The 72089-nt window shown below is 35.2% G+C and overlaps 1 protein-coding gene across 1 annotated transcript; it reads right to left on the reverse strand.

Moving 5' to 3' along the window:
- Positions 1–20099: 20099 nt before the first annotated feature.
- Positions 20100–59193, reverse strand: LOC127840003 (aromatic-L-amino-acid decarboxylase-like). The gene is given in 15 exon segments (XM_052368391.1): positions 20100–20456; positions 26211–26446; positions 39436–39634; positions 40148–40249; positions 41064–41162; positions 41976–42013; positions 42016–42065; positions 42669–42736; positions 43894–43988; positions 44472–44538; positions 47662–47805; positions 48657–48791; positions 49441–49560; positions 58346–58459; positions 58993–59193. Coding segments are annotated over 15 exon segments (2025 nt in total).
- Between the last annotated feature and the right edge of the window lie 12896 nt (positions 59194–72089).

Genomic DNA, 72089 nt, shown 5'->3' on the forward strand with positions numbered 1-72089 from the left:
TAGAGCATTAGCCGTTCGTTGTTCAGTTCCGTTGGGCTTAGCATACTTATAAATGGGTGAAATGGACTGGAATTTCTGTTGTTATAACTGTTATCCTTACGGTATTTGAATGCGGTTACACAAACGAAGTACAAAATATTTTATTTATTTAAAAAATGATTTCTGTATTAAATATGGGTTATCAGATGCATCGATTTATTAATTTCTCGATTACCAATAACGGCTGCAAACGTTTCAGGGTTATGCCTTACACAATTGCTGTAATAAAGCGGCTAAAATAAAGTATTAAGCATATCTATAGCTAACGCTCGATTGGTCATTGTCGACTCGAGTACTACTTTAATATACCCCGTGTAGTCTTAAGTATATTTAAATGTACACCGGGTACGGAAAATATATGTACACGTACCCGGCCAATTTATACTGTATCCTAGTTGTATTCCCGCCCTAAACCCGATTCCGCAAAACGCGCTACGAAATATGAAACAAAATTCCCTTTGAACAAAAGCTGCATCAACATGCTTTTTGAGTAGGATGTTCGATAATATATAGGCCATTTTACAGAATAGTGACATAACTACGAACATAATTAATTTGAAAAACAAATAGCCGACAAAGACGAATTTTTGGTTAGAATTCCCGGGTACGTTTCAGTATATATTCCGTACCCGATGTATATTTAAGAATCCTTAAGAGTACCCGGGGTACATTTAAGTAGTACCCGAGTCGACAATAACCATTCGAGCAAAGCTAACACTATAAAACTGAGCGTATTTTTAGAGTTGATCCTCAATGTGATGTTGTGCTCAGACTGTGATATAGGTTCTTAGAATGTGCTCAGACTGTGATATAGGTTCTAAGAATGTGCTCAGACTGTGATATAGGTTCTTAGAATGACTCTTTATTTGGCCTATGTACTTGGTGCATTTTCTCATGTCTGTCATGATTAAAGATTTTGATATAATAGTGTACATTGTATCATTTGACACCATTCAGTGCAAGCTCGTGATAAAATAATTCATCCATAACGATTGAACGCTTAACCAGGTGGCGCAAGTATGGTTTCTTTTTGTGCACGTCGTACGGCAAGCGGTTCGACGCATAATCCCAAGAAACTAGGTTTCTCATGAGAACCTAGGTTCTCAGAATAAGAATCTAGGTTCTCAGAATGAGAACCTAGGTTCTCGCTTGAAGATTGCACATGGCTTCAAGAACCCAATTTTTCAAATGAGAACCTAGGTTTTCATGAGAACCTAGGTTCTCATTTGAAAACCTAGGTTCTCATGAGAACCTAGGTTCTCAGAATGAGAACCTAGGTTCTCATGAAAAACCTAGTTTCTTGGGATTATGCGTCGAACTACTTGCCATATCCGTGGTTTTCATTTGGGTGCCATAGGTTCTCTGAGAACCCCTGTTCTCTGAGAACCTAGGTTTTCAGAGAACCTAGGTTCTCATAAGAACCTAGGTTCTCATTATGAGGTTCTCATGAGAACCTAGGTTCTCTGTGAACCTAGGTTCTCTGAAAACCTATGTTCTCTGAAAACCTAGGTTCTCTGAGAACCTAGGTTCTCATGAGAACCTAGGTTTTCAGAATTACGCGTCGGACGGCGTCAACTTGCTCGTTTGGAATACGGGACACATATTATTCAGGGCGTAGGATCAATGAGATTCACATATGATTACACACGGGCTGGACAGAATGAAAACACGCCGTTAAGAACTTTATTTTTGCAGATATCTCAAGTTATTGAAATATGTTTGCAAAGTCTTTAGTGCATAAGTTTTTCTCTCATAGTTGCCGATATCTTACGATTGAATATTACATTATTACACATTATCAATAGAGATAAAACTTTTATTTATACCATAATGATTGCTTACTATATCACAGACATACTTAAAATAGAAAACTGTACCGTACAGTCGTTTGAGGCCCGAACAAAGGAACTGAATATCTGAAACTCATTTAATGCTGTAACAATGTATTATGTAACGATTGATCTGAATTTGTTTCAATTTTTAGTCTCAAAATAATATTTACAATGTAAGATGTATTTCATAAACAGTTTAATTTTTTATTAACGTGTGCAGACCAATGTCGACCGATTACTTTACTAATTTCATTCCTCGAGAAGTTTCCTACAGGTTCGTTGAATATTACTTAGCATTGTCTGAACATTGTTCAAAAAATGTTCTTGGGGAGTAACATTCACTGTTTCACGTCTATTGCTTATCATTCTACACATACGCCGCCAGCGTGTACCAAGCAATGGGAGACAACTGGAGGTCAATTATGGCATGGACCTATTGTATAGGTCCCTGATTATGGCAAGCGGTTCGACGCATAATCCCAAGAAACTAGGTTTCTCATGAGAACCTAGGTTAATTAAATCCCAAGAAACCAGGTTTCTCATGAGAACCTAGGTTCTCATGAGAACCTAGGTTTTCAAGAGAACCTAGGTTCTCATTTGAAAACCTTAGTTTACGCTTGAGAACCTAGCTTTTCATGAGAAACTAGGTTTTTCATGAGAACATGGGTTCTCAGAGACACATAGAACTTAGGTTCTCACGAGAACCTAGGTTCTCATGAGAACCTAGGTTCTCATTCTGAGAACTTAAGTTCTCGTTTGGTATCCTAGGTTTTCACATGAACCTAGGTTCTCATTTGAAAACCTAGGTCCACATGAGAAACCTAGTTTCTTGGGATTATGCGTCGAACCGCTTGCCTTACACGTCGAACAAATAATTGAGCAATAAACTTTCACAAAAGAACAAACCATTTTAAAATGTTACATCATATGTGATCCTTTTGCATTCTGTTGAGAACAAGGTATACACCACTTTTATGTTATCTGCTTCAGTTTATCAAATGTTATAGTACATAATTCCCAGGTACTAGAAAGTAAAAGAAGTCTTATTATGCACCATAATCGTATTTAGGTAACATTTCCTCATTTGTGTAGGATGAATACATTATTCGCAATGACGATGGCATTTATTGTTTATTGCACGATATATTATTAGTATTATTATTGTTATCATCATTTTTCGTTACAAGTAGATACATTTTGAAACAATCTGTCAAATTATTTTTCTATGTTTAGATGGCGATGTTTCGAATTGTTGCCCTCGGTCTAAAAGGATCGGCGAAATTGTTCAACATATTTCCGTCTTATCTTCAGGAAGATAATAAGACTGTTCCACAGTGTAAATAAAATATCGGTATAGTATACAATGGCAGCAAGAATCGATAGTGGGCGACCCGGAATATACGGAAAAAAAATGTTTAAGCATTATAGAAGTATGTCATAATCCGTGTAACCAAGTGTCAGCAAGTGAAATGAAGTTTCCCTTTAAAAGAATGTTTTATATGCTCACGGCATATTTTACTATCAAGTTTTGCATTCAAGAAATAGTAAATGAAATAAAAGCATTTTTGACCCTTTGCATGCTGGGACATTTGTCGTCTGCTAAAATGTCGTCTGCTGAATTTCTAAAATTAGCATTTTCTTTGATTTTTTTCAAAGAATACTATCAGAGTAGCAAACAGTTTGGATCCTGATGAGACGCCACGTTCTGTGGCGTCTCATCTGGATCCAAACTGTTTGCAAAGGCCTTCAAAATTCGGTTCCAGCACTGAAAGGGTTAAACCCCTTGTATATGGCAGGGCAACAATATCTATAGGGAACCTGTTTGGTAGCAGTGGGCCATATTTGACATGCATGTATATATATATACGAAGTGAATAACACATTCAAGCTTTTAATTAGTTTTCGTCTATATAAAGGAATGAAAAGGATTGTATTTACGAAAGTAAAATTACAAAATTAATTAGAGAAGTATACATCTAACCTGAACAAAACTTTCTGGAAATGTTTGCTGACATCATGTCGACTTCAAGTTTGCTAACCAGACAATATACACCAAGCACATCAGAGTTAAAGCCTTTTTTCATAAAAAAATAGCTAAATAATTTATTTTTCTCTGAATCTTCACCAAACTTTCTAGATTTGTTCGTTCATAGTAAATGGATGCAAAATTCGAAAACGAGTCCAAAAATATGGCATAACATGGTGTCCTTTTTCCCAACGGACGTGTATATCTGTCAATAACTTTGTTATAGTTAGCAATAATAGCGAGGTACAAAAGAACGCCGATTCTAGGAGTTTTTAGCTACAGAGTTACGTTGTTCACTATTACATTGCCGTAAATTCAATTTTATATCATTCTAAAACGTTGGAAATAGAACACGTGAAACTTGCAGCATTTGATTAGGTAATAAAACACTTTTTTGTTAAAAGCGTTTTAGGAGTTTATAATTATAACGTTATTTGAAACAATTTTTGCAAGGATATCTTTACATGGCGTTGAAAACGCATAGGCAATCCAACGCAGTCGTGTGGTGAACTCACCCCTGCATGAGTTTTAGCACACTTTTAGTTGTATATTTATTAAAATCGAACACGCCGTAAAATAAACCGTACCGTGTTTTTGTTTTTGTTTCGGTTCATAACACAATTTCGCATGTATATGGATTACAAATGTGTTAGAAATAGTTTTTTTTTAAATAAAAACCACGAACTGCAGTATAATTATTTTTATAGCGTAACTTTGTTAGACCAGTGCATTTAGGAATACTCTACAAAGCCTTGTTTTATCTTTCGGAAATCTAACTCATGTGGCTAATAATAATATCTCTGTCGCCATCGACATAAATTGCAAAGGTAAACACGGAAATCGAGTTAATGTGGTAAGTTAAATCTCTTGCGTTTCTTTTATTGAATTACCAAAATAATAACAATGATGAATTTCAAATCGACCATTTATTAATTTCTTTATTTCTATCGAATCTCACGAGCAATTTAATTTTACAAAAAATACTTAAGAGAAGTGTATTGGCTGATTTGAAATATCTTGTAGTGAATTCTGGCAATAAGACCTAAAAGCTATTTGATTGATGACGATCATTACTCCAGAAACATATAATGAAGGGAGTGAACCAATTATCCATTCATCTTTTCCCCAATTTATTGACGCAGACCAATACCATCAGACGTTCGAATGACCTGCAAAAAGACAATAACAACACCTTTTTCAAATAAAACGGAATATGTTGCAGTACGAAATACCAAATAAAATTCATACCAAAAATAAATACAATTAATATTTTTCATTTCAATACACATGAATACGGAATGTTTTATAAATATTCGTGATCAGTGAAAGAAGAAGTGGAATCAAAAGTATTTCAAATAGTCAGAACTCTTGCCGTTGATGGACTATACATCACAAGCCTGTCTATCGATTACGTTAATGCGTATGAAGCGATCGACATCTTTGCTAAAAACGGAAATAAACTTTGAACTGACGGGGAAACTGGTTTCTCGGTTAATGATGAGAAAATAGGAAATATTTACCCCACGGCAATATCGCCAGATTGTCAAAAATGTGTAATTTATTGAAATAATACGTTATTCGTGGAGTATCAATAATATTATTGGCGGAGCGTAAATTGATCGAAACGCGGAAAACCAATTTTACAGGTCAAAGAATCATGTTTATGGAGCATATACGGAAGGCAGAATAGTCAGAGATGATCAACATAACGAACTGAAATCTAAAAAGGACATTCAATTGTTTATGTTTCAATGTTTGACAAAAACCTATTGCGATTATGCTCAAATGAAAATATTAAAGTTGCATTTGTCGTTATTTGTCGAAACCAAATGAGCCGAGTTCTGAGAAAACTGGGCATAATGCATGTGCGTAAAGTGTCATCCCAGATTAGCCTGTGCAGTCCGCACAGGCTAATCAGGGACGACACTTTCCGCCTTAACTTGATTTTCGGCAAGGAGGGACTTCCTTGAAACTAAAAATACCATAAAAGCGGAAAGTGTCGTCCCTGATTAGCCTGTGCGGGCTGCACAGGCTAATCCGGGATGACACTTTACGCACATGCATTAAGCCCAGTTTTCTCACAACGCGGCTCAAAGAATTTTTAACAAAATTAAATGACTTCACTTAGCTGCAATCAATAACGTCACTCTGTGGAGTTTCGAGACGTCATTACAGAACCCCAAAAGTGATAATGTTCAACAACAGAGATAGTCACGTGATAGACAAGATGGCAACCTATATGCTGAGGCAGGTATTTTCGGCCGTTTTATATGATATATTACTTTTGTTTAATTTTTTTAATGACGCTCACTTTTCAGCCATATCAGTAAGAAAGTGATAAGAGTTTATTTCGTATTAAAATTCGCTTTATATCTCGTCTTTACTCCCCGCAAATGTTCTTAGTGGGGTTCTAATTTTGTGATCCTGCTAAGAAATTTCGCAGCGGCATTTACAAAATAATACAAGTCGTAAAGGGTATAAAAAGCGAAAAATACAAATCACGACTAGGACGTCGCCATCCTGACTATCGCGTGATTACCCACTCTGAACAAGTGAAGCAAGTATATCTCTGTAGAAAAGGGACATACATTAGGCGAGGGAATTTTTTTCTTGCAATTTAAAGTTAATATACGCGTTTTCATCAAGGTGTTATCGTATATATTTATGCGAATTTAAAGAATTAATTGGCGTGGCAATTTACATCGAATTAGTTATAAATAGACATTAAAACAGACATTAATGGCGTTAACGGCGTTAAAGAATTGTATTTAGTGATAGTTATTTTACATCTATGGGTAAATTTTAACTTTTAATCTTGTTCATAAATCATGCGATCATACGAACATTGTTTTTTTTCAAATCTACTTGGTATTCTACCAGTCTACCAGACGGTAATATACCAGTCGTGATATTTTAATCAATATAAACTAATAATTGAAAAAATACGGTATTTTAGAACTTTTCTTTTTTTCGTCAATCTGGTGGACGGTCCCTTTAAAAAAACAAACAAAATTGTACTGATGTATTGAGGTGTCATTAGTAACATCACAATAAGGGCATCTCGTCGTCTTTACCTTTGCAGACTGGACATTTTCGAGACGTACTTGAAAAAAAGGTATCTGACAATCACATCACCATGTCAATCAGACCTGTCTTATAGACTGACCAAGTGGAGACTGGCACATCCCCCCTCCCCCCGGAAACCCGATATGCTGTGAAAAGTTGGATATGCTTGGAAAAGTTGCCGATAGATTTAGCTGAATTTCGGTAGGGTAAGTAAATCAAGTTCTATAATTGTTTTAAGGCATTTTTGAAATAAAATATATTTTGGTATATGCAAAGGAGGTATTACCATGTATGTTACTAAAATCCTGGTTACTATTATTCAGGATTTGTTTGAATATGGCTTTTAAAGTCGACGATGCAGGAAATTAATCCTATATTTAGCAATTTTTAACAACTTTCTTTAAAGTTATGCCAGTGAAAAAGTTTTTGCACTGACAATTATATCAACCAATGTCACCGAGTAACATATCCGCCAGGCTTTCTTAAAAAAATCGTATTGGTGGACAAATTTGACTTAACATTCTACATGTTGATGTAAACATGATATGACCTGGTGCAGTTCAAAAGATGTCAAGATATGACAGAAGTGCAGTTCGTTTATAAACTTAAAAGTTCACTATTACAGCTGATTTAAGCCCACTCTGATGCATTTTAGATCGATTTTATTGAACTTTTAGGTTTCATAATAATATCCGTTCTGACGCTTAGTTAATTTCCAGCTTATTTGTATCTTTTTTTATTGTTTGAAAATAATTGTAATTGTAAAGCAATTGATTCAAACAGGTAAAAACATACGCAATCTAAACATTTATAATAATATTTTCTGCCTATAGTTCCAATTATGGGTAGACTTTCATAAATCTGAACTAAATTTGGATCTATAATACATGGCTTAAAGTTGACAGATTTGCAAATATCCCCGACAATTCACGTGTGTCAATGGCTGTTTCTTTTCGTTCTTTTTGGTAATGATATATGCAAACTGTAAACTTTTATTTTCAAAACCAAATTAACGCCTCCTTCTTATGTGTATTTGCATAGATAACACGCAGTTCTCATCTGCTGAAGCCCCAAGCCTTGAAGGAATATGTTCAGCCAGATTTCAGCACATTATAACATTTAAAACTAGGACGTACTTTTCATTTGAGCGTAAAACGCATATTTAGAGAAATCGTCAAGATTGCATTTAAATTATATAGCTCTGGTCTTTTATCACTACATTCATTAAATGACGTCATAGCATGTGTTTTACTTTACAAGTCATTTATAGTTTCACGTCATGGATAAAGGGTATTTATCGTATTGAATATTAAGTACGACATACAGTTTGTTTACAAGTCGCGAAACCCACTAAAGGTAGATTATTAACTAATGGCTCTCGCAAACATGTCGTGAATCTCTCTCACTCTGCTTCTCTCCTCTGTGTCTGTCTCTGTAAGTGTCTGTCTGTCTGTCCGTGCATACCAGAGCTAGAGTAGGGGGTTCTTTATGTCCAGTTTTCTGTACACATTGACACAATAAGGTTCATTCCGTAAAAAATCGCTCTTACAAGGTAAAAATATACTTGTGGGTTTCTACGTCAGAGTATCATTTACTCCCCAATTATTTCAAACAATAACCAAATAGTAAGTATGAAAAGTTTCAGTGCAAGGAACAAGCATGCAAAGCGCATTAATCAGCAGTAATAGTGAGCTTTAAAGTTTATAAACGAACTGCACTCCTGTCATATCTTGACATTTTTTAACTGCACCAGGTCATATAATTTTTTCATCAACATGTTGAATGTAAAGTCGAATTTTTCCACCAATACAAATTTTTTTAAGAAACCCTGGCGGATATGTTACTCGGGGACATTGGCTGATATAATTGTCGGTGCAAAAACTTTTTCACTGGCGTACCTTTAAAGAAAGTTTTAAATAAAGTGCTAAATATGGGACAAATCCCTGCATCGTCGACTTTTAATAGCCATATTTCAATAAATCCTGAATAATAGTTACCAGGATTTTAGTAACATATGGTTATACCTCCTTTGCATATACCAAAATATATTTTAATTTAAAAATGCCTTTAAACAGTTATAAAACTGGATTAACTTACCCTACCGAAATTCAGCGAAATCTATCGGCAACTTTTCCAAGCCCATCCAACTTTTCACAGCATATCGGGGGTGCACATGAACATAGATAATCTGTCGTCAATTACAACAATGTGAGCATGTGTGGCGGGAAGTGCTATTTCTATATTTTTATCTTTGCCCGTGAAAGCATTATGTTATAGATTTGCGTTGTCTTTTCTTCGATTTAAGTGAGGTTAATGGCAGCTAAATGCTGCTGAATTCGCTTGAATATGATGTAGATTTGTCAATATCAATGTCGAAATCTCTTTCGCTTACATCACTCACGTCATCTATCACTTGAGCATCGGTTCAGATTTATCAACTGCTCAGTAAAATACCTCTTTTGGTCATATGGTTCAAAAACTGATATCAGATCTCTTTTTGTGCTGTTATGTATCACTTTCGTTTTTCAGAAATGGACGCTAATACTTTCTTTTCAATCTTTTCATTTTTTCCATTAGTTTAAGTTTCATATGTTGTAGTTGCCTTTTTTTCGGTTTCAATTATAAGTCCTTTATGCTTTCGTTCATAATACAAAGGACATACGGCATACATTTACAATTATTTCAATGACGATTCAACCGTAACAATTGCTTTTCATTTCATGCAGTATATGAAACAGTACCTTTATTTCCTCACACTTTCTGTCTTGCATACATGATACCACACTCACAACAACATGATGATGTTACCGTGTGATTATTTTTTCTTAAGCAGCGAAATAAAACCACAGTTTTATATTAATGCTAAATGAAAACTAAGGACAAAACTACAAAACGTGAAGTTCCACATGTATTTATATTGCATGAAATGTTATGCATTCGGATTTTCAACATTATCATCTCAATTAAGATATCAATCGTGAGATATCAATCGTGTAACGCGCTCAGGATATTGCGATAACTCTTCTTGAATCGTGTCTATATCTTTAAAAATACCACACAAAGGTAAGTTACCTTGTCCAAATACAAATGAGCCGCGCTCTGTGAAAAGGGCGTTTAATGTATTTGTGTAAAGTGTTGTCCCAGATTAGCCTGTGCAATCCTTTTACTGAAATTTGATATTTCTGGGAAACTTTATTTTGTTCTCAATAGATAGCGGCGATCATTTGTATTTACGGGTGTTAGGAACGCAATAGTTGAAGGTTAAGCTTGTTCATATTCACAGTTCTCAATTTATAAAACGTTGAACATAAGTTCCCCAATTACTACAGGTATACTATAGACACCATCAAAATTGCTTTATAATCGCTAAAACCGAATATTAAAAAACAACTAAATATAACAAGAAATATTTTAAAAAAAGGTTGTCAGCGTAAATGGTGAAATAAAGTTTGCAATTTACGTTTTCAATAAATAAATTGAAAACAAAAGTTTAACTATTGTGTTTTTTTTTTAATTGTTAGTCGCATATTTACCGCATGAAATGTGTGTTATCATTGTCAAACCACACATAAGTGTAAGTAGATAAAAACTATACTACGGGAGTGCACATCATATATGTCCTCACATGACTTATTATGAGGATATTTCATCACTATCGAAATATATCGTATGTTAATATGTTATTTAAACGCAGTTTTCTTTCGACACATTAAATCACACTTTCATAGCCGCGTCATGCGAAAATGGGTCTTATGCGTTTCGGCTAGCTTATCTTAAACCCAACATGTGCATTTGCTCAGTCTGGTTAGAGGCGATGCTGTTCGCTATAAAATCACTCAATGTGTTATGGTCCCACTATGTATCTCCTGACCAGACTGAGAGATGCGCAGGGTGAGTGGGCTATAAATATGATGGGCGCATATGGAATCAGACCCATTTTCGCATGACGCGGGTCATTAAAAATCTCATTGCGAATTGTAAATGGCACATTTACGCACAATGCTTTTCGATACAAAAATGAATTCAAAATAGCAAACTTGTAAATAAGGGCGGCGTTCAGGAAAGATTTCCAGACGTGCTGACCGAGTACGGCAAACATTGTGGTTAGATAATTGAACGATTTTCCTCTTATCGTTACACTATACTATTTCGGTAAAGTTTGTTTTCTCATCTTGAAAGCAAAAACTGTGTTTTTCGATAGTCAATTATATATTCCCGGACGATTTAGTGAAAGAGTACTTGCCCTGAAATTCGTTGAGATGGATTTTAACGCTTAATTGTAACTGGGCCACAATTTGTGTCGTTTAAACATACAGAGAGAAATCCGGAATTCCTTACACTGAACAGTGCTACATCCTTTGCGCTGAGCACAGACACAGTGATGTTGCCAAAGTTCATATGTTTCAGCCTATGACGTATTCGAAAGTATTCATGCGTGTCTGCGGGCGTTATGTTAAAGTCATTTAAGGTGAAAAGCTGGGTAATACAGCTACGGCGAAAAAGCGCATTAGTGCTTTATACCTATGTTTAGGTCAGAGTTGTTGACACCATGTGAACTGCTAGGGTAACAAGTAATGCATAAACAACAAATTAAGGGTCAACAGGGCTTTCTGTATGACTACCTAATTCTTGAGTAAAAAGTATTAATCGCAGATTTATTTTTTTATTTATTTTCATCAATTATCTTATTGTATATTTTGCATTTGAATATGGTGTAAAAAATCAAAAGTTTTGTTCAGGGTATTTTCATCATGAAATTATATTCTTAGTGAGAAAGGTATTCGATAGTCCAACAATGTTCATTTAATAGGATGGTGATTGCTAATTGTCTTTATATTCCGTTCTCATTACCATTTTCATCCTACTTTTTATGCTTTCATAACGTCCAAAAAGGGCCATATTGTTGTTATTTTGTCTAAGTTATCTCTATGAAATAAATAGGATGATAAAAGATAAAAAGCGCACACAAATTTTGACCCTTGCGTTATGACACACTCCTTATAAATTTGAATGGCGTGTTTTCATTTCAAACTTGCGATTAATTTTGAAAAATGAGTTGCGTCTTAAATTATGCAATAGCGAACAACTTCAGTGCCTTCAGCGCTTTGATTATTTTACTGAATGTAAAGCTTCGCTACAAGAAACAACGTCACGACAATATGTATGATAATTTGTGGAGATACAGCATTCTGGTTCTAGATATAAATAGTGGAAGAAACATTGTTGGGCTAGGGAGAACAGTTAGCGAAAAAGAAACACGGTATAGAACACAACGAGTTTTCCAATAACACCTTATATGTATGGCAAGCGAAATGCACATTAATTCCTTAAACCACGGTTTAACTGTTAATTATATAGTTAAGAGACTGTGAACCCCGGTTCAAAGTGCCGTTTGCACATTAATTCATTAAACCCGGGTTCAAGACTTTGAACCGCGGTTCAAAGTCGCTTAACTATATAGTTAAGAAACGACCAATGAAATCGTGAAATTTGCCTTCTAATTGTGGTTTAAGCTCCGCTGATTGGTTGTCTCTGAATTATGTAGATAAGAGATTTGTATCTATCTTTAGACACACTTTGAACCGCAGTTCAAACTCTTGAACTCGGGTTTAAGGAATACATGTGCAAACGGCACTTTGAACTCGGGTTCAAAGTCTCTTAACCCTATAGTTAACTGTTAAATAATTAATGTGCATTCCGCGCGTCTTAACTCCTGTTTAAGACTTTGAACCGCAGTTTAAGACTTTGAACCGCAGTTTAAAACTTTGATCCGCAGTTCAAAGCCTCTTAACCCTATAGTTAAGAGAGGAATTAATGTGCAAACGGCACACTTTGAACTCGGGTTCAATGTTTCTTAACTATATAATTAACTGTTAAATAATTAATGTGCATACCGCGCCTCTTAACCGCAGTTTAAGACTTTGAACCGCAGTTCAGTCTCTTAACCCTATAGTTAAGAGATGACCAATGAAGTCGCGGCATTTACCTTCTAATTGTGGTTTAAGCTCCGCTGATTGGTTGTCTCAGATAACAGGTTTGTATCTATTTTTAGACACACTTTGAACCGCGGTTCAAAGTCTTGAACCCGAGTTTAAGGAAATAATGTGCAAACGGCACTTTGAACCCGGGTTCAAAGTCTCTTAACTATATAGTTAACTGTTAAACCGTGGTTTATGGAATTATTGTGCATTTCGCTTGTCATTTATATGTTTATAAGAATTAATAGTTGAGATTCAATCCGATTTCTTGTCGAAAGACCTTCTCTGATTCCTGTTTTAACACATCAATATTTTTTAGCTCGATTTTTTTACAGAGTTACCAGAGCTATTCGACTCTATCGTCGGCGTCCATGTAATATGTACTGTTTTGGTTTACGAGCTACATCTCTATTTCACTGTTTCTAATACAGGTATTCAATTGCAACTTCACACGTGTTCGGGTATTACGCGAGGTCACTTACCTATTTCATTATCACTGTCCTGAAATTTAGCAGAAATAGGCTTTAGTACGTAAATTTTGCACATTATGCATGTTAATTGCTAAGTATATCGATTAATTGTGTCATTTGGAAAACTATTAATACCTATATATAAGTCTTCATTATTATAATTATATACTTATATGTACTTTATGCCTGATGTTGTACCAATCATGTTTATTCCGGAATAAATATCAAGCACAATTAGCTTGTATTAGATTTTTCAGGTTTAATCTTGTTCTGTGCAATTTATGTATTTAACATATTTTAGCATATTATACTATAATATATTAATGAGTCTATTAGAATAATGGTGATGATAAGTTAATATATGCCTTAACTAATAATATTTTGTGTAAATAGTAAAACTAAAACATATTTGTAACTCCTTTTCCCCCTTTTTGCAAAATTATGTTACTCATCACCCCTGTCCTTATCAAGAATGCTACACATTTACATAAAACAATGTTCACAGAGTTTGACAGGTTAGTGACACGAGAATGCTAAATCATTTTTCTGATTATCCCAATGCTCACATGTACGTTAGCGAAAGAGAGCTATTAGGTAAGCAAGGGAACGAGTAAGTGTGTTTGGTCAAAAAAATATCAGACTTAAGGAAATTATATATTTACTTCCTGATGCTCAAATTTACATTGTTAAAAAACTGACATGTTGGTGCATTTATATGCTGATTCGGTTTCTTGTGGGATGCTAGTCGGGACTGAATTGTTAAAATTGGTTTTTTTTTATCTTAATCATGTAAAGCTTTACAATAAACAGATAAACAGCTTCCTGTTTTAGTGTCTGTTCAATCAATGCCAAGATGCACAATTTCCTTGTTGTGTTATTATTGAAATGAAAATAACTTCCTAGTATGGTTGTTGAAATTGCTATCAAGTTAGAACATCACATTAACCACTGTGTTAGATACTGAACAGTACAAAGAAGCATTCAGTGTCATCGATATTGTCTTATTTGAATAAACGATAAGCTTGGTCAAGGGCACTCTGTCCTTACCAACAAAGATCTATTTTGGTTGACTTCTGATTTGACATATTACCATTTTGTGTTAAAACTAATCCGCTGATTCTGAATAAACCAAAAATGTCAACGTAAAGATAGCCTTGAATAATACAGATTCAACTTTATCATGAGCGGCCATAGGAAGAATTGAACATATTTTGTCCAACATAGAGATCGTTATAGGGGATCTTTTATCCACGACAGGCCTTTGCCTGCGACAACCCTTTAGTATTTTCGAAATATGTCCGAAATGCAGTACCAACCGTTAATTCTATGATAAAATGGCAACCCCGATATGTATGTAGTTATAGAAGACGGCGAATAATACTTCTCAAAACAATACGTAACAAACATAATAACATGGCTATAGGGAGCTGCCTCCCTGAAGTTATTAAATGAACATATCGTCGTTTTATATGCCAATAGCGTGTTTATAGAAATGCCTGCGAGTGCCAATTCTTATAGCTCTATATTGAACACTTTTCACAGATAAGCCGGCATTTGGTGATGCTGTCGTGTCCGCCAACGGGGCCAGTCTCCGAAAACGCTCTTGCTTAAACCGCGATAATGCATCAGCAACATCGTTTTTGCTACCGGGAATATGGCCCGCTTTTAATACATTGTGAAAAATTCCTTGCATGGTTAGTACTCTCAATAAAGCAAGAACGCGAACTGACTTGGACGACATCGAAATCAAAATGTAAACTACGGTCTAATTGCCACAGTGAAAGCGATTTTTTTGTTAGTCATATGTTCACCGAATACGATTGTGGCCACCACTATAGGAAACAATTCCAGCAATGTTATGTCTTTAGTACGCCCTTTCCGAACCCATTACACATGCCACTTTTATTGGAATCAGTGGCCGTTAAACCAGAAACCTATACCACTCGAACTTGATGTCATCATTTGATAGACAATATCGATCTTGAAAATCGGAAACCCTGCTGGAATGTTCAAAGAAATCAAGCCACATCAGTCATCCTCATGGCATTTGTGATTCTAACGTGATGGTGTGAATGTTGTATATCGCATGTAGCGCAAATCAGGCGTCTGCAAAAGGGTCATCCAATAACAATGGCCCGACACAAAATGTAATGAGCCTGTGAAAGACTACATTACTTTCAACTTAACCTTTTTACTGGTAAGAACAACGTAAATTTTTCCGACAACCTCTTTTATTTTATCTGCGTGGACCCTAACAACCAAATTAACAGTGTCAAGTTCGAGCCCTAAAAATACTAAAACGTGTCACGGCCCCTCCGTCTTCTCGTTAGCTCATAGAACGCCTATTTCTCGCATGGCTTCAGTAAACATTTCAATGTTCCATCGACAACACCGTTCAGATATGTGCCCAAAGAGGAAGTCATCCAAATAATGCAAAAGCTTCCGGTTTGTTAAAAGGGCCTTGATAACATACTCTAGAAATTTCGAAAACGTTTCAAACTATTTACCTGAAATACTTCTACCAAGCCGCACATGTATCGAAGTAGTATTTTTCATTAAAATGAACCCAAGCAATTCAAAGTCACAAGGATGGATTGGCAACAATCTAAATGCACTCTTTATGTCCATTTTAAACAAAAAGCATGTTTTTACCCAGATCCTGAATAATATAAATTGCTTCGTCAAAATTCGAATTATTAACTGAACATTTTTGGGGATCGATATAATCATTAACTGAGTTTCCAGATGGATATTACAAATGATATATTAATCTATACTCGCCCAGTGATTGTTTCGAATATTCCTATTCGAGAAACATATTTTCTGTGTAACTCAATAAATGGACCCGCGACACGATCCGCCTGAATTTCCTTATAAATTTGCGTGTTGTACTACTGACGAATATTGAGCAACAGATTTAAGGTTTTTGGAAAATCTGGCCTTTCGTTCGCCATCATAGATTAGCCTAAAGCAATTTTTGAAACCTGACAGAAGTAGAAGTCAATCAACTGGCCCCGTGTTCACAAAGCAAATTGAAATTGATTTTCAATGTCAAGTGACATTGATTTTCAATTTTTGTCATCGGTTCTCAAACTTGGTGTTCACAAAGAAAATCGATGTCAAATGACATCCAAAATCGATTTTCAAATTGCAATCAATGACACTGAAATTGAAATTGATATTGGGCATTGTCAAATTGAAAATTGATGACAATCACCATGGTAAGAAAACAATATGGCCGACATTGAAAGACGTCTTCGTCGCGCTGGATACATAAATGAATTGTTTCCAATGGATAGGAGAGTTTTCCGTGATCGAACGAACCCCGATGGAAATTCGTGAACGGTACCGGTTTTTCCCGGAAACTATTCTGTTTCTTGTCAACATGCTGAATTTGGAGAGGGCTACTGAACGTTCTTGTCCTCTTCCGCCGCTCATTTCAACTTTAGCGGCATTGCATTTCCTTGCAACTGGCACACACCACATTGTGACGGCAGGGCTGCATGGAATCTCAAGGTCCAGTGTATCTAGAGCGGTCAAGCAATTCACGGACAGCGTGTGTCTACATCTAAATGACTTTGTTTTCTTCCCAAATATCGAAAATGTGCAACGGACGGTGCAAAAACATTTTTACAACATCGCTAGTGCGTATTAGCTCTCAATATAATTTAATCGGACAATTTAATGATTTTTGATTGGTTGTCAAGTAAACAAATAAGGGGAGTTAAATGTTTCTTAGTCGAATCTAGCACAATTCAAAACGTTGTATGAGTACTGTATGCTAGATTTATACGTCTTGAAATAACATACGTGTATATTAAGTATATTACGTGTTTGATAAGTATAATAAACATAACTGTTTATTAATGATTGTTATTTTTGGGAACACATATATTGACATGAAAGACAGAAGATTGAACTTGTAACTTTTGAAAAAAAAATGCGGAAACTTTGTTTGTAGTATACTCAAATTAGTATAAAATTATCTAATACAAATGTCGATTAGGCTAACAATGTTATTGTCTTTAAAGGTTTCCCCCCCAAGTGGTTGGTGTGGTTGATGGGACACATATCCGTATTCAAGCGCCTAGCGCCAACGAAGACGATTATGTGAACAGAAAGGGAATTCACTCCCTTAATGTACAGGTAAAACAATAAGTGAAATAAAGTCCATGAACATTTCCTCAACTTGTATTTTTTTTAGATTATATATGTTTAAAGGTTGTCTGTTCACAGTGAAAATTGCAAAACGAAACTAGTGACAATTGGATGTTCTGTTGTTTACTTTTATTATTGTGATATCAGACAAAATGACATTGTGCAGTGTGAATTTTATTAAGATTTGTGGTTTCTTTTTGCTCTATAGATGATTTGTGATGCCACTTTTCGGTTTGTTGACGTAGTCGCAAAGTGGCCTGGGAGCGTTCACGATTCAAGGATCTTTCGTGAAAGCGCCATACGTCAGCGCTTTGAAAGAGGTATAATGACAATTACACGAAGACTACTCGGTATTATGATTTTATTCATTCATTGCACACATTTATTTAAGCACAGAATTATTACCGGTACATCAAAATTAACAAGCACAATTTTATTTTATTGAAGCGTTTCCATCTTTTCAAGTAGGTTTGATCACCAGCCATATATATAAATTATCTATCTATCTATCTATCCATCCATCCATCCATCCATCCATCCATCCATCCATCCATCCATCCATCCATCCATCCATCCATCCATCCATCCATCCATCCATCCATCCATCCATCCATCCATCCATCCATCCATCTATCTGTCAAGTCTGGTTTTATTTTATATAACAGCTTTTAAAACGATCACATGTATTATTATCACATCACATTTGACAAATGAAAGCAACTTAAAACATCACTTTTTTACGCAATGACACAATTGAATTAGCGTCTCATCAGCCCAATAAATAATTCATACTAACAACAAAAATTGAACTTCATTGAAATCACATCATTCCAAATGATCACAGTAACTAATATCACAATTATTTAAATGTAACATAAACAACAACATATTACATCAATAACGTTATAACTATGTCATAAACTTGCATGCATTAAACAATACACTGCTTGATATCGTTGTTTGACATTACAGTGCTGCAAAATGATCTTTCTTTTTTATTATAACAGGTGAAATCGACGGTCTTCTGCTTGGTGACTCTGGCTATGGATGCAAGAGGTATCTTATGACACCATATCAGAACACCGACAGTCCTTGTAAGGTATAGTTATTAAATGGATCTTTAAAACAATGAAACATATATTCAGAATTAAATTTTGTTAACCTTAGATTAAACAAAACAAGGGCTGTTTGTAAAACATGCATGCCCCCCATATGGGCTGTCCGTTGTAGTGGCAGCCAATGTGTGAATACGTTTTTGTCACTGTGACCTTGACCTTTGACCTAGTGACCTGAAAATCAATAGGGGTCATCTGCGAGTCACGATCAATGTACCTATGAAGTGTCCTGATCCTAGGCAAAAGTGTTCTTGAGTTATCATCCGAATATCATTTTACTATTTCGGGTCACCGTGACCTTGACCTTGTGACCTCAAAATCAATAGGGGTCATCTGCAAGTCATGATCAATCTACCTATGAAGTTTCATGATCCTAGGCAATGTACCTGAGCAGTTATTGTAGCTAAACTAGTCTATCATTGCGGCAGACGTCAACAAAAAACAACTTCCGCTTTACCGCTTACGTCCACAAAAAGTCGAAAAAAATCGATGTCGTTAAAACCGATGTTGAACGACATCAATTTTAAATAACTTCGTGAACTCGAACTTTGTCATCGATGTCACTTGACAACGATTTTCAATGTCATGCAAAATCGATTTTCGATGACAGTAAAAAGTTTTGTGAACACGGGGCCTGGAATTGTAATTTTTTTAGCCTTGACTCTAAAACTTCTACTTTAATTGGCGACGGAGCTGATGAAAAAGCCCGGCTATCAGAGACCAAAGCCGCCCATTCAGTGTCTATGAAACGGCCTTGCCCTTGGGGCACCACGTGGTTAAAAGTGGAAGCGGCTGACCTCTAGTTGACACACACGTGTTCAAATTTACAAGTATAACCAGATCGACATGATTTTTTAGGACGTCCCGGCAAATGAACCGTCCCGTTTGCATTTGTGCGCCACTTGTTTCTCTAAATAACATGCATCTAAGCCACAAATCATGATTGAGCGCCGACCACGAATAAGGCATGAGCGCCTATCTAGACCGAAACTGGTGGTCGTTTTCCTTCAAATAAATTCTCCCATGCCGTGCTGCACACTCTCTTATCGTATAAAAATAGTGCAACATTTCGCGAAGCCTCTGAGGTTGAGGATATAAATGAATGTCCATGCACATTATAAACGCATCTGACCAAAGTTCCATAAAATTAATTACATCTTCGCATTCCTTTGGACGACTTTCTAACGACACATCATTGAAAACGAAAACATAACCCCCGTTTGTGTAATCCGCTAGCTCAACTGCCCCCTTAAGCAATAATGCAAGATTAACATTTTCGCCACAACAAATACGCTGTTTAATTAAGCGACGCAGACACGTGGATTGATACATCCTCAGCAGTTTGTCTAGGCAATATAAAAATGCTTTGAAAGTTATCCATTTGAGACAGACTTGACATAGGTTTACATTGAACGCTAGTGCCTCCTGCTCTGCCACGTTGTGACCATGTGGTAGCCCATCGGCTCTGCGGAAATATCACAGAAATCAATAACCTCACCATTTGCGGCGCTATCGTCTGCGCGTCGACGTTTTGCAGGTAGCGCACTAGCGGTTGCCGATTCTGGTTCTGGCCCAGGAACAGAGGCTGGTGACGGCTCTGGTACCGGCGCCGTTTCCGCCGCAACCCTTATACGCCGTCTAGCCCTTTGTTCATTCGCCGGTGCCGGCTCTACCGCCGCCCGCATCCCCCGTCCCTCTCTCTGTCCCCGTTCCGCTACGGCTTGCCCCGCCGGTCTTCGCAAGCCACGACCGCTACCCGACATTGTTGATTTCTGTTATATGGATGTGTATACACGCGCTTTTTTTTAGCCAAAGATATTTCGCAGAAGCACGAGATACGTGAAACCCGATCTTATATATACCGTATTGGTGACGTAAGACAGTCACTTCTGAACTCGATTTCACGCATGGATTATTGTCGTCTGCTTGTCTCTTATTATCGATACGAGATTTAAACTTGTATCAACCGGTGACATGTATTCGCTACTTCAAATAAAAGAAATAAATTTTTATAGGAATTAATTTTTAATATTGTTTTAATTTGAAGTCCACGAATTAAAATGTCCACCAAATTGCCATGGTTGTGAAAATCACGAAATATTATGTCGACGAATATTAATGATAATGCAGATATATTTCACTTGTTTACTTATAATTGTTAATTTATAGAAATGTTTAGTAGTCATTTTAAGTAAATTTCTATATTGAACTTCCGTCGAGGATCGGGATGATTCGTATATTTTTTTTAACGCAGTCACACTATTTCCTGGTGCCGCCCCGGTTGAAGCCGGTCAACAGCACGGCAGAGTCCCGGTCAACCCGGACTGGCTACGGTTTATCCCGATGAAGCCCCGGCAGAGCCCCGGTTGTCGCTGGTAGTGCCCCGGTGAAAGCCGGCAGCGTCCCGGCATAGCCCCGGTTGTCACCGGTAGTGCCCCAATTGAGCCCCGGTAAAAAGCCGGCAGAGCCCAGGTATACCGTAACACTGCCGGCACTCACCGTGTCTATACCGGCATCAGACCCCGGCAGAGCTACGGCAACGCCCCGGTTTACCCCGGTCGTCGCCGGTAATGCCCCGGCGGAGCCCCGGTGAATGCCGGTGGCGTTCCGGCAGAGCTCCTGTTTTCTTATATACCGTAGCTATACCGGGACTCTATTGACATTCACCGGGGCGTTGCCGTAGCTCTGCCGGGGTCTGTATGGGCCCCGGTGGAGCTACGGTGCCGTCCCGGTTGTTCCCGGTGCCGTCCCGGTTGTTCCCGGTGCCGTCCCGGTTGTTCCCGGTGCCGCGCCGGTCGTTGTGTCGCATGTTCTCGCATGAATATGCAAACAATAATAAAAACTATGTCGTAGCCAATGCTTAACAATTTTGCTTCAATAATATTTTTTACACGTTTTATGACACTGTCATGTTATATAGTGATGTTCTGTATTTACAAGGCGGGTTATTGAGATCTGCGAAGAACTTCTTTGATTGCGCATGAATTACCGCCAAGTGGTTAATGGGAATTCATTCATTCGTGGGTTTTGGCAGCCAGCCAATTCTGACTGTCTCAGAAAATTTTATCATTACTATGGCCTTAGGGCTACGCCCCAGGCAAAAAACCTATCTGATGTATACCAAGTCTGGTGTTATGCTTAGTAATCACAATGGTACATGTTTAATGAAATGTTTTTAAATTAATAGAATATATAGATTTAAACACAGATTTAAGCAACGTGTATCATATTTAAGCATGAAGGCAATACCATTTTTTAAAGCAACACATGAGCAACCAGACACACAAACACACAACAGATAAAATGACGCTAGTAAAGAAAGTTACTTTATTCAAACCAAACATCAATGCATACATAAGTTAATAATTGTACATTATAGTAACATATTAAAACACAGTTTACATGTTGCATTAAGATTACAATAAAAAGTAAGCTTTCAAAATCATCTTTCAATTGGAAGTTGGTATTGTTGCGCAAACATGCGAATTTATTTACAAATCTTTTACCATTTTCAATAATTGAAAATCTTATCAAATAATGAAGCATTGTGTAAATATTCACAACGTGTTTCAGCGCCGTTTAGAACCTGTTTGCGTAGGACAGACAAACATTTTTTTTGATACACTAAACTTTGCCTAATTTAAATCAAAATTAAATGCGTTTTTTTTATGAAAATGTGTTCTAAATGTTGCTGGTTATTAATTGCTTATAAGAATATTACTTATTTAAGTACAGATCTGAACAAACATTACATATATGCATATTATATCATGAGAGACTTGTTTTCTTCACTATCCAGTTATTTCGTTTGTATTATACGTCGTTTTCAACAACAATCCCAGTATTTCCTTACAACAGAGATTGATTGTGCTGAACGACACGACTGGTGTGATGAATAGTACCACTACTTGAGGTACACAGTGTAATATAATATCAGTGTAATATCATATATTTCTGTAATTTATTGTTCTCTCTCCATAGTATCGCTATACCAATTATTGTGTACATATGAAATAATAATGCATGTACCGTAATGTTTATATCATTTAAGCAAAATTATTTTGCTGAAATTTAACTGCCTTTATTAAACTTAAGTGCCATTATTATCACTATGCAAACCAATGACCTCACGATTACCCATAAGTTCGATCATGTATACAGCACACTACATACGTTATCACTGCTTTAATTTAGTTCAAGTGGTGCTTTGTAAATATGAGTACAGCACGCATGTATTATTAATTATCTTTAAGAAGAATTTCTCTGCCACTTCAACACACACACTGGCTTTGCTAAAAGTTTAATAGATTCTAAATGCTAACATATATTTTTGTTTATTTGTTCAATCCATAACATTCTATTTATGCGATATCACATCAATTATCCGTTTACGTCAGTGACGAAATTCAAAATCAATCATATAATTAATTGCATTTCTACAGTAGCGATATAAACAGATGGCGTAAAAACAACTTCTAAAATCAATACATTTTATCACAATATGCTAACTAAAAAAACGAAACAAAACCAATTAAATAAAGCGGAGGAAATAAACAGAACGAAATAAAATGTCCATATGAAAATGCGGATGTATATTTATATACCAATCAATAGCCATCGAGTGCATTTATATATGAAAACATTAATTTTATTTGCTATTGAAATAAATCTGCAATTTGAATATGGATTTTCTCACTTAAGTGTACCTGGTACATGTTTACAACTGTGGACGTGTATTTCGGTGTTTAATTAACTCATTTATGCCCAGTGGACTCTCCCATCCTTCTAAATGGGATCAATTTATTTCCAAAATTAGGGATGTCTAGTATAATTATTTCTATATTTAGAATATTTCTTAAAAGAGGCTATACAACTCAACACAGTATACACATTTACACTAAGTAAAATCCAGCCGACCAGCAAGACAAAAATGACGTTCAACTCTTAAAGGGGCCTTTTCACAGATTTTGGCATTTTTTTAACTTATTCATTAAATGCTTTATATTGATAAATGTAAACATTGGATCGTAAAAGCTCAAGTAAAAAATCAAGAAAAAAAATAAAAAAAGGAAAAGAACATTGCCCGGAGCAGGTTTCGAACCAGTGACCTCTGGAGTCCTGCCAGAGTCCTGAAGTAAAAACGCTCTAGCCTACTGAGCTATTCCGCCGAGTACAAATTCTTGACGTATTTTATACCTTATATAAGCAATCTTCGTAGTTTCACAAAATTTAACGACAAAAACAGAACTCTCCAAATTATTCAATCGTTTCGCGTTGCAACGCTTTATAAATTTTAGGTTTTAAAATCGTCGAAAGATGCATATAATGGCTATAGTAGAGCATGGTTAATGTTCAGTATTACTGTTTCCTCACAAATATCATAACTAAAACGAAAAATTACGAATCTAAAACAACTTTTTTCAATTTTGTCAATTTACCAAAGCGTGAAAATATCCCTTTAAATTAAATGTATATAAGTGTCTTTAGTGCAATCAAGTGTTGATGGAAATAAAAGATGAAAATAAAATATGATATGTTTTATATGTTAATATGATGAAATGTTGTAATACTATAGTATAATATGTGGTCCTTTATTTATGGCAAGAGAGACATTACTAATCAGTTAGACCGATAAGACAATAAGACGTAACTCTACCCCTGACAACCTCTGAAGACTCGACATACGACCATATTTGATAGTGTGTATGGGAAACAGACTTCCGCATTTACACAGATATAATCAAACGGTTGCAGTAAATAAAAATACGCACAGCAAATCTGAATTCGCACCAAATGTTTATAATTATATAATATTCTTGCAGAGAACATATGAGCAGTGCTCTTTGAAAATGGGGTTTAGTGCATGCGTAAAGTGTCGTCCCAGATTAGCCTGCGCAGTCCGCACGGGCTAATCTGGGACGACACTTTCCGCATAAACTGGAGACTTTTTGTAAACGAAAAATACCATTAAAGCGGACAGTGTCGTCCCTGACTAGCCTGTTCGGACTGCGCACATGCATTAAACACCCTTTTCACAGAGCACAGATAATATAAATACCTGTATACCAAACCATATCATCAACATAACCAAGGTGAAGAAGCAATGATTTATAATTAGCATTATGTTAAACTAACGATTCAAATATATTTATACAATTTCAGATAACATTTGTCTAAGCCACCAACAATTGCTAGTTTATCATTGGTGTCGTTGAAGCACAAACCGCGCGGAAAATCAATTTCCTTTAACAAAAGAGATCTTTTATATTTACCCGTTGGACTAATTTGATGTATGTTACCAGATAGGCATGCTACATATACATCACCACTAGGATCCACGGCACATGCCAATGGATTATTGCTCTGATACTCAAACAACGTTTTTCCATGAAAATTGATTGCAGTTATTTTATTTTAAAAAAATTTGTATCTGTAAGTAACAATATGCGAAAATTAACATGCACCACAATATGATGTGATGACGTTATACAATTTTTTATTTCTGGGCTTACATCGAGGGTATGTAACAAACTCCCATCGTTATTAAGAACGTCTATTTGTCCCTCAGTATTTGCCAAACAGATGTACTGGTTTAATGCGGTATCCATAGCGACGTCCTTATATGGGACGTTCGTTGTCATTTGCGCTACCAAGTGTACGTTTCCATGGCGAAGCTGTGCAAATGAAATCTTACGTTGACGTGGGAAAGTTATCACCATGTCGTTTGGACCTGTCTTAGAAACTGACCAAGGCGTTGACTTACAATTGATCATCGATAATACAGTTTTGTGGTCTTCATGGAATACTACTAGAGACGGCGATGTATCCAATGCTACAACAATATGATGGTCTATCCATATGCAAGAATAAGGATAATTATTACTATTAATCAGCTTCATTTCATCGAGACTGATTTCAGACTGAAACTGTAGACTTCGCTCTGCGTATATTGAGGTTTGCTTGATAGCAGAGTCTGAACCTTTCTCGCTTACATCACAAACCATGTCGTCAATTTGCAAAGAATTCCGGATTTCTATTAGTAAAGTATCTAAACACGTATTCGCAGTACATTTAAAGGAAGACCGAGTACGACTTCTGCCAATATCAACGACCGATGCTTGGAGACGAGCTTGTGGTTCTTTTTTAATTTTACGTTGCACTAAAACTGCGTGAACTTCTGTACCAAACTTCTCAACTTGTTCAATGAAAGACGATTGGTGTTCAGTGTCATTTAATGTATGACGTACGCTTTCTCTCTGTACGCTTATTTTTTCGAATATCACTTTCTTTTTATCAGCAATGGACGACAACACCGTTTCCTCAATCTTATTATACGTGTCCTGTAGTTTCTGTTTTACATCTTGAAGTAATAACATTGCTTTACGTTCGCTTTCGGCTATCAGTTCTTCGTGTTTGCGTTAATGTTCCAAAAGACTCTCGCAATTCTGTTGCATTTCACGCAACACAGATTTCAACCCAGAACAATCCATTTTTATATCATGCAGTATGTCAGACAGTTGTTTTACTTCCTCGCACTTTCTGTGGTCGGCCATAGCACACTTGTTACAGCATGTCACATCGTGGTCTTTACACAGGTAGACAACTTCTTCCTTTTCATGATTAGGACAAGCAAGCAAGCTCTTCAGAAGGTCGTTTATTTCCTTGGGAGGTAAATCCGTGAGGTCACACAACTTGTGATGCTTTAAAACTTTTCTCCTTCCATGATCCAGTTTACACTTCTCACATAGTGGTTCCTCACACACTGTACAGTAGGAAACACCATCTGTCTCTATGGTTTCTTGCAGACACGGTCCACATAATTGTTTGCTCACAGACATTTTGAGTAATAGCGACGCAGCATTGAATATGTGTATCGGGTCTAAATCGAAACTAGAGGTTCGTTATAACTGGTTTAAACACGAATTGCTGTGTATTCGTTCTTCCTTAAACATCACGTGAGTTTAATGATAACGCTGTGTCAGCCGTTTATGTAAGCGTCCAATCAAATTTGAGAAAACCAGAATGCCTTAAGCTTTGCGAAGTAAAACGTGCAATCTACATTCAGGTATCACATTTTTTGTTTTGTAAAGTATGCGTATGAAAAGGGATACTACAGTGCGTTTGCAAACTGCGTGTTCAGCTTGAATCAATTTTATCTGGCAGGAAAGGCTTGAGGAAGAGAACAGTTTTTCACTCAACTCTCGACATCAAAACAGTGCGTGTGTGTGCCCCTCTATATTTAGAAAATTGTCAGCGCTACAGCATGTGTACTTAAATGCTATGTTCTTATATTAGTTAGTACTACCATATTGCATTATGTGTACTAGTATACTATGGATCATACAAGTCTTGTCTTTTTCCCTATCCTGATATTACTTTAGACCAAGTCAAAATTGAAAATCGTCCTCAAGAACGTTCAAGTATTGCATTTGATGTTTTGAAACGGTATCTTTTTATGCTTGTGCCATCTCCCTGCTTTGACTTCAAGTCTATAGACAGGTACACTAAAACAAGTTAACGCAATTTTTTTTATACATTTACCATATTAATATGGTTGGAACTTAAAGCGACTGTAAAGGCTGTAACTTCTACCTCTGGTCGTATTTTGCATTTCATTTGACCAGGTTTGCACACACATATACAAACATATCAGATATTCGTTGTTTAGCTATGGATAAAAATATATTAATATCTCATACCCCAAATATACTTCACTTAATCCTAATGTGTCTAATAAATGCTTGATATATTTAACCAGTACCAGTTTTGGGGGTGTATATCATAATCATGTAAGAACATATCATAAACGATTGTTATGTACTTGACATTATCAAATTGTCAGATTTCAAACCAGTACTTTGAAACACACACGAGACGGGTATTTATTAACGGTACACGTCCTAGTTCTCCGTGAACGAAATTAATTTGTGCTTGCAACCTGACACCTAATACTTGTTTAAGGTATCATATATGTAGTATTACAATCTGAACACCATTATTTATCACACATACTTCACATCCATACCTTTGAATAGTTTCAATAAGTTTATTTAAAAGATGGAGTCTATGAATAACGGATATATCTGGGTATTTAACTAAATTTCTCTTCAGCTTGTATATTGCTCTATGAGTCTGCCCTTAGAGAGCGTAATTATGCATGGTGCATCGTTCTTAAATTTCCAAGTCTATACACATAAACAAGCATGTTTCAATTACATTTGTTTTGCGATACTTCCAGTTGCCTCACGAAGTTTTGTCAGCGTCACCAGATGCAAACTAGAGATATGACAGTAAACTGAGCGTTTTGATGTTTGTAATTTATCCATATGCAATTGTTTATACATTTTGATAGTCACGAAAATCAGGTATTTTGATACGCCTTTACAAAAGCAGTTTTGTATGAAAATTCTAATATTTGTATAAGCTCAACGTTCTCAGCAGACATCTGTCAGTACAAGGTTACTTTGTTATTTCGTCACTAGGTGTATTACTATATAACTAATGGTACTTTATGCAGTTTTGCTGACATATGATTCAACAAGATAATAAATTATGCATATCTTGTTATATCATTTTTATGTTATTTGGTTTAAAGGGTATGTTCAAAGCAAAAGCCAAACATTACAAACACGTATGAAAACAACCCATAATTATCATTTTCTGATAACTTTTTTATCAAGTAATAATATTGATTATATCACGATTTATCTCTTAACACAATACCACATCTTCACTAATAGCCTTATTCATGAATATTGAAAATAGCAAAAAAAAAAACATCATTGAATGTGGTTTCGTTCAAAAACTAAGGTAACAAATCTCTTAGTATGATCTTTATAACACACCGGATATGTGTCCTAAATACACACCATTGTTTTTGAAATATTTTATCAGCATAAAGAATATAATCTTCATTAAGTGTGTGGCGATAGAACCTCATATATTTTGTAGAATGCATGTCTTTAAATATAAAAATATAATGTTATTATTGTGGAACATGGGATTTATCTTACAAGGCTAAACACGGCGGCAATGCCGAGTTTTAGGAAAGTATAGTGCCGGGCATGATATACTTCTTTATATACTATTAAACACATTTTAGTAAAATTATCTCATTCTTATAAATCTTGAATACAGTATGACACAAGGCTAAATCTTAGAAAAAACCGTTGAACCACTCTAGTGGTCACATGTATGATTCAATTATAATGCAACTTGGTGAGAATGTTGTACAAAATCTAGGCATATTTAGCATCTGGATCACGGGCCGCCAGTACTTCCTCTTTGAGTTGTTTATACAAGCCAAAGAGTTTCTTTTAATGATATTGCCTTACTTTTCCTTTAGGCTATAATTGCATCATGTTACTTTTGTGTACCCAAAACCTCCCTCCTTGCTGTTGTAATTAACGCAACTCTGTTTCAATCCGGAACAATCATCTTTTATGTCATGCAACATATCCGACAGTACCTTAACTTCATCGCACTGCCTGTGATCAGCCATAGCACACTTAATCCAGCATGTCATGTGATCTCTGCAATACACAATTCCTTCATTTCTTATGTTCTCATCAAAACAAGATCCAAATCACCGTATGCAAAAATGACATTTTGAGAACAATATCACACAGTTATAAATGTGTACTAAACATCTTAATCGAAATTCGGACGTAATTGCCCGACGTGTATATACTTTTTAGTTTTAGTTTTTGCGCTTAAGGTAGCGCACCTCTAATGATTTCCCGCGATTTCTTCGAAGGTTGAAGAGCCTACTATTAGGTGCCGTAGCCTAGTGGTTAAGGCGATAGACTAGAAATCTTTTGGGATATTCCCGCGCAGGTTCGAATCCTGCCGACGACGTATACTTTTTTGCGACGCGTTTTATTTATTTTCTAACGTAATTTGATTTAATATGTCATATAAGCTATATTTATTGTTAAATATGTTGCAATTTTTATGCACATTCTTCAATTATTAAAATTAAAACAACGTTATGGCGAAATTGGGTGATTTACTGTTGAAAATACGAACCATGCATGTTGCATTTTTATTTTTATTTCAAAAAGTAAACGGTAAATCTGTCTATTTCTTGGTATTTTTCCTGTATAATAGTGTTTCTATAAAAACCAAGTTTAAAATATGACTTAAATGATGCTATTTTGAATTTAATGACACTTTGTTTTTAACCGACCCAATTTTTACTTGGCTGAAATCACTTACATTTCATGGCGCTCTTCCATAGATAAAATTTGTAAAAAATAAATGTCTGTAAAAGAATACGTATTTCATCTTGTTTAAGCTTTAAACACCTTTACAGCATCTGTACACACCAACTGCATGCCCATATTTGGAAATTTGAATGAATTATGGAACTTTTATATACCCCAGGGGTGAAAATAAACTGGACAAAAGCCGAGCGTGGGGGTGGTTTTGAAAAAATCGGTATATTTTTTTTTAAAGCATGGAAAGCCTACCTACAAATCTGCATGTAGTTCAGTAAAAAGATGCTGATTAAGAAAATAATTAATTAGATTATATTTGGATATGTGCCCATTAGAGGTGCGCTACCTTAAAACCTTACGTACACAAATGCATGGTTAGAAATTAAAATTATTACACATATGTTATTGTTTTTAATGTTTTGTTGTCAGTGGTGAAGTTTGTGTTCTGGAAAAAATGCATTCCCGATAATCATTATTAATAGCATATGAACGTATTGTTGTCAGCCCTGTTTTGTTGTTTTAATTATGCGTTCTGTTTTGATTTAAGCATTGCTTAAAAGATTCGGTCACGAAACAAGTGTGTCAAAATACCTCACTCTAAAACGCATAATTTAAAATTGATACTTAAAGTAACGAAACAGGCATAACTTTGTTAAAAACATAACGCCTACATGTTCTATGAAAAAGACGTTTACATAGCTGTACCGACTTTACACAGTTATATGATTTTTATATACGTTCTAGTATTTTGAAAATATAATCCATCCACGTCTTATATGTGCACATGTCCCGTGTTTCAAGTACATGTACTCATGTACCTGCCTTAATTTAATCGTGATATACATAATTATTCCCCCATGTGAAAATAAGGCGGCATATTTCAGTGCATTCGTCTGTCGTTTTTTTAATACCAATATTAAAAAGAAGCAGGCTTTAAATTATGACAAACTACAATCACCCATTTGGATTCCATCCGACCCTACACCGTTAAATTCGGTCTCTTGGATGGTTGATATGTGTTTACATAAGTATTATTTAAAAAAATGATTGTAGTATGTATTTTGATTTTGTTTGTATAATCTATATGATCGTCGATTATTTTTTAAATGGCATTTTCTTATCACTAAGAATATAAGAAGAAAGAACAGAAAATCGACATGTATTTTAATTCTTAAACCTTCAACTACTGCAGTTGCGTCTTCGATGAAATTGCTTATAGTACAAAGCAATTATGGGTAGGTGACATAATACCGGAGCTTGTTCTCGATTTATTATTGCTATCGTATCCACTTAGATAACAAACAGTCGACTTTTTGTTACATCATTAATACAAACGGTTCATCTCACAAATCAAGGGCAGTTACTCTCTTTGAGAATATTAGACCCCAGAAAAGAGTAGTCTATTAATCAACTTGATTTAAATGATATCACACATGCATTTTCACCGATTGCTATATTGTAAATTTTGACAATGAATAAAAAGTAAATGTGGATATGCCGAGCCGAATATTGAGCCATTTCTCTGTGAGTAATGTTTTACCTAGATTTTCACAGGTTAATAAATCATCTGTGATATCATTAGTTGCAACGTCTTTAGATGCTATTGAGAACAGTCTGTTCTCCCTTCCTGCACTCCGAATATATCATATGAACCAAAGAGCTGCATCATTTTCTTGATGCACTCTTCCTCTGAAGAAAATCTAGAACGAGTTCCATCTGCTCTCTTCGTCAGCATCATTTTGATTGAGCATTTTCATGGTACTATTGGAAACCTCAGATTTTACTGACCACGTAATACAATATATCTCTTGTCTGTTCCTGTCTTGTTATTCCAATAATACCCCCTGTCGTTTTACATATTCTGCTTATCTAATCAGTAGCTTGGTCGATAGGTACCCCGTTGAATTATTTTTCCTTCAGCCTGACTACAAAGTGACATTCAATAAACTCTTTGAACATTTCAGGTGCTGCATATATTAATGCTTTTATGTCTGCTAGATACACAGGACCTCAACGGGCATAGTTTGTGTGGTCGTCCACCATTAGCCACGGTAGCATCTCGAAAAAGGCTTCAATATGCAACAGTCATTCGCCTATTCTTTGTAATTTAATGAACTTCATAAGGATTTCAACCAAATGTAGGTTGGAATTCCAGATAGAAAAGTTCTTCACTTCACTTTTCTCTTTGTCGAATTTATCTAGTAATTCACTAGAGATTAGATCAGCAGTTTAAGATACATGCAGTTTAAACAGAATGAAGAATGTACACTTTAAAGCAATGTAATAATACACTGAAATACACAAATGAGTTTCAGTCTTTTTTTAACCGTACGTTGTACTTCATTATATATAATGGATCCTTTTAAATTTAATTTTTACTTTACAAATACGTTTATACAGTTAATAAAAAATTAGCAAAACTATTCCATTGTTATAAAAATACTTTTTGAACATAATATTTAATTCTGTTGATTTTCAATGCCAGTTGTCATGTTTATTTTGGCATTAAAGTGCACTAAATGACCTATATAAGTGAACACTAGAATAGATAACATTTTAATTAGATCCAAGAAGGTTTATTTTCAGACAATATTACTACCTTAAACTTTTCAATTTTGGTTATTAATCACAATGAGATGTATTTCATTTCTTAAACAACTGAAAACTGTACCCAATGAACTTTGACCTAATTAAAAGGATGTCAAGCACCTGAGAAGGTGACATCCCCTCTAGATTTTCAGCAAAGGGTATGTAGATAACAAAAAACATCAAAAGAAGCCATGCCTAAAAAATGCCAACCAACTTTTTTTCCAGGCACATTTCTCAGATTTTTAGGTTAACTAGAAATTTCGAAAAAGTTACAAACAATTTAAGTAAAATACTGCAAACAACAGATTGACATTTATCGAAATATTATTTTCCATTAAAAATGAATCCAAGCAATTTAAAGTCACAAGGATGGATCGGCAATAATCTAAATGCACTCTGTATGTCCATTTTAAACAAAAAGCAATTTTTACAGAGATCCTGAATCATATAAATTGCTTCGTCAAAATTCGAAAAATTAATTGAACATTTTTGGGGATCAATATAATTATTAACTGAATTTCAAAATGGATTTGACAAATGATTGACTAATCTATACTCGCCCGGTGATTTGTTTCGGTACTATTTCTATTGGAGGAACAGAGTTTTTAGCGGAAACTCAATAAATGTACCCGCGACACGACCCGCCTGAATTTCGTTATCACTTTTTTGTTGAACTGCTGACGCATATTGAGCAGCAGATTTAAGGTTTTTGAAAAATCTGGCATTTAGTTCGCCTTCATAGCTTAGCCTAAAGCAATATATGAAACCTGACAAAAGTACATCAACTGAATTGTAATTTTTTAGCCATGACTCTAAAACTTCTACTTTAATTGGCGACGGAGCTAATGACAAAGCACGGCTATCAGAGACCATAGCCGCCCCTTCTGGGTCTATGAAACGGCCTTGACATTGGGGCACCACTTGGTTGACCGCGAAAGCGGCTGACCGCTGAATTGAATCTTTGGTTGGCGATACGTATTTGACAGAGCAAAAAGCCTCTTATTTCCCGAAGAACATGACCTGAAGGGGTGGTTAGTACCGCAGTTGACATATACGTTTTCAAATTTACAATTGTGAACAAATCGACATGATTTTTTCTAGGAAGTCCCGACAAATGTACCGTCTCGTTTGCACTTGTTTCTCTCAATGACCAGCATCTAAGCCACACATCATGATTGAGCGCTGACCATGAAGAAGGCATGACAGCCTGTCTAGACCGAAACTGGTGGTCGTATTCCTTCCAAAAATTCCCACATGCCTTGCTGCACACTCTATTATCGTATAATAAACACAGTGCAACATTTCATGAAGCCTCTGAGGATGAGCAGATAAATAAATGTCCATGAAAATCATAAATGCATCTGACCAACGTTCGAAAGAATTAATTACATCTTTGCATATCTTTGGACGACTTTCTAACGACCCATAATTCAAAACGAAAACTGAACCCCCGATTAAGTTATCATCTAGCTCAACTGCCCCCTTAAGCAATTATGCAAGATTAACATATTCGCCACAACAAATACGCTGTTTAAGCGACGCAGGCACGTGAATTGATACATCATCATTAGTTTGTCTAGGCAGTACAGAAATGCTCTGAAAATTGAAATTCATGCGCGACAGACTTGACCTAGGTAAATTATCGTTTGAAATGCACGCTAGTGCATCGTGCTCACCCACGTTGTGACCACGTTGTAGCCCATCGGCTCTGAGGAAAATATCACAAAAATCAACATCATTTAGGTGGCGCTCTAGCGGATACCGCCTCTGGTTCTAGACCAGGAACCGGGGCTGGTGCCGGCCCTGCTACCGGCGCCGTTTCCGCCGCAGCCATTTTACGCCGTCAATACCTTTGTTCATTCGCCGATGCCGTATCTACCGACGCAAGCATCCCCGTCCCTCTCTCTGCCCCTGTTTCGCGACGGCTTGCCTTGTCCGTCTTCGCACGCCACGACCTCTACCCGACATTATAGATTTCTGTTTTATGAATGTGTATACACGCGTTTTTCAGCCAAAGCTTTTTCGCAAAAGGACGAGATACGAGAAACCCGAGCTAATACTAGTAAACCGTATTGGTGATGTAAGAAAGTCACTACTTCAATCGATTTCACGCATGGATTAGTGTCGTCTGCTTTGTGTCGTATCATCGATACGATATTTAAACATTTATCTACCGGAGACACGAATTCTTATCATCTTATCATCATACTTGTATTCTAAAATGTGTCCACTAAAAGTTGAAAATTATTCATAAATACGATAAAATATAATAACTCTCCTAAAATATATTTTATAAAAATACATTAATTTATGTTTCTCAAACATTGGTTTAAAATGAATTTATAAAATGTGTAATTCGGTCAAATAAACACTCAAACAACTCGAAGAACTGTTCATTGAAATGTATTCTGCCATTTAACAAGCCGTTTTCCAAGTCCACAAATATTCTTGTTAGCAAGATACATGTTTAAGTTTGTGTAGCGGATATTGATTGGGCCTTTGTAAGGAAGGTCACCTAACTTTAAAAAACAATAGCAATCTCTCCCGGTGTCTCAATGAAGTCTAATGGCACTCACATGAAAAATAACCTGCTTTATAAAATGAATATGCAAACAGGTTGTCGTATGATTTTGTAACAACAACAAATAGTGTCGCTAGAGACATCAAATTATTAAATGATACCTCGGTGGCTTTAGAATAAAGGCAAATTCTGTTGAACAGAAACTATCCATGAATATACAGAATACATTGCTGGTGCCGAGATGGAGAAAGCTTATCCGGCGAGGCTTAGAAAAAGAAAATAGGGCGATCTTTGGAGCGAGATTCGATTTATCATGCTTCATGCCGTTGACACATTTTACCAAAGACAAATGTTTAATTGACATAACAATATAATTATTCTTGTCGGGCCTACATGTACACAACATTCCTGACGACAGAATAATTACCGATTGTGTCACGTAACAAATAGTTCCACTTTAAACTGATCCTTTTAATACTTTTCTATTGAAAATATGAGAAGAAATAAAAAACGAATCGAGCATGTGATATTTTTCTTGGTATTTTTCACTCTAACAACTGAGATAGCTGAGTCGAGTGCAACAAGCGAATTACCAACTCAGATAGCTTGGTCCCATGATGCAACTGCTCAACAAACTGAGATAGCGATACAAGCGCTCTACCAACTGAAATAGGTGAATCCGGCAATACAAGCGCCCGATCTTTTTTCGATCTCAACTCCATTTCTTCCCGGGCCCGACGTCGGGAAAATTTTAAGTGAGAGTTAAAATTAATCCGGACACCGCCCGATGCTACAAAATGACACGGTGTCCGTGCGATCATCAGCCCGATGTGCGTAAAAAAACGTCGTCCGCTGAGCGGACGGTGATCGGTCTCTTTATGTGACTGAGGTATTACGTGGTATACCACGTGTATACATATTAGCACATTTTCCCCTTACAACAAATTCAAGAAACTTTGGCTGTTACAAAATGGAGATTGAGTAACAAAAGTATTTTTCATTTTTGTTAGAGGCATTTATAACGTAATTAAAAATGCTCGAAAATGGAACCGCCACGAGAGCAGGGGTTTTCTACGTTTCCATTTTAAATTTAAATTGTATTCAAATAATTGAACAATCGGAAGTTGGGTTTTCATGTTGGCTACCTGACACAAAACCTCCATCTTAACATAAACTATTGAGCATGTGCCATTTTTTATCGTTAGTAACAATGGGTGAGACCTTGACCCGACACACTCCAAATACAATACGAGCTCGATTATCAGGCATGTCCGCTGTATACAAAGTTTCCTTTAGATTGGTCGATGCAAACTAAAGTTATTTAGTAAAAACATAAATTGTTTTGACCTCGCATCCACCTACCCGCTCGCCATACGCAAATCGTATTACGAGGATTTTCAACTTCCTTAAAAATGATAATTAAATTCTTCGTAATTGCCTTTATGTAATTTATCTAGATTGCACAGATACGTTATTATTAATAACGCATTTCATAGACAATTACTTGAAATTTATTTATTTAGAATATATAAATTTATCAAAATGAGTCCGGCGATGTATCTCTTATCTTTGATATTTGCCAGCTTGGGTTTAGAACATAAATTACACTTACAGAAGTGAGAACAAAAATATAAGAAATAAACGGTCCAATGATGTTGTTGTACAATACATGTTTATCTTAGAATATGTTTCATTATATCATATAATTGACTTCAAAGTTTAATTATCGGATTAACGGTTACTGTCATTGATATTGACAATTAATTAACAATTGCTGGTTCAACTGTAACAAAGACAAATAATTAGTAAGATAATTTGAACCGAAATAAGACTGTGACGAAATTGCTACTATTTAAAGATGAAATTGTTTATTTTGAATTAAGATCTTGAATGTTCAGATATTTCTGTGTCTCTTTCCGATTTGCATTTGTGTACAACATGTATGCAGCATATTGATTCATTGATGTTGGCATTATATTTGATGATTATAGTTATTTATGTTGTTTGTAATGGGTAATGGTTTATTGGATAAAGAAGGAAAACAAATAAGGTCACTGTTCCGCGAGGTTGGTCATTATTTATTTTAAATAATGAAATATGAAGCAAAATACGTGTTGAACTCATGAAAGAATTGTATGTCGATTGTATGTATTTAAATTTAAGAACCTAGAACTTTTTAAAACGGAATCTAAACAGTTTTAATTTAATGTTGTTACCGAGGTGTTTATTGCACATAAATGTATAAAATATATATAAATTAACAATGATATAAAGGTTTCTTAAATGTATTTTATGAATGAATATAAACAGTTTACAGCTTTAAACATGTTTAAATAATTTAACATTCTTCAGAGAATTACTCGCGTACGAATGAAGGCAGCTGATAGCGCAGCCAATATAGACATCTAGGGAAAACGCAGCTTTTAGCGCAGCCAATTCAGATATAAAAGGAAAACACATTAGGTCACGGTTTCGCGATGGTGGTCATTATTTATTTTAAATAATGAAGTATAAAAGCATTAAACGGTTTGAACTAATTGAAGAATTGTAATGTTGATTGCATTTAGTTTAATTTAGGAACCTAGAATATTTTATAACGGAATATCAAACAATTTGATTTGAATCTTGTTACCGCGGGGGGGGGGGGGAGGGGAGTTATTGCACATAAATGTATAAGATCTATAAATAAACAAGAATATAAAGTGTTGTATTAAAATATATTTTATAAATGAATAAACACATTTAATTGTTTTCAACTTATTTAAATAATTTGAAAATTCTACAACGAATTATGTGCGTACGTATGAAGACAGCTAATAACACAGCCAATATAGACATCTAGGGAAAACGCAGCTTTTAGCGCAGCCAATATAGATACAGAAGGAAAACAAATAAGGTCACGGTTTCGCGATAGTGATCCATATTTGATTTTAAAATGAAATATAAAGCATCATACGTGTTGAACTCATTAAAGAATTGTAATGTTGATTGTGTATATATGAATTTAGGAATTGAGAACATATTAAAACGGAATATAAAACAGTTTTAATTGACTCTTGTTACCGGGTTGTTTATTGCGCATAAATGTATAATATTTATAAATACACAAGAATATTAAGTTTTTTAAATGTATATTTACAGTTTATTGCTTTCAACATATTTAAATACTTTGAAAATTTACTGTGAATTATGTGCTTGCGTTTGGAGCGCAGCCAATATAGACATACATGTATCGAGAAAACGCAGCTTTAAGCGCAGCCAATATATATAAAGAAGGAAAACAAATTAGGTCACGGTTTCGCGATGATGGTCATTATTTGTTTTAAAGAATGAAATATAAAGCATTGTACGTGTTGAACTCATAAAAGAATTGTATGTCGATTATATTTATTTGAATTTAGAAACCTAGAACATTTTAAAACGGAATCTAAAACAGTTTGAGTTGAATCTTGTAACCGGGGTGTTTATTGCGCATACATGTATAAGATATCTATATATAAACAAGACTATAAAGGTTTCTTAAATTTATTTTATGAATGTCTATACACAGTTTACTGCTTTAAACATATTTAAATAATTTAACATTCTACTGAGAATTATGTGCGTACGTATGAAGGCAGCTGATAGCACAGATAGTATAGACATCTCGGGAAAACGCAGCTTTGAGCGCAGCCAATATAGATATAAAAGGAAAACAGATTAGGTCACGGTTTTGCGATGGTGGTCATTATTTTTTTATAATGAAATATAAAAGCATTAATAGTGAAACAAAAAAATATCAATCAACAAAACACTAACAAATATAATCAAAATATAAACAAATCAATTTTATATTAATTTTTGTGTATTTCTATTATTCTATCAGCAACAACAATAATAGTAAAACAACGAAATAGCAATCACCAAAACAATCACAAATATAACCGAAATATAAACAAAACATTTTCTTTGTACTTCCAGTATTCAATATAAAAAAGAATAGTAAAACAGCAAGATAAAAATCACTTAACACAATAGCTACTAACAAATATAATCAAAATATTAACACAGAAATTTTCTATAATTTATTTCAGCCTCGCTCTGTGAAAAGGGGGTTTAATGCAAGTGCGTAAAGTGTTGCCCCAGATGAGCATGTGCAGTCCTGCGTAAAGCTGCGTTTTATATATACCCAATAAGTTTACGATAAAATGTATAATTTCAAATCAATATTATTTATATAGAGTATTTTTGTCGGATTTTATGGTCATAGAACAAATATATTTTCTAAGACCAACCGTGAATTAAAATCGATATTCCACCAAAGCCAACACATTTTTTTTTATTTTATGCATACACATTTTTTGTATTTTTTTTATAAATAATGACCTTGTAACGTCATAAAAACGACGTCATTTCAAAAAAGTAATTGTAAATTATATTGTTTTTCGGAATCCTTGAGTACGCTCTCTGTGAGTTCCCGGATGACGTCCCATGCGAACGTGATGTCACTTTCAGTCGAGCGCGACGAGCAGACGGCAAATCGGAGGAAGTAGACGCCCCGTACCTCGGAAGGCACCATGTGAATGCGCCCGTCCGCGTTGATTGCTTTCAGAAGACGTTCATTAGTTGCGTTGGAAGCATTCTGAAATGAGGATGTTTTAATGAGCCTCGCTCTAGGAAAACGGGGCTTAATGCACGTGTGCAAAGTGTCGCCTCAGATAAGGCTGTGCAGGCCACAAAAGCTAATCAAGAACGACACTTTCCACCTTGACTGTATGTTCGTTTAGAAGAAATATCATTTGAAAGATTGATCCATAAAAGCGGAAAGTGTCGTCCCATGATTAGTCTTTGCGGTTTCACAGGCTAATTTTTGTCGACACTTTAGGCAAATGCATTGAGCCCTCTTTCACAGCAGGGCCTAAATACATATTGGAGCCTAAACTACTCGTCTGCACAACTATCATTTGACAGCGTCTTATCGCGTGACATAACAACAAACCCTTAGAAACTCTGGCTATTACATTAGACAGACATGCAAATCTACTGTACTATGCGTTAAATACGATTTGTCGTTATGGAGCCCCACGATAAACGTGTTTTGTGAGCTCAGCAGACGACAATTCTGCTTTGCGATTCGCAAGAGATGCGCACGCACCTTCAGCCGGAAGCAGACGAGTCCCATGACGACCTTCCCCACGATCTCAAATCGGTCGTCTGCCACCACCATACTCTCGAACTGGTGTGCCAGCGTAACGTCCTGTGAATATAAATCGTTTTAAAAACATAATCTCATTGATCCGAAGTCGGGAAATGAGTTATTGTTTTTCCAACATAACACTATTATCATGGTGTTTTCTACATTTTTGTGAAATACGTGGTCGGAACGAGGAACATGCAAGGCATGTGTGTATTTAACAGTTTTTAGCGCGTGCTCCATTAAATACCCGTATACGCTTTGTAACGTAGCTTGTGCACGTCCACGCAAATATGTTACATAACTAGTAATCATTATAACTGCGATGGATTGTACATATATCAACGATACACTTGGCATCGATGCAACACAGAAATTAGCCGCACGTTTATACGTTCACACGTGCATTTGTTCTCCCGTCAGCCTGTACATTTTCTATAGATGCATTTAAAAAACATTTGTTAACTTAGTAAAACTTCACCATTATCATTATCACGAGGAATAATTTTCTATCCCTGACTCGATTCTGTCTGTAGAAATAAAAACTATTTATTTTTAGTTCCCTATAGGATTAAAAGGGAGAAAGTTCTGTCGCATAAACGGAAAGAAATTACTTCTGTATACCTTAAAAGTCGCCGCACAGTGTCAAATACGTTTAGGCGTTGAATAGACACGCATTTTGGTCCCTTATACATTCAGCAAATGCATACTAGTTTTTGATGTTACAACGTTTACTAGCAGAGTCCGAACATCGTATTAGTACACTGATTTTACAACACATTTCAAATATAGCAAAGTAATCCTCAATAAAAATAAAAATAAATTGAAATAATAGTTGATAAAATAATAGACACAAATCATAACTACAAAACTCTACCTTTCGGATGTAGTTTTGGAGTTCTTTCCGGCCGTATGTGCGCAATACAAACCACAGCTTCAAGGACCTAAATCTTCGACTCAAAGGTATTTGCCAGTGCTGAAAACGAACAATATACAGTGCAAATAAGAAAATCAGCCGCACTCTGCGAAAACGGAGCTTAATGCATTTGCGTTATGTATCGGCCCAGATTAGCGTGTGCAATCCGCAAAGGCTAATCTGGGACGACACTTTCCGCCTAAACTGCATTTTCGCTTAGTAGAGACTGTCTTTGAACGAAAAATAAAATAGCATGAAGTACATGCAAATCTGGGATAACATCGTACGCATTTGCATTATGCCAGGTTAAAACAATTCACAAATGCTAGGCATATTATGTACGCACATGTATATACACGAAATATTGTATAGCTACGTGAACGTTAAGAATGCCTAGTGGTTGTTTAACTTCATTTAGACAAGATTTTGAACTAATTAATTGAGCTCGATTGTGATCGATTATCGATAAATACCCAGGTACATTTTCAGATATGGCATTATCTTAGTACAGAGCAAACTCGCGATCTCTTAATCCATAATACGCCTTGGTTTAATATTTTGTGCGTTTGTTCTTGTGGACGATACAACGACTAGCTTGCCACCGTGTATACCTGTGTCTGATGTAATATGGGTCCGAACAAACTTTAATTGCTGGAAATCAGTAATGTAATTTCCCATATTCTGCCATTATTGAACGGCAATCTTTCAAAGCTTAGTATCTAATGAATTATGAATTTGTCGTGTTTTAGATCGCTTCATGTATATGGTATCAACACCCGAAAATAAAATATACATTTTAGTATTTGAGCACTACGTTTTATCGACCGCGGGGATATACACATTGATTTACTGTCATGTAACCCGTAAACTTACTCGGTAGTCTGGCATCGCTCCCTGATTATCGTGTTTTAGTAGAGAGGGTCAACTTTAAAGGCTTCCGTAAGCAAGTTACAGTCCTTTACCCTGTGGGAATTACAAACTCTTATTATTATTAGCCATGTTGAAAAAGAAAACTATTTTTTGTAATACATGTATATGAATTTCGACCATTTGGAAATTCAGTTCATTCGACTACAAAAGTAGTCATTACTTATCTCTATGGGTAAGTAAAATGAAAATAACCTTCCGGACGCAACACACAATATAATGTTTTCTGTCCACTTGCCTTTCTGACGATTTAGTTGTATAAAAAATGGTATAGTGGGACTTATACTATGATAGCTACTAATCAGTTAATCGATGTACCGTATTCCTTCGCCTCTCTTGGTGACAAGAAATAGATCCGACATGAGCAAAAAAAATGCCTTTATAATAATATCATAATAATTTTACTCAAAATCTACATATTTATTCCTATTACGGCCATATTCATCAATATGGTCTTTCTGTCTCTCTGTATGCAAAGACTGGTTAATTGCATTCGCATTTCAACCGCATTTTAACATTAATTGGAATCGGCGGCTCACAGACCCGAGCAACTGTTACCACTCGATTGATGCATGGTGATAGTTTTGATTTAGTCATAATGTATTGCACACATTATACTTAAATTATTTCTATACTTACCACATGGTAGAACAGTCGAAATTCACGTTTAGCCACTTGTGGGGGTTGAAATTAAACGACTCGGCAAGCTGGAAAAGATTAATTCAGATATCACTGTAATAACCTTTTTACATGTAAAGAATAAAGCCATTATTCGTCCCAATAGTCTCTCCATAAAACAAATGCGTTAATTTTCTTGTTTTTTGTTAATACTTACTGATTATTATTTTCATTTTTAATTAAAATATAGAATTATAATACGGTATTATGTATATATCAATGCCAATTATGGAATGGAAGTGTCGTTTTGTTGATATAATGCAGATTGCGAAGGATATTGCGAAGGTGACGAGAATGACAATTGCACACAAGAGAGAGTTAATGCGGAAGTAGGTATGACATAATGTGAGCCTCGCTCTGGGAAAACGGGGCTTAATACATGTGTGAAAAGTGTCCTCCTAAATTAGCCCGCGTGGTCTGCACATGTTTATCAGGGACGACATTTTCCGCCTTGAGTTGATTTTCGGAAAGAATAGGTTTCCTTACAACAGGGCAGACTAAACAGACTTATCAGGGACGACACTTTACGCACATGCATTCAGCCCAGTTTTACCAGAACGCGACTCATATTAAAAGTATAAGGATTACTGGAACAACCTCCCCCCTCGCGTAGATGTTCGACTAGTTCCAATTTTTTCATCAAACACTCCTTACCGCTAGTGAAATGATCGCTGCGAGGCGTTTTGGTTACAGTATACTAATTACTTTTGGTGTGTGCAAGTGTGCTATGCTATACCCTCTAAAAACATGAACATCATTTATTTTTACGACACAATTCTCTGTAGGGGCACTTGTCATGAATTTATTTTGGAATATTTCTTTGTGCGTGTGGTACGTAAAACATGGTTGTTTACTAGATATTCATTTTTTTTGCTTGAAGGATGGATACTACATGAGACTTTTACAGATGGCGGGAAACCCTCATCAACTGGACAGAAGCCGGTAAATAGTTGGCCCTAAAACAATGACCGTTGATTCATGTCGAGTTCTTTCTTACATTACACATGGCCTATGTTTTTTATTGTTTAAATCAATTCGGCTTGGAATGCTCTTCGAGAAAAGGTGTGGTTATGAGGGCTCTATGCGGAAAAGTTTGACTTTATTTTGTTTTGAATTAATTGCTTTTACATTGACTATGTTAAGAAAATCTTTTATTATATTGTGACCTTTTGGAGCCATACTTTACCTCCACACCGTCCAACAAGGGGCGGAACTCTGGGCATATAAAAGCGCTTCCGGCATAGGCAGCGTCGATGTGCATCCACGTGCTCTCCTCTTGACCTGGGGTCAACATTTAACATATTAAGTGTTAATCTTAGGAAACATGACTATTATCATATTGAAATCTGCCAGTTCGATTGTATTTGTTAAGTTCATATATTTCGGTTTAATTTAGTCAAGCTGAGGAGACAGTGAAGTATACTTTACACGATAAAAAGTTCTTATATGGATAATAGATCATACCTCTTGATAAATTATTATGACGCTGTTTGCAAATAGGTTGGCAACTGCATTGATTTAAGCAGAAAACGTAAGCCATATCTAGTGCGCATGTGAATTGTAAACCGAACGCAAACATTACTTTGTGCAAACGAAAGAACCCGTTAAAGGGGCGGAACACAAACAAAAGTTTTAATTGTAAACAACTATAAGTGGAATACGATTCGTGTAACTACATATCGGTTCACATGTAATATCCTGTTTTTAATGTCGTGAACAGGTATTTAACGTTTGCGTTTGTAAGAAGGCTCTTCCTATACTTACATACAATGCCAAGTTCTTTAACATTGTCGAAGGCGCAAGATGGCGTGGTTCCAAGCGTAGCGCACACCTGCGACGACATATTTGGAAGAAACATATTATAGCAAGTAGGACTTTTTTATTTTGTGGTACGATTTAAAACGAACAAATCATAAATATCACGTTAGTCAACATACAACTTTAACAAAGCGGACTTTTGAAAGCATTCAAAGTTCACAACCAAAATGTAAAAGGCTACGCTGACAATAAAACTAAATCATGTTATTTTATGAAATATCTAACTATTGTATGACCCAAACTGACGTACCTTATTTTATCAAATTGGGCCGTACTCTGAGTAAAGTTTTTTTTATTTATGTGCGTAAAGTGTCGTCGCATATTAGCATGTGCAGTCCGCACAGGCTAATCAGGGACGAAACTTTCCGCCTAAACTAGATTTTTGCTAAGAAGAGACGTTCTTGAAACGAAAAATATCATAAAAACGGAAAATTGTCGACATTTGAATTTAACCCCCTTTTTACAGAGCACGGCTAATTTAATGATTTTAAAAGAAATGCTACTGATTGGTTTAAACATATATATTCAAGAATGTGTTTTTCAACATAATTTACACGCATCTTAAGTTTATAGGATTGGAACAAAAGCTATGTTTTTAGGGTTTCTTTCATCAGTAGTAAATTTACAAACATAATGGCGGTATTTGCATTTTAAACAAAAAACATTTCAATAAACATTCGAGTTTTAACAAGTTTATGAGTAAGATTGGAATCAAACTTGTTTACAAATGTTGAAACAATGTATTAAGAAAAACATATTGCTGGTGTTATTATAATCAGAGAAATTTTTAGCAAAAACAAATATTGAAACATAGAGAACCGATAGTTATACCACTCTGAACCTTCCTGAGCATTGGATGAAAATATGGACTGCATCAAACATTGCAAAATTATCTCTGATGGAAAGATTATCATCTGAATACAGTAATGTGCGGAGTGATATATCCGTTTTATTCTATAGTTCTTACTATAGTTAATCTTATAGCTGCATACAATGGACAGACCAGCAAAATGGGACCAGTGTCCTCTATTTTTCCGTTTTGACAAAGTGGCGATGGAACCAGATTTATATCAAGTAAGTTTTTATTAAGAGAACTTTAATTAGTTCTTTGACGTGTGTGCAGCACCTGCTGTCTTCGCTTACCATAATAGAACATTCGATTACTACGAGGTTTCATAAGAGCCAGGGCCTTTTTTAAAATCAGATATGTTATCAACAAGCTTTGCTTCGTCTGGGAGAGAATTCCAAGCAGCAATTGTTGAGGGCAAGAAGGAATGTTGGTACAGAGAAGTCCTAGTCCGAGCACCATCTAAGTGGGATGAGTCACGTAATGGTATTGCAGATCGCTCGCCAACTGATTGTGGGGACAGTGAGGACAAATATTCTGGACTAAGACCTTTGACCATTTTAAAGGAAATAATGAGTTTGTGTTTGGACCTTCTTGTGCCAAGAGTTTCCCAGCCAATTTCGTTAGAAAGTAGTCTTAAGGACACAAGTCGGGTACAGCCGGAAACAATGCGGGCAGCTTCAGTTTGAATATTATCTAACTCTTTTTATTTACATACATCGTACACTTATCCCATAAAACATCTTCTAAAATAGGTTGAATAAACGTGAAGTATTTTATTTCAAGTCATCTTTGGTCACGGTGAAAACGAAACTTTTTTAAAAGGTTGACACGTGACCAGGCCTTAAATTTAAAACACTCAATGTGTTGATGCCAACTTCCATCATTTGACAGAATAACGCCTAAATGTGTGTGACTATGCACTGCGGGAATCGGAGTATCGTACATATTGATAGGAGTATGATACGGTTTGTCCCTCTAACGCGATATAACAAGTGATTCTGACTTCAATGGATTGAATTTTACCAACGATGTATCGGCCCATTTTGCAATTTTGTCTATATCGCGTTCTAAAACGGCGGCTGCAGAATTTAAACTGTCAACAACCACGATAAACTAGTGTCGTCTGCGATTAAGTTTATATTAGCTTGAAAGTCATTTACAATGCCATTAATATATACAAGAAATAATAGGGGACCAAAAATGGAGACCTCTCGAACTCCAGCCTCGGCTAGGGAAGATAAGGCCCCGGGAACCAATACCCCTTGATGCCTTTGATGCAGATAGTTAGAAAACCAGTTCAAAAGTTTGTCTTTGATACCGGCGCATTTCAGTTTCAATTAATGCTACTAATTACACAAAACACTCGTCTTATGATGTAAGGTGTGATACTTGTGATCTCTAATCGATACAGCTGCATGATTACAGTCAAATACACCGCAACTACTTATATACAACTACTACACCGCGATTTTTTGTCATATTACGAAAAGTACTGGTACCAGTAAAATTGGAAAAAATACGCGCAAAACACAACTGAAAATGGGAAAATTCGTGTTGCGAAGTCTTTAGAATGGGAAATCGGTGCATTTTATTTGTTGCTAACAAATACTCAATAATTGATAACTAGGTGTTGTCAAGTTATTAATATTATATTTTCTGCACAGGGAAATAAACTAAATGTTGCATTCCTTTTTTTTATTTTGAAACCTTTTATTTTGATGTTTTGGATAACGATTGGGATTTTTTTAGTTTCTCTCCATTGGGAAATTGCCGTTTTCCAATACTTTATAAAGAAGGAAAAAATCGCTGCTTCATATAGTTAATTATAGTATATTTTATTTTATTTGAACACACGTAAAGAGAACATGGATTTTAAACGCACACAAGTTAGTTTGAAGTCAACAAAGAATTGTAATTTTCGGACGGAGTCTAAAAGATGTAAATGTAGTTTTGGCATACATGTCACTTGTGCATTTTTAGACAAATGCTGATAATTTCCCAATATCTTAGCTCTTAGATTCTCTATTTTAGATTTTATTTAATATGCCAACAAGTTCGTTAATATATCTAAATTTATTGCGTGTCTCTATTGTCATGCATTTTCTTTTATTAGAGTTTAAAGACATAGTATTTGCAGAATACCACTTCATGATACTTCAATTCAATTCACTATCATAGGTATTATCTCTCTTCGAATACTGTTGAATCATCTGCATATACGAATTGTAAACAGCTGATGTTCTTTACAAATAAAATAAGGAGCAAATGACCATAACATTCCCTTACAAATATAGGAAAGAGCCCCTGTGTCCGGTCCTTATTGATGGCGTCTCGAAGGGTCTGGCCCCTGAGGGAGGAGTCCTCGTCTGTAGGCAGCTTCCTCATCCGTATGCTTGCGATCAGTCCCGCCCTCTCCACCGAGCTATGTGCCTGGAGCAGACCACGATCACAGAATGGAATCATAGCAGTAATATATATTAATGAGCATCGCTTTGGGAAAACGGGGCTTAATACATGTGCGTATAGTGTCGTCTCATATTTAGCCTGTGAAGTCCGCAAATGCTATTCAGGGAGACTTCCTTCAAACGAAAAATACCATCAACGAGGAAGGTTTCGTTCCCGATTAGACTGTGTAGACTAAAACTCATTAGTCTCATTAACCTGTGAACTATTCAAAATTAAATAGTTGTCGTATTATTATTATTTTTATTGTTACACATGTATTATTATTATTATTATGATTATTATTATTATTATTATTATGATTATTATTATTATTATTATTATTATTATTATTATTATTATTATTATTATTATTATTATTATTATTATTATTATTATTATTTAATTTTATTTTAACTATTTAGTATGAATGGTATAATTAAGTTTTTAGATCGCGTATTAGCAACGACGACGAGATGGGCAGGGGCAGTGTGTTGCCCTACCCCACCCACACCGGCACCGTGAAATTGATTGAAATTCGTATTACCGGTATAGTACATGTACGTGTATACACATGTTCTTATATCAGTTATAAATTCATTGAAGTATAATTATACCTCAGTCCGCACGGGCAAATCAGAGACGACACATTCACCTAGTCTGGAATTGGGCAAATAATAGACTACCTTTAAACGAAAAATGCCATAAAAGCGGAAAGTGTCGTCCTTGATCAGCCTGTTCCGACTACACAGGCTAGTATGGGCCGACACTTTACGCACAGGTTCTTTCCAAATATATTTTTAACGAAAAATTAAAATATTCTTTAAAATAAAGATTACCTGGTCAGAGCAATACGCGACGAACTTAGACATAATCACGCCGTCGTCAACGTGCCCATTCGTCTGCTTGTAACGGAAGATTTCTCGCGCACGCGCAGAGAGAAGCGCCATCAGCGTTGCCTCGCATGCGGTTCCCTGAAGATAATACCGAGCATTAAAATAAGAATGCATGTGCGAAAATTGTCTACTTAGATAAGCATGTCTGGTAAGTTCATGAGGCGAACAGGATGGTAAAAAGCAACAACAATATTGAAGTTTATGTCTCATGTTTTTCGTAAGTTATAATACAAAGCGTGACAGAGATACACTGAAACGTAAAGACCCTGATTAGGTTCGTTTAACACTAATTTCATTTGTATGAAGTCAATTGCTTAAAACAAAATTAAGACAGCGTCAGTTTGTAGAAGTACGATTATCAACCACTTCCATGCGATACGCCGTTCAATTAATGGTCACAAATGCATGATATCATGTTTTTCTATGAAGTCCATTGTTCGACCTCCTTTCTTAACCCACTGTATAAATGGCGCCATGAACAGGAAGTCACATGTATGACGTATTTTCTCAAGCATTTCCCCTATACCTCGATCCTAATGTTCAGTCAGTCTAGCACCACATATTCACTTGTCTAACATCATTTACTTAACAACGTTCCTTCTTTCACCGAAAAACGAGAGGAAGATTTCATTTTCTTGACAAGTGAAATACAACAAAATATGTAATAATGTATTTCACCATTTTGACGTAACTTGTTAATGATATGACGTTATAAAAGTCACGTTACCTGAATAACGCCACCCCCAGTTCCACCTGAACACGCCAGGAAGCTCTCGGGCAGGTCCAGCATCTTTCCCAGCCAGTCTAGAACCACGACCTCTAGTTCTGTGCACGCGGGGCTCGATGCCTGAAACCGTATATGGAACTGTATGTGGCGTGTTTACTATTAGTTTGCATTTCCTTATATAAGAGTTTAGAGATATATTTACAATATCATAAAACATGTACTTAAAGACTTCATTTGAGTTTGATTTTAATTTCGTGTTTGTTTTATTTCCAAAGAATAGTGTTGAATCATCTGCATTTACGTCCACGAACGAAGTTTGGATACTATAACTGATGTCATTAACAAAGAAAATACAGAGCAAATGGCCTGAAAAAAGATGACTGGGGTAAACAATATACAAGTATGTGTCTTTTTTTAATTGAGTTGAAGTTTCCTGCATTTATGTTTTGGTGTGTGAGATATGACTCACACATTGCTGAGGTGCTATTGGAGAATGGTGTGTTTAAAGTTTGGCACAGTAATATGCAATGATCAACTAGATCACATGGTTTCCCTAAATCAAGACACATCGTCGCAGCGGTCCTACTAAATACCACTAAGGACCACTAAGGACCACTAAGGACCGCTAAGGACCACTAAGGACCACTAAGGAGGTCCAAATGACCACTAAGGACTACTAAGGAGGTCCAAATGACCACTAAGAAGACATTTATGTCATTTGTAGTGATAAGGGGGTAATTAGGATATATATTTGTGTTTCTCTTGACCAGTTATTTAAAATAAAATTAAAAATTGTTGGTGGAAAAAATGTTATATTCTGAAAAACTGTTGTGTTAATAATTAAGTTTGTATTTCCTATTGTATAATTGAAATGTGATACTTTGAAGAAAAGAGTGATTCTGTGAGAATGACTTTCATTTTCAAACTGTGAAAACTATCAATTAGTTACCTTATTTAATCATGTTTAGAGAATGATCTTAATTTTCAAACTGTGAACAAATCAAACATTTTCATTCTTTAATCATGTTTACAGAAAATGAACTGTCGGTGTCATCAAAGGATGTTTATTTGTGGTATAAATTAAGCAATTAGGTAAGTATGTAATTATAAAATTATCACGGTCATTTTCAAATAAAAAATCAAAGGGAGGATAAAGACAAGGTTTTCACGGGTTATCGAGTAATCAAGGTAAGTGTTGTTGCTCAATTGTTAAAGTGTGTATATATGCTGGTGATTTTTTTGTATTGTATCATCTTTATGAAAACAAATCTGTGGAAATATATTTATATTCTATAACTGTTTCTAATCATTCAAAATGCCTTCAAGACCGCGAAAAAAAGCCAAAGGTGAAAGTTGGCCTTGTGCTGTGTGTAGTGTGAACTGTTCAATTGGATCTGTTCAATGTGACTCTTGCTCTAAATGGATACATGCCCAGTGTGAAGGATTAAATGAAAGTGACTTGCAATTTCTATCTGGAATATCATACATGTGTCGTATCTGTATCAGTGTTGAGGACAGAGATTCTTACAGTTACAACAGTGCTCTGTTCAGGCTGAGAGAGGTAAGTTACCTTATCAAACTGTTTTTATCTATGTACAAAGTTTATAAGATGAACAGTTTAGTGTTTATTATTTAATGTACAATGAGATCGGGTATCGGGTCCGTTCGCCCTAGTTACACGTTCGCCCTGGGTCCGTTCGCCCTGGGTTCGTTCGCCCTATATTATCATGTGCATATCGGGGTATGAACAGTTGATTGTTCACACATATAAGCAAATTTGAACCTTAAGTTTTCATTAATTAATATAGTAAGCAATCAGTGAAAATAACTGGCCTATGTTACAAACACGCTTACAAGTTAAAGAGCGCCGTTTTGATTTTTCACACATGTAAGCAAGTTTGTACCTTAGATTTCATCATTAATTAATATAATAAGCAATTAGGGAATATTACTGGCCTTTGTTACAAATACGCTTACAAGTTAAAGAGCGCCGTCTTTTATATTTCGGTAACACTTTTTTGTTTGATATGTTCGGAATAACCTAACTGTGAATTATCACGTTTGCGTTCTTGATTTGGTAAACAATTTAGATTGGAATTTGCTACTCGCTCTCTTAGCTTACTAAACTGTTTTATTATAGTACATCAATGTATTTTTCCATATGTTAGAATTTGTAGCTCACCTAGCACAAAAAGTATACCGATGTGGTTTTGTGAAAAATGGGCTTAATGCGTGATACGGACTGCGCAATTCCTTAAGTATTTCTAACAATATACAATAGTTATTCTAAACAATATGCAATAGTTATTTTAAACAATATGCACTAGTCATTTTAAACAATATGCATTAAAAAATATGCAATAATAATTATAAAATTTTGTTAATTGAAATTAAGTAAAATTTTATTAATTATGATTAATTAAAATTATTAAATAAGTTAAAATGGAAATTTAAATATTACAAATATGTACACAATATAAAGTGCATCATTCATTATTCTATATATAAGCTGTATATATTAAATTTATAAATTATTTGTACATTTATATGTGTAATATAGTCATTAAGATTATGAGATTTTGAGTGTAACTTCTTGCGTTGTTTATGGTTCTTTCATTCAGCAATATATAACCACCGTCTGTCGGATTATCTAAATTCTTGTATTCTTGTCGATCCCTGCATAGGCAAATAAATTAAAAATTCATATGAACATCATTATATCAAAAAAAACATCATCAATATTCAATTTACTAAACTGATCAACTTCCAATAATTCTCGCGTGTATTGCGCGGTGTGAAGTAGCAACCGGCCTTTATTGATCGGTGTCGATTAATTAAGAGATTATAGAGATAACGATCTGTGTTAATTGATTGATTGAGTGTCGTAATTACCTAATATAGTTAACATTGAGAACAATTACTAAATCATATAGAAATTAGTTATGTAGAATATGATTATTAAGTTGAAACTATTATCCTAAAGTGTATACTTAATATTGATGCATGCATAAATCATGTTTATAAAACAGAACTGTTATTATCATTTTTTTTAGAAATTATCTTTAATATGATTATTAGCGTATGATTAAGAAAATAAACATAAATTATGTAAATGAAACAGAGCGGTATATTTTAAATTGATGATTTTTTTTCAATAGATTTATGTTGCTGTCATTAATAATCCGTAATTAAAGAAAAATAAAAACGTGTCTTTGTCTATTACAGGCGTCTGATGTTAGCCCTGACCATCTCCATGCAGTTTGTGTTCGGGAAAAAACTATGATGCCACCAAACTTACAACATCAAGAATCATTTGACAGATCACAACTAAGTGTCGACTTTACAGCACTTGCCATTCTTGAGTCTTGCCAGGATGATGTCCAGAACGATCACCATCCAATTCTTACCAGGGGTGATGGCAATTGCTTATTTAATGCACTGTCAATTAGTGTCTGTGGTAGTGAGCGTTTAACTGAAGAAATCCGTGTGCGCACATGTGTAGAAATGGTGTTGAACAAAGAGTATTATAATGCTCAGGAATATGCAAAAGACTTTTTCTTCGTGTCCGAATCGTATGACGACAGCTGTCGTCAGTGTGCTGCCCCTGGTCGTTGGACAAGTCCTTGGATAATACAGGCAGCATCAGATGCCTTGTGTAGAGATATATATTCCGTATATCCAAAAATGAATGGTAAATCTGACCAGACAGCAAAAATCATTACTCGGGTAGGTGTCTTCATTTTAATTGTCACACTTTTAAGCGAAAGTACATTTTTTAAACTAGTTGCTACTTTCTTTCTGACAATAAAGCCCACTTGCGTATGCTATTTTTTATTAAAATCTTTTGCAAAAAATATGGTCTGTCACGTTAATGATTTACTGGTTTCTTTGGCGTTATTTCATTCCTGATTTCGAACGCTTAATTGGTCGTTCTCGTTCATGCACAACGTAATCTCGTGTAAAGGCATTGAATGTAAATATCATTGGTTCTTAATTAACTGCCGAGTGATGCGAGTGAAGTGTTTTATTATTGAATAATTGGTATTATCTTGTTCGTTTAACGCGAATTTTTTCCATTCAATAAAACCACAGTGTCGTCTCTATCTAAGGTTTATTCAATTAAAACGTCAACGGCGCTAGAAATCGTTGTATTTCAAATTCGGAAACCATATTAAACCGCGGCATTGTACACTGTGTATTAGCAACCTGCTGCGGTCATCCTTATCTTATCTTATCATTTCAATACACAGACAACTTGCAACTGTACTGGAAACAGTGGATAACTGCCAAAATGATTGATGGCGTTTATTGCTAAATCATAGTCATAATAAAATGTTCGCGCAATAAATGGTTTTTAATGGAGCGATTAAAATCGCTATCATTAATAAAAAACAAATGAATTAAAATTCATGCTGAATTTCTTTTAATTCTTCATTATAAGTCACAAGTAGAACAATAAATAATCACAATGGTCATTGCGTCTTTAAATGAACCGCTCTAAGATTATCGCATGTAGTATTGTCTTAAAATTGTAATGGTGAAAACTGCTACTTTTCTTCAACACATCAAAGGTGTCACTTACAAGATACAACATAATTGCCCCTATTCTTAACCACATTAATTGGGCAATCTCACCAAACATGACACTTATCTTTTGATTGAAAAGGTGCTAATTTACAACTTTAATCAAAGCTGATTGAATTAACATGTATGGCCGCTAATTATAGAACACACGTCTGCATTTACTGAAGTGCCCCCCCGGTCTTTATATGAAATATAACTAAATAATACTATGACATATCAGTACATACCAAAATAAATAGTAAATACAAATAATTACTACTTATTAATTTTTTATTCTGAATACCTTGAACATTGTCTTCTCGAACTGAACGTGTGTCAGTATTTTATATATGTGCAAACGAATCGCATAGGTACATTGATTTTACCTAGGGACCGAGTGCAGTTTTCAGCGCTTGGCCGCAGATACAGAGTATTACAATATAGACAGACATGTACACTATATGTACGGAATTAACGTGGATGTAATGGGCCCTACTTGCATGAAAACATAATCTATTTAAATATTTAAAATAAATATAACATTCAAATAAGTTTATACGTTTTTAATTATTTAAAGTATTATATACACCAAATTTACGGTAACTTGAAAATGATAACTTAAAAACAATAATATTTGTACAGCACGTTAAAATCAGTTTTAATTGACAAAGCATGAAATGTTAATTGTGAATTAGTATGAAATACTAACATATGGTTTATTTACAGGTACATTCAACAAGACACACTTCGTCCAGCCATGGACCTGTATCAATCATGTGGACCAAGATGGGACCTCACTTTGGCAAGGCCTGGTTGCCAAATCACTTTGTCCCATTGATAACAGTTAGTGAACACATGGAATCTAACAATGAAAGTGCCACTCCCCCAAAAAATGTAAATGATGTGAGTAGTTTTGAAGAAATAAGTGAATGCAAAACAAATGTCAACATTGAAAGTCAGTCAAATGTGGATAGTTCAAGTAATGTATCAGATGAAGGTGAATCACATCAGAATGTAGCAAATGAAAGTAATGTATCAAATGAAGGTGAATCACATCAGAATATATCACATGAAAGTTATGTATCAAATGAAGGTGAATCACATCAGAATGTATCACATGAAAGTTATGTATCAAATGAAGGTGAATCACATCAGAATGTATCACATGAAAGTGAACCAAATCATAATGTATCAAATGAAAGTGAATTGCACAATGGACCTTTTCAGACTCTGCCCAATGGAAAGTTCATTCCAGTACATGACCTTATGAACTTAATTCATGGACATGCTCCAACTGTGCCAAATGTTCCGCGTGGTAAGAAGAATAACGTGTTTGTGTTAGTTAATGGGGAAGAGAACATTAAGGCCAACTTGGCTGGTAAAAAGGCCAGTTATTTTGATGACTGTGGGGTATGGAATGGGGCTTAGTCAAGAACTTGCAAAACAAAATTTCTTCTTGAGGATTCTGGAAATGGCTCGACAAATATGAAATTTGTACATGTGAAAGAAAATGTAGTTAGTGTGGAAAATCAAGTTAAGGGGAAAATTGTGAAAACACATATGCAACCTCAACCTGATTTGAACAATGTAGTGACTTTACATAGGTATTATACCGTCTTGAAAGGAAATGAAGAATATAAGAAAAGAGTAAGTTGGTTCGAAAATTTGCCAGAATCACTTCAGGCTAGGCAGTACGTGTCTATAATTGAATACCAGGGAGAAAATGACACCCAAGTGAAAGCACATGGTAATTCCAAGATTAATGCTAATCCATACAAAAGGACACATCCAGAAACAATAAAACGTATCAAAGAAGCAGTGAAATATGAAAAACCAGTTGAAGCATACAATAAATTGACTAAATTAGATGATTCAGAAACATTCCCCAAAGACATAAAACAATGCCAATATTTCAAGGGAAAATCCAATCCAAATAAAAGCAAAGCAAAGAATGCAGCAGATGAAATTTTAAATGTAATCAGAGAACTGAACGGCCATCAATTTGTTAGTGAAATCATTCATTCTAGAGACAGTGAACAGCCACTCATTTTGTGTTGTAGCGAGGAACAATTAGCTGATCTAAGGTCCTTTTTGAAAAGTAATGGAGGTGTTGTGGGTATTGACAGGACTTTTCTTCTTGGGCGATGCTATGTGACATTATTAGTGTACAAAAGTTTGAAAGTTGTTCGCAAAGGAACTGGTGAGCCCCCTATAATGCTAGGACCAATGATGTTACATTGGGATGGCACGACTAAAACGTATTACCGCTTCTTTTCGTTTCTTCGGGGAATATTAGATCTTGACCTGCAAAGCATAGAAATGTTGATTGGGACAGATGATGAGAAGGCTATGACAAATGCAATAGACTCTGTCTTTCCTGAGGCTAAGCGCAGACTGTGCACTAAGCACATAAAAGATAATCTTCTAAGGCAAATGACTCACAAAATTCCCAAAGATGAGAAAGAAAGAAATGAAATTGTGAACGAAATATTTGGCCCAAATGGTGTAGCATGCGCAGATACAAGTGCAATGTTTGATGAAAGAAATGAAAAGCTAAAAACGTCATTAAGGGAGAAGGGCCATGAAGACTTTATAGCATATTATGAACGTTATGTGCAGAGCAAAATCGCGGATTATTGTGTAAATGACCAGGATCAATTGTGGACAAACAACAACACCGAGTCAATTAACAATCGACTGAAAGTGGCAACAGACTGGAAGCCGAAAAAGACTGATGAACTTGTCCAACACTTACATGACACTGTAAGGGTTCAGCACGTAGATGTCAAACGTGCTTTGTATGGTACAGGCAATTATACTCTAAGTGCCAAATACGCTAGGTTTAGGTTAGTTGAGGGGGTGTGGCGCTCTAAAAGTGATAGCGAAAAAAAGACTTACCAGATGAAATTCCTGAATGCGACGTCAAAAGTGGAAGTTCCATCAAAAATTGTCTCATCAGATGGCACTTACACCATTGGAAAGACTCCGGCAGTGGCCAAAAAACCAGGACAGAAGACCCGTGCTAAGGCTACAAGAACATTTACACCAAGAAAGTGAAGTGTGAATAATGACAAGATACTGAAATAAAATAGAACAATGAACGTATTTCTAGTACTCAATTAAATAAATATTTCAGATTCTTCATTTCTGTGTCATCTTATACAGTTTCAAGAATCAATCTTGGTTTTCTTTTATAGTAATACTTTTATATCCTATTGCTATTTTATTGTTTTAATTTTGTATGTGTTGATAAATATATGATGCATTGATTTTTATTATTAAAAGTGATAAATATTTCCAGTTTTGTTCATAAAATCAGGGTTCATTTTACTCCAAAGTGATGAGCTTAATAGTTGTTGCTTGTATAGCAATAGAATTAATTAGAACAATGGACTTATTTCTTTCACTTAAATACGTACATATTTTAGATTCTGTCTGTTTATCATTCATTTCTGAATTTTATATCCTATTGCTATTGTATTGTTTTAATGTTGTTTGTGTTGATACATATATGATGCATTGAATTTTATTATTAAAAGTGATAAATATTTCAAGTTTTGTTAATAAAATCAGGGTTCATTTTACTCCAAAGTAATGAGCTAAATAGTTGTTGTGTTGTATACCAATATAATAAAATGGAACAATGGACTTATTTCTTCACTTAATTAAGTAATTATTTCTGATTATTATATCCTATTGCTATTTTATTGTTTTAATTTTGTATGTGTTTATACATATATGATGCATTGAATTTTATTATTAAAAGTGATAAATATTTCCAGTTTTGTCCGTAAAATCAGGGTTCATTTTACTCCAAAGTGATAAGCTAAATAGTTGTTGTGTTGTATAGCATCTTTTTGCAGGCTAGAATTCTTAAATACCTCCTTAGTGGTCATTTGGACCTCCTTAGTGGTTCTTTAGAGGTCCTTAGTGGTACTTAGCGGTCCTTAGTGGTCCTTAGCGGTCCTTAGTGGTCCTTAGTGGTATTTAGTAGGACCCTCGTCGCAGCTACCTTTTCAGTAGCTATTGCATAAACATAATCATACACTAATAGCGAATAATATTGGAAATATGATATAATATACTTATACTTAAGTTACTCTACCAATTAAGATCCAGAAGTAAAGACCTTTTTTTTTTACAAAAATTCGCCAATGAGTTTATTTTGTTTAAGATCGACTATCAAAAGGGCATATGGATATCTGTTGAAAAGCGATAGTAAAAACCCAGGCATAACATTTTGATTTCAGTCGAGCCGCGAATCGTATTGACGAGATCCCAGAATCGTTCTTTTTTACGTACAAATGATGTGTGTGGGCATATTTATTATAAAAGCACATACCCACGAGAATCCAATACAGCAAATGCCGTCCGAGAGAATATCAGCTACAATTGCCGGGTAAGAGTTGGCGGCCGCGACGTAGGCGTGGAAGTGGGGCGAATGCCAGTGAGTGACCTGGCAATAAAGCGTTCATACGTAACACGTCGGAAAGAGCAAACGACCTAGGTATGCTTACCTGCGTTCAATGCATTATAGAGGTAAATTACGTACTATTATTATTAAATGATGCGCATAATCAACTATTACTTCTTTACAGCTACATTCTTTACACAATAAACGCAAGTTAATGTAATATATTTGTTAAGGTAGTGGGAGCCTAATGGGTACGTTACCAGAAATAAAATGTGTTATTATTTCCACATTGTAAATTGTATATCACTACAACGAGCCCGTTCGCCTAAAAGCCTTATAAAGGCAAGCATTTTTATCGTCTGTTGGTAGATATTCAAAAACAACAACAAGAACAATATTATGGCGATAAGTCCATCTAGTCAATACAATATTTAAAATTTTGGTAGAGCAATCTTTCTTAGACAACAAAAACATTTAAGAAAATGCTATACCAATATTTACTGTGTGGTAATTGAGGATGAGGTAAGCTTACTATGAAATCTCACTTAAATAAAATAACATATGAAACCACTTACCCCTGGCATAATTACACGTTCAATGTCTTTGAAGATGTTTTCAAACGATTCGCCTTCCTCGGGGGCCTCTCCCGGTATAAGTTTTCGTAGGTACCCTGGTTCCACTTCCGGGAACACGCGTCGCTCGCGGATGTTCTCCAGATAGTCGGCTACATAGTCTATCATCTCCTTTCCGCGGCGGCGAAATTCTTCTGCATCCATGCTGGTTCTGAAATTAAATTAACACTAGAGCTATCACTGAAGAGACGCTTAATACCCATACAGTAAGTTTTAATTACGGAATATTGTAATTAGACTTCTGGAAGAGGTCCTTTAGACGAAGTTTCATGAAAATTACCTTAGTTCTACCATTGCTGTTTCAGAGAAGAAGAACTTTGACGTTTTTAAATGATACCTTTATTTGGAAAACCCATGACTACCTGGTAGCAAATTGCGACTCAATGGCAATAGTATGAATAATCTCCGTACAGATCCATAAGATAAGTGCATGCAAATGAAATGAAGTGTGCTCTTGTTGAATTTCGTCACCGTCATATACGCTGTTTAAGCGACGCAGGCACGTGCATTGAAACATAATCATTAGATTGTCTAGGCGATGTAGAACTGCTTTGAAAGTAGAAATTTATTCGAGACATACTTGACCTAGGTAAGTTATCGTTTGCATTACACTCTAGTGCATCGTGCTCACCCACGTTGTGACCACGTGTTAGCCCATCGCCTGAGAGGAAAATATCACAAAAATCAACAACATCCCTATTTGCGGCAAAAATCGTCTGCGCGTCGACGTTTTGCAGGTGGCGCACTAGCGGGTACCGCCTCTGGTTCTGGACCAGGAACAGGGGCTGGTGCCGGCTCTGGTACCAGCGCCGTTTCCGCCGCAGCCCTTCTACGCCGTCTATCCCTTTGTTAATTCGCCGGTGCCGGATCTACCGACGCCAGCATCCCCCGTCCCTCTCTCTGTCCTCGTTCCGCTACGGCTTGCCCTGCCCGTCTTCGCACGCCACGACCTCTACCCGACATTGTTGATTTCTGTTATATGGATGAGTATACAGGTGTTTTTTAGCCAAAGATATTTCGCAAAAGCACGAGATACGTGAAACCCGAGGTTATATATACCAGTCACTACTGAAATCGATTTAACGCATGGATTATTGTCGTCTTCTGGTCTCTTATTATCGATACGAGATTTATACCTGTATCAATCGGTGACATGTATTCGCTACTTCATATAAAAGAAATGATTTTTTATAGAAATTAATTTTTAACATTGTTTTAATTTTAAGTCCACGAATTAAAATGTCCACCAAATTGCCATGGTTGTGAAAATCACGAAATTTCATGTCGACGCATATAAATGAAAATTCAGATATATTTCACTTGTTTACTTATAATTGTAAGTTTATAGAAATGTATAGTAATCATTTTAAGTAAAATTTCTTTATTGAACTTCTGTGTATTAGTTTTTTTCAGTTTGCTTTTTAAGTTGAATCTTTATTTTATATTTTTGGAAGCATTATAAAGTAGATTCGTGAATAGGTGTCAAACAGTAAGTTTAAGTCATAGTTGTTTGCAATAAAGGTCATACATTTAAAGTATATAATTCTTATGTCTCATGATGTAAACATTTCGTAAATAATATTTTATTTATTGGCTTCATCTATTTTAAAAACCTATCTGATCTATACCAAGTCTGGTGTTATGCTCAGTAATCAAAATGGTACGTGTTTAATAAAATGTTATTAAATTAATAGAGTATATTGATTAAAAAACAGATTTAAGCGACGTGTATCATATTTAAGCGTGAAGGTAATATCAATTGTTTAAAGCAAATTATGAGCAACCAGACACACAAACATACATCAGATAAAATGAGGCTAGTAAAGAAAGTACTTTTTTTAACCAAATATAAATGCATACATAAGTTAATAATTGTACATTATAGTACCATATAAAAACACAATGATGCATTAAGATTACAATATAAATTAATCTTTCAAAATCATCTTTCAATTGGAAGTTGTTATTGTTGCGCAAAAATGCAAGATTATTTAGAAATCTTTTACCATGTTAAAATAATTGAAAAAAAATCTGATAAATAATAAAGCATCGCGTAAATATTCACAATGTGTTTTAGCGCCATTTAGAACGTGTTAGCTTAGGACAGACAAACAAGTTCTATATACACTAAACATGGTCTAAATTAAATATTTCAAATTGTGTTTTTAATGAAAATGTGTTCTCAATATTGCTGGTTATTAATTGCTACTAAGAATATCACTTATTTAAGCACAGATCTGTACGTACTTTACATATATACTTATTATAGCATGAGAGATTTGTTGTATACACTATAAATTATTACGATTTTATTATACGTCTTATTCAACAAAGATCCCAGTATTTCCTGACAACATAGATTGAATGTGCCGACAGAAATAACTGATCTGATGATTATTACCACTACATGAGGTACACAGAGTGACATCATATGCTCCTATAATGTATTGTTCTTTCTCCATCGTACCGCTATACCAATTATTGTGGAAAGATGAAACAATAACATATTTACCGCATTGTTCATCTCATTTACCATTACTTATAAATTGTATTATGCATACATAATGTAGGCTATACGCTTTACTTCACTTCTAAATAAATGCTGTTGTTGTTGTTGTTGTTGTTGTATTTAAGCAAAATTATTTTGCTGAAATCGAACTGCTTTTATTAAACTTAAGTCCCAATATTATCACTATGCAAACCAATAACCCCACGAAGACCCATAAATTCTATGATTTATACAGCACACTGTAATTTATCACTGTTTTAATTTAGTTCAAGTGGTGCTTTGTAAATATGTGTACACCACGCATGTATTTATATTCTTAAGTAGAATTAATCTGCCATTTCAAATCACACACTGGCTTTGCTAAAAATTTAAAAGATTGTAAATGCTAACATATGTATTTGTGTATGCGTTCAATCCATAACATTTTATTTTTACGATATCACATCAATAATCCGTGTACGACGGTGACGAAATTCAATATATAAATCACATAATTAATTGCATTACTACATAAGCGATAGAATCTGCTGGCGTGAAACTAACATCTAAAATCAATACATTTTATCACAAAATAATCTACACTAACTAAAAAAGCGAAACAACACCAAATAAATAAAGCGAAGGCAATAAACAGAACGAAATAAAATGTCCATATAAAAATGCGGATCTATATTTATATACCAATCAATAGCCATCGAGTGCATTTATAGATGAAAACAGTAATTTTAATCGCTATTGAAATAAATCTGCAATTTGAATATGGATTTTCTCATTTAAGTGTACCTGTTACATGTTTACAACTGTTGACTTGTATTTCGGTGTTTAAACTGTTTTCCTGAACTGTTAACAGAGGCTATACAATACAACACAGTAATTAGTATACACATTTACACTAAGTAAAACTTCAGCCGACAAGCAAAAAAAATGGCGTTCAACTGTAAAATCAAATTTATATAAATTTCTTTAGTGCAATAAAAGTGTTGATGAAAATAAAAGATGAAAATAAAATATGATATGTTTTATATGTTAATATGATGAAATAATACTATAGTATAATATGTGGTCCTTTATTTATGGCAAGAGAGACATTACTAATCAGTTAGACCGATAAGACAATAAGACGAAACTCTACCTCAGACAACCTCTGAAGACTCGACATACGACCATATTTGATAGTGTGTACGGAAAACAGACTTCCGCATTTACACAGATATAATCAAACGGTTGCAGTAAATAAAAATACGCACAGCAAATCTGAATTCGCACCAAATGTTTATAATTATATAATATTCTTGCAGAGAACATATGCGCAGTGCTCTTTGAAAATGGGGTTTAGTGCATGCGTAAAGTGTCGTCCCAGATTAGCCTGCGCAGTCCGCACGGGCTAATCTGGGACGACACTTTCCGCCTAAACTGGAGACTTTTTGTAAACGAAAAATACCATTCAAGCGGACAGTGTCGTCCCTGACTAGCCTGTTCGGACTGCGCACATGCATTAAACACCCTTTTCACAGAGCACAGATAATATAAATACCTTTATATCAAACCATATCATCAACATAACCAAGGTGAAGAAGCAATGATTTATAATTAGCATTATGTTAAACTAACGGTTCAAATATATTTATACAATTTCAGATAACATTTGTCTAAGCCACCAACAATTGCTAGTTTATCATTGGTGTCGTTGAAGCACAAACCGCGCGGAAAATCAATTTCCTTTAACAAAAGAGATCTTTTATATTGACCCGTTGGACTAATTTGATGTATGTTACCAGATAGGCATGCTACATATACATCACCACTAGGATCCACGGCACATGCCAATGGATTATTGCTCTGATACTCAAACAACGTTTTTCCATGAAAATTGATTGCAGTTATTTTATTAAAAATTTTATCTGTAAGTAACAATATGCGAAAATTAACATGCACCACAATATGATGTGATGACGTTATACAATTTTTTATTTCTGGGCTTACATCGAGGGTATGTAACAAAATCCCATCGTTATTAAGAACTTCTATTTGTCCCTCAGTATTTGCCAAACAGATGTACTGGTTTAATGCGGTATCCATAGCGACATCCTTATATGGGACGTTCGTTGTCATTTGCGCTACCAAGTGTACGTTTCCATGGCGAAGCTGTGCAAATGAAATCTTGCGTTGACGTGGGAAAGTTATCACCATGTCGTTTGGACCTGTCTTAGAAACTGACCAAGGCATTGACTTACAATTGATCATCGATAATACAGTTTTGTGGTCTTCATGGAATACTACTAGAGACGGCGATGTATCCAATGCTACAACAATATGATGGTCTATCCATATGCAAGAATAAGGATTATTATTACTATTAATCAGCTTCATTTCATCGAGACTGATTTCAGACTGAAACTGTAGACTTCGCTCTGCGTATATTGAGGTTTGCTTGATAGCAGAGTCTGAACGTTTCTCGCTTACATCACAAACCATGTTGTCAATTTGCAAAGAATTCCGGATTTCTATTAGTAAAGTATCTAAACACGTATTCGCAGTACATTTAAAGGAAGACCGAGTACGACTTCTGCCAATATCAACGACCGATGCTTGGAGACGAGCTTGTGGTTCTTTTTTAATTTTACGTTGCACTAAAACTGCGTGAACTTCTGTTCCAAACTTCTCAACTTGTTCAATGAAAGACGATTGGTGTTCAGTGTCATTCAATGTATGACATACGCTTTCTCTCTGTACGCTTATTTTTTCGAATATCACTTTCTTTTTATTAGCAATTGACGACAACACCGTTTCCTCAATCTTATTATACGTGTCCAGTAGTTTCTGTTTTACATCTTGAAGTAATAACATTGCTTTACGTTCGCTTTCGGCTATCAGTTCTTCGTGTTTGCGTTCATGTTCCAAAAGACTCTCGCAATTCTGTTGAATTTCACGCAACACAGATGTCAACCCAGAGCAATCCGTTTTTATGTCATGCAGTATGTCAGACAGAAGTTTTACTTCCTCGCACTTTCTGTGGTCGGCCATAGCACACTTGTTACAGCATGTCACATCGTGGTCTTTACACAGGTAGACAACTTCTTCCTTTTCATTATTAGGACAAGCAAGCAAGCTCTTCAGAAGGTCGTTTATTTCCTTGGGAGGTAAATCCGTTAGGTCACACAGCTTGTGATGCTTTAAAACTTTTCTCCTTCCATGATCCAGTTTACACATGTCTTTACTAGTGATGGCAAAATTATTCGAATATTCGAATATTCGATTGAATGGCCAGTATTCGAATATCAAAATTGATATTCGCATATTCGAGCCGGTTACTTATTGGGTTTGATGTGACGTTCTTCGTGTCAAACTGTGGCCCGTATCGGCGTTGGTGTACGGAACAAACACCCTCCGGAAGAAACACCCTTCCCTAAAAACAGCATAGCGGAAGAAACCCCCTTTCACATTTTGCATACGCGGAAGAAACACCCTCAATAGTTTGCATAATGCGGAATAAACCCCCTTTTTTATTGGAACAAACCCCCTTTCCATATTGTACTAACAGTTAAAATCACAGGTAATAAGCGTCTACGCTTGTATTTGTGTTTCGTTGATTCGATAGCGTTGGTTTTAATTAGTGCTTGTTTTTTTAGAAAAGGTGTCACCCTCAACCCCAGATATTTTATTCATTTGATCAAATGTTAATATAAAAGGCTATAAAAAAGGTTAAGCAACCATTCAGAATTTCCTGACCAATAACGTACCACTTCGCTATGTCCTAAATCCAAACACGATTTACGCCCGGTTTATAATTCAGAAACACAATATTTCTTACTGGATACTCCAAATTATGAAATGAGCACAACTGCTTATTTTAAATCACAAAAACCATAACACACTATGATATGAAACGATGCGTTACGTAACTGTTGTAAAACTCCATCAGTCAGCTATAAAATAGAAGTTTATGTGAATCTTACACACATCCATTAAGCTTAATAGTGTACAACAATTTCGTAAACGTGATTTTCTGCGATACGATCTCAAAACGTTCCCAAGCAGAACTCAATACATGTGAATATGGAAAACATATTAACGCTGATAACACTTCATATCTAGAGGCGAAATACAGCATACTGTAAAATGAACTGAATGGTTGAATGGTTTCGTTTAATGAATACATGCAGTTAACACACGCAAACACTTCTTTATGACCCAGAGGACTGACTTGCTGGCTGGCTGACTGATTGACTGACTGGCTGACTGACTGACTGACTGTCTGACTGAGTGACTGGCTGACTGTCTGACTGACTGTCTGACTGACTGACTGTTTGACTGACTGTTTGACTGACTGACTGTTTGACTGACTGACTGACTGACTGACTGACTGACTGACTGACTGACTGACTGACTGACTGACTGACTGACTGACTGACTGACTGACTGACTGACTGACTGACTGACTGACTGACTGACTGACTGACTGACTGACTTACTGACTGACTGACTGACTGACTGACTATAATAATAATAATAATAATAATAATAATAATAATCATAATAAATAACAGTTTCTTATTTGGTCTTGTTAAAATTATATCCCAAAATGAACATTTATTAACAAACAAATGCTTTTTTTTTCAATTAGGTGCCAATTAAGGGCTTCAAGTGACTGGCAATTAATAATTTAGTTTCTGTGATCACATTTTAAAAAAGCATTAAAATGTTTCTTTTTCTAAACGTACATGATATCGTTATTTTAAAATTTCAAATAAAAATAAAATTCAATGACATTATGTGTTTCCTTATATTTGTTCTTGAATATTTGGTGTACTGTGCATGCCTTATTAATATGTTTCTTTATATACACGTTCATGCTATCGTTACTTTAAAATCTAAAAATTAAATAACATTCTTTGACATGATGTTTTTCCTTCTATTTGTGCCCGATTACAGTATCGGTCATAGTCTTAGCCGACAGCGATACACTTATTCGATAGCAACGTTAATAAACAGCCTTGTATTCAGCAAACGGATATAACTTACAAAACAATGGAAGTTAACACAGAACAAGTTTCACTCTTGTGTGATATATTTCGTCTAAATAGGCTTCTTTAAAGTTGATTTTACAATTCAGCTACATTTTCTTTTTATTTCTCAACACCACAATTGTATATTCAAATGCGAATATTCAAATATTCGATTGAATGGATTTGCGAATATTCGAATACCGATATAGGTATTCGATGCCATCACTAGTCTTTACACATGTCACACAGTGGTTCCTCACACACTGTACAGAAGGAAACACCATCTGTCTCTATGGTTTCTTGCAGACACGGTCCACATAATTGTTTGCTCACAGACATTTTGAGTAATAGCGACGCAGCATTGAATAAGTTTATCGAGGATCTAAATCGAAACTAGAGGTTCGTTATAACTGGTTTAAACACGAATTGCTGTGTATTCGTTCTTCCTTAAACATCACGTGAGTTAAATGATAACGCTGTGTCAGCCGTTTATGTAAGCGTCCAATCAAATTTGAGAAAACCAGAATGCCTTAAGCCTTGCGAAGTAAAACGTGCAATCTACATTTAGGTATCACATTTTTAGTTTTGTAAAGTATGCGTATGAAAAGGGATACTACAGTGCGTTTGCAAACTGCTTGTTCCGTTTGAATCAATTTTATCTGGCAGGAAAGGCTTGAGGAAGAGAACAGTTTTTCACTCAACTCTCGACATCAAAACAGTGCGTATGTGTGCCCCTCTATATTTAGAAAATTGTCAGCGCTACAGCATGTGTACTTAAATGCCATGTTCTTAGTTTTAGTTAGCACTACCATATTGCATTATGTGTACTAGTATACTATGGATCATACAAGTCTTGTTTTTTTCCCTATCCTGATATTACTTTAGACCAAGTCAAAATTGAAAATCGTCCTCAAGAACGTTCTAGTATTGCATTTGATGTTTTGAAACGGTATCTTTTTATGCTTGTGCCATCTCCCTGCTTCGACTTCAAGTCTATTGGCAGGTACTCTAAAACGAGTTAACGCATTTTTTTTTATACATTTACCATATTAATATGGTTGGAACTTAAAGCGACTGTAAAGGCTTTAACTTCTACCTCTGGTCGTTTTTTGCATTTCATTTGACCAGGTTTGCACACACATCGCCTACTGAATGTAATAAGTCATGTAACTGACATTTTTATACATTTTTACTTTTTTCCATTTTTGTGTATATTTAGGTGACATACATCAACTGTTAAAATATTAAGTCAACCTTTTTGGTAAAAATAATGTTTTTATCAAATTTTCAAAATTGACTTAACAAACACATGTCATTTTCTGAATGTAAAAAGTAGCGTAACTGACATTTTGTTAAATTTTCAGGAGAAGCAAAAAAATGTTTTATTAAAATAATAAACATTTTTCCGTATTTAAATTTTCTGATTAGTATTATAATAACACTTGAAAAACGAAACAAAACTCCAAATTGATATGTCTTTTAAAACAATAAAAAAATTAAGAAAGGAGCAGTTAGGCCAGCATTTTTATTTTATTTGTTTTACGGGAAATTTTTCAAAAAAATTGAGTCGGGGGGGATAAATAAAAATATAAATAAAAGCATGAAAAGTGAGCAGTCTACCAAAAAAATAATAATAAAACTGTCTAAACCGATTAAAAAAATATTTTAGAAAATTTAAAATTCAGCCAATTTAACCTTATGTATACTTGCATTAACCTTTACGTGTTTTATATGTACATGTATCTCATTACACTGCTGTAGAAGCTTTTTATAATAATAGTAAACATATTTTTATATATATTTATAGGTAAAAGCACCTTTCGCATGTATTATACTATATTGCTTCAATAGAGACTATTAAACACGTCAGGTGTGTAGTGTATTATAGTGATCGTTGAACTTTTGTTGAGTGTATATCATATGTATGTTTATAACAAATATAGCATGCATTTGACTTAAATAAAAAAGACTTAAAAACGTTTTACATTGTTTAATAGCTTTAAATAACAACCAACTTTGTAACTTTCATCAATGGGTGGAATATGCACACTAAAAAATACTCTTTAATATACAACAGACTTGCTTTATATCATGATAATTTGTATCAATCATGATATAAAAAAAGAGCCACGTAACAGGAAATTGGACCTTAGGGCGATTGCGACCATTTTGGCTCCAAAAAAGCAGTTTGATCAGGATCCAAAATGTTCAACATTATTGTCAAGAAAAGTCCCAGAAAATCGTAAACATTCAAGGCCTTAAAAATATGAAAAATAGCTTTTCGGCGAAGACAATAATCGCAAAAAAGAAGCATATTGCACAATCGCATAAACAATGGTTTATTGTTATTTTATGTAACGATTAATTCTCAATTTGTAGTGGCATAATGTGTTGCTTTCCTTTCCAGCTTTGTGTAGCTATTTTAAATAGTGCCTCATCACGGCAAATATTCGTTTAAAGGTAGTCTAGAACTTACGTTTTATAGCGCAATACATTATCAGCGATCTGTTCTAAAGAGGATATTTATGTCTAATTTATATGACGCCAAGCGTTATACATCCCATCACGGTTTTATGAGCAATTTAAAATGGTATGTCATTCGACCTTTAAGTGTCATCAAAAAAGTGTCACTTTTATCTTGAAGTATCATCAACAGCTTTCTCACTTAGCCGATATCCCTATGCTGCGAGCGAATTGTTAATAGAGGCGTAACAAAATGTACATTGAACATTAATGTTTCCTGACACCAATCGGATGAGGTTCAATAAGGACCTGGGATGCCAAAACAACAATTTTTATTTCACTTTACGAATTTTAAGTGTAAACGCTATGGTGCTGACAAATGAGTAAATTGCTAATGTGAACCCCCGCCCCCTCCCCCCCCACACAGTTTTTATCTAGAGGGTTGAGTGTTAAAGTATAGTATGCGTTTAACCTTAAAGAGACTGTCAACCACGAATGACGATAAAAGAAAAGTTCTAAAATAATGTATTTTTCACAATTATTAGTTTATATTTATTAAAATATCACGACTGGTAGATGACATTATTTGAAAAAAATCATATTTTCAGTATATTTGGTATTAAAATTACGCGATGTAAAATCGAAAGTACATCGCGAAAAAAGGTGACATAGCGATATACACACTATAAATAACGCAAGTAGATTGATCATTTTCTATATAAGATATATACAATTCTCAACGCATGCACAATTGGCATTCCTGGGTTTTCCACGTGGCGATGATGATCAATCTTCTGGCAGTATTTATAGTTACCTGGTAGACATACCCAGTAAAATTTATCACCAAATATACTGAAAATATGAAACCTTAACAACTTTTTTCAAGTAATGTAATATACCAGTCGTGATATTTTATTCAATACAAACTAATAATTGTAAACAAATAAGGTATTTTACAACTTTTCTTTTCTACGTCGTCGTGGTTGACAGTCCTTTTAACGTATGGTATACAATTGTTAAATGCTTAATACTCGGTTTACATCGTTGAATAGAGAATGCCGCATTCATATCCCTTGATACAGAATTCAATATTTATCAATTTTGGCTAGAACGTCTGACATTTTCTCATTTGATTTCATATTACTATAGAACATAATCTGGTCTTGACAGCTAGGCCGAAAAAACACATTTGTGGTTGTGTAACGTTATTTTCCTATTGAACACAATAAGTATTTATTAGATATATGCTTTATTGGTAGAGAATGGACACACTTATTCGTGAATTCACACGATGCTTTGTCCGAATAAGAAACTGGGTTTCCTCAGTTACCGTTAAAGAGGGATCGTCCACCATGTCAAATTCATGACTTGGTTTATTCATGAAAGGCAAGTCTCTCTGGATCACACTGACTCCGAAAGTTTTACCTCGGACAGTGGGGCGAAGAGAGTTACAGGAGCTCGTGCCTTCAGAAGCTAGCCCCAAAGGTCGTACACTATGTGTGCCTTTTATATGGATTTTTAAATTCAAAACAAAAATAAGCAATATCGCAATCCGGCTTATATGCCGCTTTAAGGCGCATCAAAATAGCATACAAATCGCAAACTCATGAATAGATTAATTTCCGCGCTATGTACCTTGTTTAATATCGCAAATCAATCGGAGAACGCATGGACACCGGGGATTAATGGTGCGCTAGGGTTAAAATGTTCTCAGATAACATATCCTGGTCAAACTCTAGTAAGATGCACTTGAAGTTCCGTCCCTCCGCTTCCTTGTCTGGTCTTTCTCATCCAAAACAGACCAGAATGTGCACATGGAAAATCTCATTTATTTTCCAAGTAATAAAATTCACTATTTACAATACACTACAACATGTAATTGTACAGTAAAAACTATCAATATAAGTATATCTCGGACACATACAATCCAAAGCTGTCAAACACGAAGGTCATGATAACCCTAAGGCGCACACCTGAGTTTAAAGTACAACAACTGCCCAAGACTTAACCTTGCGATATAGATTGTGACCCAATTCCAAAATATTATTGTGGCTTATAGAGTTGTTATAAGTTCTTTCCCAAGATTTGACCGGATGGAAAAAGTTTTGAAACAGCATTTGACAGGGGTATAGCATTTGCTCTAAGTAGTATAAACACAAACCCAATACATGTTAAATGATTTAGAAAATTGAGAGCATAATAATGAGTAATTTCATTTGTCCATTATAGAATGGCATAACAAAAGTAACATGTTTTATCTTTTTAACCCACAGTGTTTCTTGTCAACAGACAACAGACTAGACCTATCACTAAAGTGAAACAAAATTAACCTAAACTACCAAAAAATACATATCAACTAATATATTATATTATGGCTATAAACTGCAAACAAAATGTATTTCATTTGAAATATGCAATTAAAGATCCAATCATGTTATTTAATGATATACAAGACGCCTACTCGGCTAGCGAACATCTGAGCTCAACCAAACGCAAACATAAATACATGTTCCCTCTTAAAAACGTCCGCTTATCGAAAAGCAATAACCATAATTTATTCAAATTGTACTGTTTAAATTGGTAATAAATTGGGGTTTATCTACATATTTGGTTATCAAAAAGAACTTCTGTATAATTTCATTTACATTTACACGAAATTAGCAAACTCATATTATCGTCGCTTTTATAAATATATATATTTTTATGCTAAGATATTTTTCAGCAAGGCTTACTTCAAGTCGTTTGTCCTCATCATCATCATCATCATCATCATCATCATCATCATCATCATCATCATCATCTTCATCATCATCATCATCATCATCATCATCATCATCATCATCATCATCATCATCATCATCATCATCATCATCATCATCATCATCATCATCATCATCAGCATCATCATCATCATCATCATCATCATCATCATCATCATCATCATCATCATCATCATCATCATCATCATCATCATCATCATCATCATCATCATCATCATCATTAGTGGTTGTGTCGTCAGCCTTCTGTTCAGGTTGACCTGGATAGGAATCCCAACGGGAGCA

This window comes from Dreissena polymorpha, chromosome 7, assembly GCF_020536995.1.
Source record: "Dreissena polymorpha isolate Duluth1 chromosome 7, UMN_Dpol_1.0, whole genome shotgun sequence".
Taxonomy (NCBI): domain Eukaryota; kingdom Metazoa; phylum Mollusca; class Bivalvia; order Myida; family Dreissenidae; genus Dreissena; species Dreissena polymorpha.